The sequence below is a fragment of the Mytilus galloprovincialis genome, chromosome 11, assembly GCF_965363235.1.
Source record: "Mytilus galloprovincialis chromosome 11, xbMytGall1.hap1.1, whole genome shotgun sequence".
Lineage (NCBI taxonomy): Eukaryota > Metazoa > Mollusca > Bivalvia > Mytilida > Mytilidae > Mytilus > Mytilus galloprovincialis.
The window spans coordinates 47,486,137-47,551,439 of record NC_134848.1 but is presented as its reverse complement, the minus strand read 5'-3'; the positions used below and the strand labels follow the sequence as shown (position 1 = coordinate 47,551,439).

Sequence of the window (65,303 nt, the reverse complement as noted above, 5' to 3'; positions counted from 1 at the left end):
TCCATAAATATATGAGTGGGCTGAAAGTTTTATAAATTAATATGAAAGGAGGGGGCATTTTCAAGCCGCACTTATGTACCAATTTTAACCGAAAACCAAAGTAGTCCCCCACCCTTTAGAGTATACTTCCTGTTGAACAAACCATAATACTTGCAGAAAAAGCGGAAGTGATGACGCTTATTTACCGAAATATGTTTCGTAACATTCTCCACTCCGCAAAACAATTGATTGTGCCACCCCCCCTTTCCACCCTCCTTAACTTTTAATCCTGGATCCGCACCTAAATTCTGGTGTTTCTGTGCTCAGAAACACGCCCATATATGAATGGGTTAAAAAAATGTGCATTAATATACGATTGTGTAGGTCACATTTATGAATGGGAATGGGTCACAAGGAAAATATCTTCACGTGTAAAAATCAAGTTGACGAGACCGTCAAGGTAATGTGTATACATCACAAAGTGTTTCAGTATAGGGTCAATATTGATGACGGCAAAAACATTTCAGAACCAAACGTTGCGAAGGACGGTCGATCCGAACTGGTCTTTTTCCCGATTTTTACCACCCCTCCCAATACCCCTACAAGATATTGAAATGAACACACAATAAATTACGCTAGTCATTACCCTTTTGTGGTATAAAACAATATTCGTTGATTTTATGTGAAAGAAGTAAACGCGACACCCAATTTAAACTATATTCTATTGGACATATAGATACAACTCAGTTGATCACAACCAGGAAGTTAATTTTGGTAAGTACAAATTTATTTTTATTTCGGTTTCATGTCATATATCCCGAATGAAAAAAGTATAAGTTTGTTCAACTTATTAGAACAAAAGTATGTACCTGGGTTCATTGCTTTCGGTTGCGTGTTTGAGAATTTTCTATATTGTTACATATATTAGTATAAGGAAAATTTTTGTCGAAAAAAATATAGTTGTCTTCTAGGTGTAGAAAAGAAATATTATATAAACAATACACTTTTGTAAAACATTATTATACTGTACACGATAAACAGCTGCAGAAATAATAATATGTGTTTTGGTCCTTATTCATCAGCTTCATGGTTAATATTTATTTTGATTCTAAAAGTTACTTTCATGTAAATGACAAGTCTGTAAATAAATGCCATCACAATGTATAAGATTAACAATATAATTTAATATTTTGTTCTGGCAACGTATGGTTTGAATTTGATACTGAAGATGTGGTATGATTGAAAACGAGACAACTCTTCATCCAAATTACAATGAATAAAAACAAATATAGTTCAAAGTACGGCCACCAATACGGAGCATTGGCCCACACAACATAACAAGCTATTTTTGTACAGAAATAAGGCCGTTAGTTTTCTCGTTTGAATTGTTTTAAATTGTCATGTCAGGGCCCTTTATAGCTGACTATGCGGTATGGGCTTTGCTCGGTTTGCTTGAAGGCCAAAAAATGACTTAAATTTGTTAATGTGTGTGTCATTTTGGTCTCTTGTGGAGAGTTGTCTCATTAGCAAAAATACCACATCTTCTTGTTTTATATTAACACGGCCCAAAGTTTCTAGTAAAAACGATTGAAACAGCAAAACTAACGGTCTAATCTATATGAAATTAGAAACACTTATGGACTAAACCAACGAGCGACAACAACTCATCAGTAGGTTCCTGACTTAGGACATACATGTTTGCGTGCAAATACGGCGGGTTTAACCTAGTTTGTTGGCGACAATCTCCACTGATCCTGAACAGTAGTGTAATAAGACAATATAAGACCAAATTATGAAAAAGAAGATTGCAAAAGACGGCAAATACACCCGACAACCACTGTGACGAGATTAGTAATTTGTAATGGTCTTTAAGACATGGTAAAACAATTTATTCCCAGCTGTTCATTACAAAGATGTACATGAATAAAAGATACACTTACATACACAACTATTCATATTGCATTACACAACAGATTACATTTTTTTTGTAGTCATAATATGAGTTACAATTACGAAAACATAAAACCAGATTACGCTTTAATTTGTTAATTCCATTTAACTTGTATGATAAAAAAATTAAAACAAAACCGGTATTCTTGTGAAACATCGAAGACCGAAAAGGTTCAAATATCACAAAACTCTCAGGTACATTTTCAGAAGTTTGTATGGCTAATTAACTTCAACTTGAAATGACGAATATGTTATATACGCCTTATACACTTTAAAACTTGTTAATAGTAAATAGATTTTTTTTCTCATATTATTACATAACTGGCTAAATTTTAAGATCGTTATAAAGCTCGCCATTTTATTGTAGACGACTAACTCAGTATTTATTAAAAGAACACATGTATCGATCACGTTCTGTGGGATATACAAGATTTTTGATTTTGCTCTCCATAAGATAATCGGAAATACGCACGATTGTTTCGATCTTGATGTAAACATGTGCATATAAGAACATTTAATCAGAATAGTTATAATGACAACTAGAATGCTGTCTAACAGATTATAAAATTACGATTTGGCAGCACAAAAATATCCCAACCAGGTTTAATATGAGGCTTGTTTTTAGTCAGAAGCAATTTAAGGCTTGTATATTGATAATTATTTTCATAATAATTCTTAATGTTTTGTATTAATATTAAAATATTATGAGAAAAAATGTATATTTTGTACAAGACATTTAAGCAGTCCAAAAATAGCCTTGCGACATATTTCAGATATATGTATATTCTTGAATTCTCTAACTACTTTCACTATATTTTGCAATACGTAAGTCGATGGAAAATATAAATGAAACGAGTTTGTCTAAACAAACATAATATAAGCAAGGCTCAACTAAATATTATCAAATTACGTCCAAAATCTGATTCTGGTGAATCCCCGTTTTCTTTTTTTTAAACAAGGAAGTTTACATTAAGTATTTAGTTAATTTATTAGGTTTTTAACATTTAAGGTCGATGATTCTTTCAATATGTAAGTATATTGTATATTTGACAGTGTTGGATATGTATAAATAATTGTAAAAAAACGTCATCATTGTCTCATTGACACTCATATCACATCTTCTTTTATCTATCATCTTTCATATCAATTTCAGTATATTATTATACGTTTATTATTTTAAACCATTTGATTTGTCATAATTAATTTTTTTGTTTTGTCTTTGGAGTGATATACACTTTCACTATCATAGTATAAAGTGTGATTTTAATTAGAGACAGCAATTAATATAATATTCAAATATTATATTCCTCTCTGTTTACACGTACGTTTTGAACCCTTTTATATCATTTTAACAAATATAAAAAAATATGATCACAAAAACGTGTTTAGAAGTTGATGTTCTTAATTTTTTTCATATTTGTTAAACAAATAGCATATAAATCTGAAATTCAAAATGTGTTATCTTGTAGTCATCTTTTTTGTCAAACGCAAGTATGTATGTAGCTGCTATGTGCGTATCTCTGTGAACTACACATTTTTAACAGATTCTATGAATTAATATTCATTATGAGACCGACATCGTGATCGAAATTAAAAAAATGTCGAAATTATGTTGGTATTTGCTTAACTCTATTTACCGATTCGATACATTTATTTTTCTCTTGAAATTATTTGAAAGCGTCCAAAAATTAGTGTGCCAAAACCAGAACATTTATATTCTAAGTTCCTTTTTAATTATTATTTCAACGTCGTTAAATATGTGTTTTTTTTAAGAACCAGTAACAATAAAAAAAATATTCAAACTGTTTCTGCAACAAAACTTCTATGTAAAGCTTGCTATGTAAAGCTTGATTTGCAATTTCTATGTAAATTGACATGTTTTGTCTCCGGCAATTGTACAATTCAAATGATGTCTTTTTTCTAAAGAAAGCATATTTGAAAGCTTCTTTTTAAATTGTCTCCGAAAGGATAATCCTCAGCGTTACTTTATTTCGGAATTCAAACACTATATAAAGTATTGAACGACATAAATATTCATATATACATGTATATAGAGTTACACATATTTAGTCAGAAAGACTTAAGTTTAATTCAAACTCTTAGCAGAAGGCAGTTCTTTAAACATTTCTTTCGTTTCCACATCAAAATCCAAATGGCAAAAACCATAAGACAAATATTGTAGACATCTTAAATAATCTTATCTATAATACCGGCACGCACTTTGTGTGATTAAAAAGACAGCGCACTATTTTCGTGAACAGATTAACATATACATGATATATCAAGTTGCAATAAATTCTGATAGAAATGTTAACCGAATGAAAATGCAAGAGTAATACATCGTAAGTAAACAGTCAATTCGACAAATACGGTTAGGACATATAAATAACGCCATAGAAAAAATGAAAATGAAAAAAAAAATGAAATTAATATCTTCCTTGATGATGTCTCATTTCATTTCTTTTTAAATATCTTTCAAATGCTTTTGATAATGTATAAACTTACACATATATAAGTATGCCTGTGATGTAAATTTTCAGTATCCTATACGTTGAATCTATATTATTATTATATATGTATTAAATTTCCTTTAATGACCACTCAGGAGGAAAACTTTGTGATATAGATATGCATGTTTACATTCAATGGGACATCTTAAAAGAATGTGCGCATAAATTACATAGTACACAATGTTTTATTCATATACTACTACTATTGTCATATCGTTTTTTAACTTTCAAAATGTGTGGTATAATTGATTATTGTTTGTATTTGCTTTATTCCTTTTATTAAATAAATATGAATAATTCTTATATGACATTCTCCAAACGCTTAGAGTATACACCCGTGGTAAAATTTGAATATATTGTTTGTGCCGTTCCGATCACACTCACACATCTTTTGCATTTTTATAAATGAACTACTGGACGTCATTAAACGATGACGTAAGAGACAGGGATGGGTTTATTGTAATCTGTAATCGTTATCGATTGTGATTGATTAAATTTTATCCAGTTATCCACAGTAATTTGTATTCGAAGGCATTTTTGATTACATGTAATTGTAATTTAATCGATTACAGCAAAGGTTATGATGTAATCAGCGATTACATTTCGAATACTATAGTCAAATAGTTTCATGAAATATAACCTTTTTTTTAATGAAAATATGTATGTATTCATCACTTTGTTGAACAGATAAAATAGAATGTATAAAGTGACTAAAGAGTGTATCAACTGTCTTTAATTTAATTTCTATCTATTGTCTAATGCTGCATTATGATCAACTAGCTCGCCTACCCAATTTTACTTTATCGCTAGCTTTTGAAACAAATGGATTTATGTGCTTTTCGATAATTCATTGTCTTTTATATATAGAATATGAATATAGATTGAAGTAAGAAAATATATCTAAAATAAGACAAAATGCCATAAGTTAAGTTCTGTTCTACATTAAAGTACACAAATATAGTAAGCTTATGTGTATTAAAATTCATTAAAGCATAATGTTTCATACGAGTTCTATACAGCATTTAAGTAGTAAGTTCATTTTTAATAAAATTCCTTAAAACACAATTTTCTTTAAGAGTTTGAATTTAAGCTTAGATTAGACAAACAGTTGATTCCATATAAAGATATGATATATATAAAAATTAAGAAAGTACACAAAATTATTTTGACATTGAACTAATGGCTTTCCATTCAACTTTTTTTCAGATACAGATACATGTATCCCGTTTTGACACTATAAATATATATTGTTTATAATTTGATTAAAGAATACAAAATTATGAGCAAACTTCTTGTCTTCAATAATCATATGATCAAAGTCTTCTAATCAATCAGATACATACTTTGTTTTCATTTCAATTATGTCAAATTGATAAATGAGATTTACATTATGTTGCCCAAGGTTATATATTGTACTACATTGGCAGTTTTATTATCTGTAAATAGGGTGGTTATCCAAACAAAAGGATAAATTCAATATAATTAAAAAAAATATCTTTTGAATTAGCTGAACAATTTTTTTTTCCAAAGACAACATCCAACATTGTGAATGCCTTTGTTAAAATAAACCTTTGTAAATGAACAAAAACAATAAAAGCTAAGATACTTAAGTCAGTACGAAAGCATTTTTTATACAAACAAGTGATTGATGCAATGCAAGTTCATCTCTCATTCATGTTGAAAGTCAAAATGTCAAGATTTCTTGAATATTTCTGATCCCCAGTAAGAGATTCCATCTACAAAACAACTGTCAACTTATATTTTGGAAAAAATGCTTTAAATGCTGTATTTTGTAAAGTTCTAGATTTCCACTATACAAGCGTTGAGCAACATAATAGTGTTTAAACTTACTTTATTAATTCAAAAAAGGAAATTTTAAGCAAGTAATTGACAGTATTCGAAAACAAATGTAATTACATTTGATAAAGTAATCGATTGCAATTAATTGATTACACAAACATCCTTCATGTAATCGATTATTACATTTGTCAGTAATCGTGCCCATCCCTGAAAAGAGTATACGGGTTTTACAGGAAAATACACGATGGTAAAACCGAAAACTATCACAAGGAAATGTAAACAAACAATTTTTAGATATGATATAAGTCATGTTCTTTACATATTAGTAAAATTGTCATTTAAATTAATCCAGACATATATACACTCGTTATTGTAAATAGTTAAAGCATGTCACTCAGTCCGTTTTACGCTGCTGTAAAATAAGGTTTATTTACGGGAACGGCAAATGTTTGCCTTCACATAGAACACATAAATCCAAAGAATTCTCGTATTTATCCTAATAGAAAAGAAATTGTCCATGGAGGTTTTAATTCATAATTTTTCAATGTTGTGTTTTGTGTATTATTTTGTGTGTATTTGTAGTTTTATATTGTAGTCATGTCGTTGTTAGATTTTTTTCTATCTATGAGTTTGTATGTCCCTCGTCGACGACTAAATGGTGTTCATTTATCAGAGAGAGGCGAAAGATATCAACGGGACATACAAATCCATCAGTCGAAAATATTTTGACAACGACATGGGTAAAGAAAAAAAGACAAACAGACAAACAAAAGTATCCTACACTGCATACAAATTTCTAAGCTAAGCCAAACGTCAAATTCTTCTTTCATATCAGTGGTGTTAAACATTTTAATGCTTTTCCAAATCATGTTAAATGTATGCATATGAATTAAAGAAAATAAAAATGTCAGATACAGGGATTATATTTCATTACGTATCATATAAAAAAGAAGATGTGGTATAATTGCCAGTGAGACAACTATCTACAAAAGACCAAAATGAAACAGACATTATCATGTAAGTTAAAATTCATGTGTAAAATTGAACAACACTAATCTATCCCAGCGAATTACAGATAAAGAATACTACAGATACAAAAAAGTCTGCCTCATATATTGACTTACATTAAGAAATTGACAATGAGTGTCCGCTGAAAACAAAACTTTACGGCTTCTCAATTGTGAAATTTCCTTTTCTATGTAGCAACATTCAAACAGCGCCTACATATGGAGTACATATCTCCCAATTGATACGATATTCCCGGGTTTGTATTTCCTATCATGATTTCCTTGAAAGAGGATTGCTACTCACAAGGAAGCTATTAAACTTAGAGTTCCCAATGGTGAAGTTGAAATCATTCCTACTTAAAATTTACGGACGTCATCATGAATTAGTTGATCGTTATAAAATAAACGTTTCACAGATGATATAGTATATGTACCTTATGTTGTTACTACAATAACCTTCCCTTTTTACGAATATGACCTACCGAATTAGACTATTTACCGGATTTGTAAAAACATGAGCAATACGACGGGTGCAATATGTGGAGCAGGATCTGCTTACCCTTCCAGCGCACCTTATATCACCCTTAATTTTTTTTGAGGTCCGTGTTGCCTAGTCTTTGTTTTTCTATGCTTTGTCTTCTGTACCATCATTTGTCTGTTTGTCTTTTTATTTTTAGTCCTTGCGTTGTCATTTTTTGCGTTTATTTTCTGTCTATGAGTGTGACCCTCCCTCTGGTATCTCGTCGCTCTTTTATTTATATTAGTATCAAGAGTATAGGCACCCCTTCAGAAATAAGCTTGTATACTTTCATTGGACATCCGTGGATTAAGGCATTAGATGTATCTCAATTGCATATATAGAATAACTGTGGCTGTCACACAAATGCATCAACGCCACATGTGAATTTCTAAAAGGGATATAGTTCAAGATTAGTATTCTAATTAAGTTATCTGATGATTTTATAACAAATGCAAGAGTATTAGTATATATGTGTTAGTAATTGTGCATTTAACTATGTTGGTCTCTGTTACAATATCAAACTGTGTAAAACAAATGAATAATAAAATATTATCAACACTGTAGACTAGTTACTTGCACTGGAATATTAAAATTGATATGTGGAATTCATTCCTTATCCCCACAACGCTGTTCATATGTACCCGTGTTGCTGATGGACAGGATGATGGTAAGTAGTAATGTTTAAAGTGTATGCTATCTTTATTTTCTTCCAGAATTATAATATATACATAGTAGAATGAGAAAAAAAATGGAATTCATGTAGTTCTATTTAATTCTCTAGTATAGTATAGGTTTACTATGAACTTTCCGATTAGATTTTCCTCTGAGTTCAGTATTTTTGTGATTTTACTTTTTACTAGAACATTACTGTACATATTATAGGCTATTCTAATATGACGTGCTTCTTTCGCTTTGTAAACAACACTGTGATAAAATTCTCGATATATCTATACTTAGCGCAGACTCCGTGGTGTACCTAAAAATGGCTGTTACAATATCTTTACTTTTGTTCAGTAATGTTTAAAATTACCATTTCCGCAAATATTTCGTATGGTTTTATTTGGAACATATAATGACCCATATTTAGTTAATGCTAAACACAAGTGTACAAGTATAAGAGAAGGAGAAATTTCACACGAAAATAATTAATACAGGCATCTAGAGCTGCCCAAGAAATTATTTTGTATAATTAAGTAATTGTGTTATCTTGAACAGATGATTTACGACTGGTTGATGGTTCCCATTCTAGAGAAGGGAGACTTGAAATATTTCATAATGGCATATGGGGCAGTGTCTGTGACGACAGTTTCGATTATCCTGACGCAAGTGTTGCATGTAGACAATTAGGTTTTCGGTATGGAACATATTGATAATCAAAAAAGAGCGTTCTTAACTATATTCAATGAGTTAATGAAATTGATATCCATTCAACAAAATTATATAAAGACAAATGTTTCATACGAACAAACATATAACACTGCAACTCAGTGTTGTCCGACATTTCATGTACATTTGTGTAATATAATTTAGCATTATAAGCGGCTTTCTGAAAAACACAATATTTTGAGATTGATAATTAATACCCCTTTGATATGTTTCTGATTTGAATTAACAAGAAATTTAATCACATCATAAACTTTCTAAATTGAATACATATCTGCAGAAGTATACGTTCAATTAAATCTTTAAGATACATTTTATTTCTAACGCTGTTACATAAATGAAAAAAAAAACACATATTGAAAATAACATGTATACTGTATCTTTTATGTAATATTTGTTCTTCATTTTCGGTTTCTTTTCGACTAAAGCTTGTCATTTTTTAAGTAGGAATAATTTTTACGAGAACGCAACATATAACGTGGCTGGATTGGGAGTAGTTGACCGTTATCGAATAAATAGTCACACAATATAAAACTAAAAACACACAAAACAGGATTTGTGTTAGGACATTTGTGCAGAAGGCATTCATCAGATCAAAGTGAGATATCGTTCAATACACTTGATATACAATTTCCTGTTAACAGGTGTTTATCAGAAGTACAGACTTATACTCAAGGGGGATACACTTCACAAATATGGATGGACGATGTGGGTTGTAATGGTTTAGAAACGTCGTTAAAGAAATGTTCGCATAAAGGATGGGGAAGTCATAACTGTGGTACAGGTGAAAATGTAGGAATTCGATGCTTTGGTGGATGCGAAGGTGATTTAGAATAGTAACTTCTTATAAACTTCGTACTTAAGAATCACTGAAAGTTTTACAGAATTGAAGTGTAACATCTGCTTTTTTGATAACTTTGCAGCACGGTTATTTTTTTCTATACAAAAAACCTTTAGATAATAAAATCAAAACATTTACGGATTAAATAAAAGACCACACTATTATTTATCAAGTTATTTTATAGATTTATTTGGTATTTTAGCTTGTACCTTTTTTCACAAAAGCACATGTATGTGTTACGTTTTACTTTGTGGTTAATGACAGGACAAAACACCACAATAACAATATAACTTAGATATCTATGAGTTTCAATGACTGGGAAGAGTAATAATTCGCATTTAAAAACAATTAAAATTACAAATACGCATATCTTATGAATTTATTTGCATTCACGGCTGTGAGTTCACTTTGCAGAGTGTTAACTATGAATGTATGCCGAGTCATCATTTTAAAGGCCCGGATGTTCTTAATCTTCATGAAATATAAGAAAACTTTTGTTTTTGTTTATATTGCATTAACGTCTCTCAAACAAACATTTTAAGTGTGTAGGTAGCACTTCTGAAAATATTTGCAAAGCACCTTTTTTTGTAGGAACTCTCTTTGCGGCTAAAACTGTGCAACTTTTACTTTTCTTTTAACTTTACTATGAAGTTTTGTACACAATTATATCCTGGAATGGAAAGTTTATATCCACTTCTTTTGTATTCAAACGTCACAACATAGGGATAAGCGGCATATTTTCAACATTTGGGTGCCCGGAACTTTTAAGATTTAAAGTTTAAACCTATATTGAAATTTGGTCTACCTTACTTTCACTCAAAATTTAAAAATCGCCGCTACCTTTTGTTTTTAGACTGGTAATATTCCAAATTATTTCTCTATGAGATAAAAGAAATTACCATAAATTGTATTGGAACCAGTCCTAGCTTGTGAAAGTGCAACCTATATTATCTTTTAGGAGATTTGTGGTTAGTTGGAGGAAGTGATAACGGTCGTCTGAATATTTATCATAGTGGTTCGTGGGGAACTATTTGTGACGACAACTTTGGATCAGTAGACGCAATAGTTGTCTGCAAGCAATTAAAAATGCGGTGAGCATTGTTTTATTAAAGGCTAGATTTTTTTCGTACGTTACAAACGACAGACTTTTTTATTCATATACATGTAGAACAAAAATACCTTGTGAAATAGCATAAACTCGAGTAAGGGTATGCGTATCCTGTGTTATTTGCATCACCAATTTTGACCGTCTAGTGAAAAACATCATGACAGCGAATAATGCAACATTTATTTCCCCGAGGGTATCACAAGCCCAGTAGTCAGCATCTTTGTGCTGACATGAATTGTCATTGATATGGTTATATTTATAAATTTACTGCTTACAAAATATTGATTTTTTTTAAATACTAAGCCTTTTCTACCTTAGGCATAGATTACCTTAGCTGTATTTGGCAAAACTTTTAGGAATTTTGGTCCTCAATGCTCTTCAACTTTATTTGACCTTTTTAACTTTTTTAGATTCGAGCGTCACTGATGTCTTTTGTAGAGGAAACGCGCGTCTGGTGTATATATTAAATTTAGTCCTGGTATCTATGATGAGTTTATATACTGACAGGGACCAACAGAAAAAAATGAATTGTATATAAAAATGGAGAGGTGGTATGATTGTCAAAGAGACAGCTGTCCACAATAGACAAAATAACACAGACATTAACAGCTATAGATTACAGTGCTGCCTCTGACAATGAGTCCATACCGCATAGTCAACTATAAAGGCTCATTTACCAAACTCATCATAAAATTTTTGATTTTTTGTATGTAAACAAAGCAGAACAGTAAGGCCGAGCATAAATGATGATCACGAATAAATTCAATTGTTTTAGAACATGGGCTGTAATAACTCATATTGCATTTCTTGGTGTTACTATGGTATCTTATATCAAATATAATTTTTTTTACCATGCAAAGGACTACAAATGTACAACATTACACTGCTGCAGATGGAAATGGAACTATCTGGCTTGATGATGTTGCTTGCAATGGCCAAGAAAATAGACTTGACTACTGCAATCATAAAGGATGGAGTGTGCATAATTGTGGACATAACGAAGACGTTGGTGTAAGATGTTATGGTGGTTACGTTAGTTTAGAAGGTAAACCGTATTTTAAATATAAAAGTAACGGAATTCAATTCAATTAAGAAACAGGAACGATCATTAAACATTTGTTTTACCGTTACAAGCTACAAATGTATAGACAATATACATCATTGATAATTCAAGTTCAAGTATATGTCAGCTGTTATCAAATTGTTTATTTCTATATATGTTAACATTGTTTTTGTATCAGTTCAGTGTGTCTGGTGTTCCCTTGTTTTTTACTTATAATTGATGTGCTCCCTCGGTTCTGATTTGTCCCCTGAAATTGTATTCGCTTAATCGATTGATGACTATTAAAAAGATTTAATATCATATTGCGTTTATTTAGTATAATAATAGGCTTAAAACACCCATGTAACATACATATTTAGTTGGGATATCGATATGGTAGCTGACCGCACGAGTTCAAATGATGAACATGGTTAGAAATTACGGATCCCATTTATCCATTCATCAATGAGAAAACCCACCATCGCAGCTTAACATGTAAAACGAACCAATCAAGAAAACTGACGGCTTAAGTCATTAAAAAAACAATAAATGAAAATCAAACATGCGTGATTTTTTCAATGTGTTGAAGACACATTGGTGGCATTGTGATGCTTTCTGCTATTTGAACGACTTGTCCTCTTTTTGTTGTCACATTTTCCCTTTCCATTCTCAATTTAATGATATACACCAATTGAATTTACGACAAACCCAATTAGCCTGTTACACAAGCCAAGTCTCGTTTGGGGAGATAAATATTATTGGGAATGTTACCAGTATCAAAACACATAGTATTGGCGAAACGTGACTATTGAGAAAGACTCGTGAATATACCTGTAGGAGTAGCACATAATTTTAACCTAAGTCATGTTAGTGCTAGGCATATAGATGTTAAAAAATATGCTGTACAGTCCTATGTTTTGATATTTGAATAAAACAGTGTGCATTTTAACTTTCTATTCTATATATATTTAACGAAATTTCATAGTAAAAGTGGCACAGCTTTTACCTCAAAGGAATTTTCTTTGGGACATTGCATTTTTTTTTATATTTGAACAAGTGTCAACTTTTACTAAAATTTAAGATTGTCATTAAAACATTACCTTGTGGCATTTTCTATTAATATCTTAATGTAAGCTTAAGTACTCAATTTCACACTAAATACCAATTAATATTAAACTAGAATACAGAAAAAGTTTTTCTTTTGCTTTTGTTGATACAGGTGATCTACGATTACTTGGAGGAAATAATCCAGAAGAAGGACGCCTCGAGATTTACCACAATTATCAATGGGGAACAATATGTGATGACGGTTTCGGAACTACAGATGCTGTTGTAGCTTGTCGACAACTTGGTTACAGGTAAACAAGCAAAATATACCCCGTTCCCATGAAGGCGGTTATATTGTATTCGTCTATCAGTCCATCGTTTTTGTTCCACTGAGTCAGTATGACACATACAATTATTACTGCATCTGTAGCTTAAACTAAAAATTACGATTTCCTGATATTTTGAATCGAGCTTTATGAGACTATATTGTACTTTGTACTTTTCGTATTAACACTAACACAAAGATTTGTAATGGTCATTTCTAACCTTTTCGTCACACAAAGGCTTTCTTAATTTGGAAATCTATGTTGATTTTGATGTTTTGTGATAAGTTTCATTTAAACCGGATATCATGTCATGATACATGTTTGGTACAGGTTATGTTTTTTTATTACTTAAATAGTTAGGAAACAGTTATTATTTTATTTAACAAGAAAAAGCAAACTAACAAATGTTTATTCGTCATGTTCATGGGCTCAGCTATGAAAAATAAATTACAAAATTACTGAACTCCGAGGGAAAAAAAAGAACGTCCCTAATCAAAAGGCAAAATCAAAAGCTCAAGCACATCAAAAGAAGGGATAACAACTGTCATATTCCTGACTTGGTACCGGTATTTTCTGATGTAGTACCTAGTGTTATAGCTAGCTTTTTTCACACAAGTTTTTGAACAAATAATTGAAGTTTTTTATTTCAAATTAGGACATCAACTCCAACAGTGTACACATCTGGTGGTGGAGCAGATCCTGTATGGTTAGATGACATGGCATGCAATGGTACCGAAAGGAGAATTGCTAATTGTATGCATCCAGGTTGGGGAGTCGAAAATTGTGGCCATAGCGAAGATGTTGGTGTAAGATGTACAGGGGAGTATGGTGGTAAATAGAAATATAGTATTATAAAATACTATTATGTGTATCCGTTGTATGACAGTACAATATGACACGACTATCCAAATATAAACCGTGTGACTAGCATATCATGATTATATTGTGATGTTGTACTATCGTTAACTGATTGGATGTGTATTTTGATATATTTCGATTACATGTTGTCTGGCGTATTAAATTATAATCCTGGTACCTTTAATAATTATTTAAACCACTGGGTCGATACGACTGCTGGTATACGTTTCGTCCCCGAGGGTATCACCAGCCAAGCAGTCAGCACTTCGGTGTTGACATGACTATAAATAACATGGTATTTTTTTATAATTTTCCGTTACAAAACTTTGAATATTTCGAAAAACTAAGGATTTTCTTATCCCAGGAATGGATTACCTTAGCCGTATTTGGCACAACCATTTTTGGTAATTTAATTATAATCCTGGTGCACTAATGTATTATGCATTTATGAATGTATCTGTCCTTCTTTGTGATTGTGTTTAATTGTACTTGATTCCAGTCTTGTAATTTTGGCATTTTTAACATTGACATATAAGTTGGATGTTTGGCTAGTCAAAATTTATATGTGTATTGGTGTTGATGTTTAAGCAAATTTTTAATTTCCTATTGTTTTCCTATAATGGTAAATATGTTACTCTGGTTTTTTTTTGTTATACACCTCTGTTGCTTTAATTTAAAATTACTAAATAAGACAGAAATTGTCACGAGAATTATTCTAGAACAATCTCTATAAATACTAAGAGCAGATTATGACAGAAGCTATCCGTAAGGGTTGTTAACCGTTATAGCATAACAAGACTATTTCGGATCTAACATATGATTGATATTATGGCTTTAACTTTAGACATAATGCTAACATGTCCAGATGTCTATCGTTGAATTTATATTATCAGTTCTATATTTAGAAAAGTTTAGAAAATGTGTTAGAACTTTCATATAAGTATTTGAAATTGACAACGGAAATGAGGAATGTGTCAAAGAAACAACAACCCAACAAAAAAAAACTGAACACAGTCGAAGTCCATCAATGGATCTTCAATACAGCAGACAATCCCGCGCCGGAGGCGTGCTTCAGCGAACCCCCAGACAAAAGGTGTACTAGTTCAGTGATAATGAACGAGATACTAAACTTCGAAATATATAAATGCTAAAAATATAAATTATACAAGCATAACAAAGGTCAGAGGCTCCTCATTATGGACTAGGGCAAAATTGTTGCGGAGTTAAGCATGATTTTCCAGATCTCAACCCTCCCCTATATCTCTAGCTAATGTAGAAAAACAAACACATATCAATACGCACAGTTAATATCAGATTAAAAGAAGTCCGAGTCCGATGTCAGAATAGGTAACAAAAGGAACTAAACAAAAGGACACTGATACATACATTAACACAGGACATGAATTAAACAACCATAATTATGTATATATACTTCCTATTGACTTCATAAATGTGCCAAATGTATATTCTGCTATACGGTAAAGTTATATCAAAGCGTCAAAGCGACATGCGTTGAAGATTGACGTTCATATTCTTAATCTTCAAACTTGACAAAGGGGTATTTTCCAACCTCCCATTATGTATACTTATATCGACAATATACTGAACCTCGATAAATATTATTCTTGGTCATCTTGGTTTGTCTCATATTCGAAAATATGTTAACATTTGGCTTATGAAAAAATTTGATAATAATTTGATAACTATACGATGCCTGTTGGCCATTTTGTTTGGTAATACTTATTGAGCAAAACAATTAAAAATGAGTGAAATATTGTGTGTTTTAAGGGAAGGATATTGTTTTTCAGTTAGTCAGATACAAACATTACCTTTGACAACGTCTTCGGTGTATATTTGGGAAATATTAAGAAATTAATATAACCAGATTGAATTGCCATGCGAAATAAAACAAAAAGTTTTAGAATTGAATGTTTATCAAATGTTACAGTAAATGGTAATTGGGGTTATTGGTCCGCGTGGTCATCTTGCAATTCAACTTGTGGTTCTGGTACAAGACATAGAACAAGACGATGCAACACCCCTTTTCCAGCATTTGGTGGATCATCGTGTACTGGGGACTCAGGGCAATCCCAAACGTGTTCTGGAAGTTCTTGTCCAGGTTTGTTTATATTATATTTATATTTTATCAACTTTCCATATTGGAGAATGATGAATATATAGTAAAAACGTATTCAGCGTAAACTGTTTTTTGTGAGAAGCTACATACACATGTGCATGTTCGTTTATTATGAATGTCTAGATGTTAAAAACGATGCAATATATGATGTTGAATACCTAGGTATAAGATGATTACATGCATTTGTCGTTCGGAATATATCTTGATTAACAGATTTACACAAGAGTTCAGTTTAGAAATGCAAGCTTCGACGGTAATAGTTTACAGCAAGAAATACCATCTTGTTTGAATATATTGTTTTAGATTGGGAGTCTCTGTTTTATTTTGTATTCCAGCTATGGAGCAGTAAATAACCACTTCCCTGCCAAAACTCAGCACTACAGATGAACTAACTGAAAGCCAGATTTAGCTTAAAAATGTATTTACACGAATGACATGATAAGCCATAAATACATTGTAATATAAATACATGAAGATATTTATATGCGAATGATAACATGATATCACAACAGTTTTAATGTCGGGTACACTTAAATATCACTTATTTATTGGTCAGATCTTTTTTCTCGAAATACTGTGCTTACTGTATTTTACATTTTTACTTATGTAAGTTAATGGAAATTGGGGATCATGGTCGGACTGGACAATCTGTAGTTCTAGTTGTGATTCTGGCCATCAATCGAGATCCCGTCTCTGTAATGAACCGGCACCATCATCAAATGGGGCATACTGTAATGGAAATTCGTTCGAAGTACTAAACTGCAGCATTGCAAGGTGTACAGGTACGTCAGTCTCTTGTATAAGAATCTTTTGATCTGCAATTAATAAAATATTCTTAACATTTGCTGTCAACATATTTAAGATAAAAAAAAATCAATACATTGATAGCAAAATAGATAGCTTACTTTGCTGGTTCTCGTTTTTGTTGTTGTTGTTGTTGTTTGTTTTTCTTTTTTGTAAACTTATCATGAAAACAGGCAAATAATTTTTCATTATATGAATTCTATACAAAAAAATTTTTAAAAGGGAGATATTTTTTTACTTCCGGTTTGAAATTTTGCCTTTCCGGTATTGTTTGATAGTTTACTTGACACTGATTCTAATAATGTATAGTTCTTTATACTTTTACATTAATTGAGTACAAACAATAGCTACTTCCGGTTTACAAAAGGTCACTTCAGGTGGGCTTTTTAAGGTCAAATGGCGTGCAACGTAGTGTAAAATGTCCGATGCCTTTATCATGTATATATATATGATAAAAAAGTAAAGGTCTACATATAGAATGTCGAACCAATTTTTGACCTTGACCCTAATTTCAAAGTCACGAAACAAGGACCTCAAATCAAAAGACGTAGATCTCAATTATATGATGAATGAGTTATATCGCCATGCGTGTAATTTAAAATACAATAGGGGAGAAAACTCTCATTTAATGTCTCCTTACCCTTTCAACTCAAATTTACGTATTATGACATGTCGCAACTAACAATTCTGTAAAAATATTTTGTTGATATCTTACAAGAATTCTGAAATTAATGATAACTGGCAAAAATCAAAATTTTTAACATGACCTTCACCTTTGACCTTGACCGCATTATTATGGACCAAGAACCTCAAATCAAATGACCCTAGGCCTCTATCACTTGTGGTTTTTCTAGTTACAAATACATTTCACTTATATCAAATGCAAAAGGGGAAATAACTCTCATATGGAGTCTTTGTAAAGCTTCGGTCAAAATAAAAACGTAAAATTCTGAGGATATGTCGAGCAATTTGGAAAAATGTATTCGTCGCTTTCTTTTACGGTTGCGGAGTTCTCATCCAAGAAAAACAGTGTTTGGGGAGATAACTCTTACAAAGAAAAGTATTTTGTTAAACAGGGTCAGTTTCAAAAGCGTATAGACTGTATGATATCATACACCATAAAACTAAGCGACATCTTTTGAAACAAAAATACAGCGCAAGTAAACAAATTAGGCGGAAGAAAAAAAATATCAGAAGAAAATCAATAGATCTTTCCACGGAAAGGTGGAAATACCTAATTACTCTTTTTTTCCCTTAAAGTTAACGGAAACTGGGGATCATGGTCAGACTGGACAGTATGCAGTTCTAGTTGTGATTATGGGCATCAAACGAGATCCCGCATGTGTAATAATCCGGCATCATCATCAAATGGCGTATATTGTAATGGAAAACCGTTCGAAGTACTAAACTGCAACCTTACAAAGTGAACAGGTATGTTTGTCTTTTGTGTGTTTAAAATTTTATTGTGGCGAACACTAATTAATCCTTAACCTTTGCTGTCTATATAATCAAGGTACAAGTAATTTTAGCCTTATTTGGCATAATGTTTTGGAATTTTGGATCCTCATAAACTCGCGTCTAGCGTACTAAATTATAATCCTTGTACCTTTTCTGCGATAAATATACATTTGTAGTTGATTAACATTTCAAACCGAGAGGATTTGTAATTGTTTAGTTTCTAACTTCACAAAATGTATGTCTGCGTTCTCTTCAAAATAAATAGTGATTCGAATAAAAACAAAACAGAGACTATATATGAACATGTGTAATTGTATTGTAGCATAACAAGTGACAGAAAACAATGTTTTAAAGAGAAAAAAAAACGAGATACAGATCATACATAGTTAAACACTCATGGCGGAACCATGTTGTACACTACATCAATTGTATTCGTAATTTTTGTAGCTACTATCTAAAGTTAACAAATGGTAACTTTAAAAATACCTTAGAAATCTGCTACGTTCTAAATTTAACAGGTAATTTAGTGTTATTATTAATGACATCTTGTAATAAAGGTTTAAAAAAAGAAGAAGAACATAAAGTGATTTCAGTATGAACAGTTGCTATTGATATCATATACACATTTTTCTAAGTTTGCTTTTTCAAAGTCTCGAGTCTGTAACTGAACGGTTGTCTTGTATTGCTGTTTTTCATACTTGTTTTTCAATGATTGTTTTGTATTGTGGCGTTGCACCACTGTCGCAAGTTTGGTCGAGGATTTAGCGAAACCAACCTAGTTAAAACCCACTGCATTTTAACGCACCTGTCCTATGTCAGACGCCTTCTACATTAAAACTTATAAATAGCGTAAGCAATATCAATATCGCATATGCTGTTAACAATTACTCCTCTGACACAGATATCTCACTTTTTTATTTCATCTTTAAAGTTGATGGGAGTTGGGGAAGCTGGAGTATGTGGTCAGAATGCAATGCAACTTGTGGTGGTGGCGTACAAAAACGTACGCGTTATTGCAACAATCCATATCCGTCTGCTGGTGGATCTGCATGTTCAGGGATAGACGACCAAATACTGATATGCGCAGAGGTAAATTGTCCAGGTGAGTGATTCTTTTCTAAAACAGTATCAGTATATCCATCACAGAGTCGATTTAGTAACAGTCAGTAATCAATTTATATCAATCAGTTCGGATGAATATGTATAGCAGCAAGGCCTTTTTTTAAAGTTTGTACAGATTTCGCATTTGTTTGTTATTTTGTTTCTATTTTTATTTTTTATCCTATTGTATTACTTTAAATAGTCCAAGGACACAGTAATTGTCCTTTGGTTTTCGTTGTCTACGAATATAGTCCTTAGTGTGAGCAGTGTATAATTTTCAATGTTTTTTATACATTTTCCCAATTAATTTCTTGATACTTAATGCATTAAATGTTAAGTTGGGGGATGAAATTGCATGTTAAAAAAAAATGAGTGTTGAATCTTTATGCTGTGTAGTGATTTGGTCCAGTTGAAAATGGTCACATTTTAGTACGTCTGAAGCTGTCAAACTGAATTTTAGATTCCTTATCACAGAATTGTCAATATTTTGAGTTAGAGCTGGTAGAAGTTTCTATAACTTTGATATTATTTGTTCCATTAGTAGTACACTACACTGTAAAAATCTTTTTTAGAAAGACTAGGTGCTGTTTTTTATTTGAATTTATCGTCTAAAAGAAATGCAATATGAAATAGCTTTGTTCTCGGACCAAATAAACAGATCTTACAGTGTAATTACCATTTGTCGATTTGTCACATGTATAAACAAAACACTAATAAAACTTTCATGAATATTCAAGTCTAATCCAAGGAGTGAACATTCCACACGAGACCAGAAATTGACAAATATAGGTCACCATAGGGCCTTCAATATTGAGTAAAACCCATTACGCGTATACAGCGATTGTATTTCATTTGTTGAAACTGTTATGATAAGTCATGAGCATTAAGAATAGTTTATTGAAATAGTTGAATTTACATTCATCTATCTTTTAGTTATTGGAGCCTGGTCAGAATGGGGAGTTTGGAGCTTATGTTCAGTCTCATGTGGTACAGGAAATAGGACAAGGGGAAGACTGTGCGACAACCCTCCTCCCTCTTATGGTGGAGAGTATTGTAATGGCGATACTTTAGATTCGGATTCTTGTAATACCCATGAATGCCCAAGTATGTATATCGTATATATTATGCTAGGTAATATTTTTCTTTTTTTGTCAGACATTATCTTCCATATATAGAGAACGAATTAAAATAAACATTAATATTTGCAACAACTTTGAAACATATGCTATGATTGATGATCTGGAAATAAATCGAGCGTTAGGTCCGGGATTCTTCAATATACATGTTACTAAAAGGAAGAAAAATATGTGTTTTCAACCTGAAATTTGAAATGTTCTAGTACAAGACAAAGAATTTAAAAGAAATAAATCTTCTGATTCAATTTAAAATAAACATGATTAAGATATGTTTCCAACGTAGATACACATTATGTTTATTTCTTTGAAAAAAAAACTATGTGAAATACCATAACGATCAAAGATAACAGATCTCCGAACCTGCAACCGTTGTTTGCTAATTCAACACTCAATTGTTATTATTGTTACCTTTATTTTTTCCTACTTGATGCGACCTTTTTCCGACTTTTTCTCATCTTATATGTTTATTACTTACTTCTTTTAAAGGCTTTTTAAGATACGTGTTATTTGTTTGAAGTTATCAGTTCTACTTTTAAGCAAAATAATACTGTATAAATAATGGGCGTCCATTTCACTTTTCTGTGATCAACTAATTAGGTATGATAAAAAACATAACTTTATAACTTTGAGAGAAATAACAAAAACAAGGACCAGAACGTTATGTGTCATATACATTTAAGATTAAAATGACAAGTTAGCAACCTCAGTTAACTAATAAATTCGAAACTATCAACTGGAAAACGATAGAAATTTAAGAATGCATTTAAAAAAAACTACGTCAGTTTCAGTTCAATAGTTTTATTGATGTATGATATTAAACTACCGTTTTACGGATTCATTTGTGAAGTAAAATCAGTGATCTCAATAGAAATAGTTAATTAGTTACAACATACCAAATATCAAAACATTAATTTACTCACACTGTTGATTCTATAAGGCATCATGTTTAACTTTTTGCAAAGGGTCTACATTTTATAAGAAACTCTTAAGAAACAACACATTGTGTATAAATTGTTCCTATACAATGCAGACTACATATACGAGAACTGGTTTGTAATATAGTTCAACAAAACTTAAACGACACAATCAGTAATGATGGTTTTTTTTTTTCTTTTACTTTGAATTGTTAGTTTTTCGATCATTGACATATACTTATTTCTTGGTTGAATCCATCTATAATAATAATATTCCTTAACCAATATTTAGCTTTGAAGTACTGAGCGAACACTTGCAATTGGAACTAAACTACGTATAGTACCTTCCATATGCTGTTGATGTTGTTATGTGCAGCTGTTGTGATTCAAAATATTCCAAGAAGGCTGATAAATTGTCAGCCTATACAATATGTGTAACTATTTACACCACTGGGTCGATGCCACTGCTGGTGGACGTGTCGTCCCCGAGGGTATCACAAGCCCAGTAGTCAACACTTCGGTGTTGACATGAATATCAATTATTTTCGAAAAACTAAGAATTTTCTTACCCCTGGCATAGATTACCTTAGCCGTACTTGGCAAAACTTTTTGGAATTATGAATCCTCAATGCTCTTTAACTTCGTACTTGTTTGGCTTTATAAATATTTCGATATGAGCGTCACTGATGAGTCTTATGTAGACGAACCTGGCGTCTGGCGTACTAAATTATAATCCTGGTACCTTTGATAACTATTGCAGTGATGCAATATTTGTACATTCTCTGCATTTATGACTTCGTTCAAAGGAATATGTTTGACATATTGTTGGGCTATCTTTTTTGTTGTTGAAACAAATACAACTTTATCATCTTCCGTAATTTCAGTTGATGGTGAATGGAGTGAATGGTCATCTTGGGATATTTGCAGTATGACCTGTAACGGAGGAGTTCAGGATAGAAATCGGAAATGTGATCATCCACCACCATCTAACGGAGGAATGTATTGCAATGGAACAACGATAGAAAGTCGTTCTTGCAACATCGTTAGCTGTGAAAGTATTTCATGTTTAAAACTATTTTTTATAATCCTAAAAAATGCAATAGATATGCTAAAAACAAAAATATATATTTGTGACAACATCAACTATGTATCTTAAACAACCATTCAATTGTTGATTGCGCATATAAAGAGGAATACTATTATTTTTTAATTACATTCATATATATATAAAATATTTCATTGCTTAAAACATATTAAAAAACTGATTTAATCTGGTAAGATATTACTTGTTTCAATGTGTCGAAAGCGTGCAAAATAAACGCCCCAAATGGTGGATTCAACTTTATAATATTTCCCCTTTTGCATTGTATGTATTTGTATTGTCTCCTTCTAAATTAATGTAAACTGTAATCCGACATATTTCCAATGTCGGACTGATGAATTCATTAACCTTGTATTTTTTTAAACTTACCATATGATATTAAAATAATGATGATTATAATAATATCAAACAACACTTTGTAGTTGACGGACAATGGAGTGCATGGCAAGAATGGCAACCTTGCAATACAACGTGTGGGAGCGGATCCAAACACCGAATCCGGAAATGTGACAATCCTTCGCCGTACTTCGGGGGCTCTGAATGTATGGGACTTGATTTCGACATTCAAACATGCTATCAAGACATATGTCCAGGTAAACTTAGTTATTGGTCTATAACATCATTTTATGTTCATATGCAGATTTCTAGCCACAGGTTATTTTGCTTTTCTTTCTCTGGCAAAAGATTTCTTCGTCTTATGTTTTACCTCACTTTATATATTAACTTTAAATAGTTTAATGTTGTACAGTCACATGTCTGTTGATTGTGCTGGTGTTTTATCATAGCTATAATCATATAGGAGTGAAAGTTGGCGCTATGTAAGTTGCTTCTAAATAAATGATTTGTATGATAAAAAAAGGCAACAGTAGTATACCGCTGTTCAAACTCATAAATCCATGGACAAAAAACAAAATCGGGGTAACAAACTAAAACTGAGGGAAACGCATAAATATAAGAGGAGAACAACGACACAGCACTACAATGTAACTAACACACACAGAAACGGACCAAGCATCAGACAAAATCCCACGAGAATAACAAATATAACATCAAAACCAAATACATGAATTTGGGATAGACAAGTACCGTGACACGTCTTATCGCAATGTCAATTTACACTCAAAAATAAGAGAAAACAAATGTATAATACCTTTCTCTGACTCAGTCTAATCTATCTGTTATTAATTACTGTCCTGTGTATGTTGTTTGGCTTTGTTTTTGCCCTGATTTAAAGCTTTCAAGCAATTATATAATTAATTTATGCTAACTCTCAAATAGTTTTATTCAAGTTTTGAGTGTTTTTTTCAAAATAGTTGCGGCCTCGTTGCTAGTCTTGGCAGTTATCATACTTTAAGTATATGGTTTTCTCTAGGAATTACGTCTTCTGCAATCGATCTTCTTTGATCAATATCAATGAATACTGAAAGTCATGTGAAATTACACCAACATATAAACAACAAATCATTATCTAATTAGTTTGAGAAATATCATCAATGGTTAATTTATAATTAAAATTCATGCAGTATAAAAAGTGCCATTATCTTCTATTTGATGTACACATTTTGTATTATACAGATGCACATCTACAAGTCAAAGTGGAAACATCAAATACGGTCTCATCTGCACTGCTTGGAGGTGTTGCAGTTGTTTGTATTGTCGTTACTGCTGTCATAACATGTATAGCTTTATTTGTATTTCGCAGATTCAGACCTACTAAAGTTGGTAAGTTTATGTTAAATATCACTTGAAAAGGAAATAAACATATACAGATATATGAAAAAACATATATTCAAATATAAAAAAGGAAAATGTTTCAATAAAGTTTGTCAATTAACTTTTGATCAGGAAAAAGCACAGTACAAAAACATTATAATACTGGTCAATAAATGAAACCGTCTTATTGTGTGTCATTAGATGAGTTTCTTTAGTAGGAATTTACGTTCAGATAAAATGCATAGAAAACCAGACATAAGTTAACTTCTTTAAAACGTCAGAACGGGATATGTTCAAAATCATTTCTAACGACGGAGTCATTTTTCTAAATGTTCAAAAAGTTTTTTTTTCAAGTATTCTAAATACTAAATTAAATGTGAATGAAATATATTTTTGGGGAGTTATGGCGAATTTCCCGCTACTTTTGATATATCAGTATTTGATGCGTACCTTATTCCAATTCATTTACAAAATTACAGTTTCTAAAGGTAACTGAGTCAAAAAACGAAATACATTGTATTTCAAATATTTTATAATGAAAGTTACAAAAACAATATTGTGTCAGGATACTGTTATTATTAGCGATGAAACAGTCGAATATATGATCACATGATGGTTTTACCTCTTCGTTTAATGTATGGTGTTTTATTTCTTAGCAAAAAGAAAGAGAAATGGATGGTAAGTTCTTATCGTATTTACTTATAGTATAATTTGTATCTGCAACAATACATATTCGAACTGATTCTTCTGTTTGAATGCATCGTGAATTGTGTTAATGCTTTATGCAATCTAATAAAAGATATCGTTTGCGTTTTACTGATACTTTTAACTTTTCACTATCTTAATTCACGTCAGTTTGTACACTTCACATTCTCAAAATTAGATAAAAAAAATACATACATTGAGGTTATTTTTCATTGTATAAAAGTTCAAATGTTTGAGCCCGAGTCCAGCATTCATAGTTACACGACAACACCATACCGACGTCTTTCATGTCATATCGTTAATCGCCCATACATAATTATCAAAATGTAACATAACCTATCAGTAATTACCATAAATCCTTTTTTTTTTGTGTTTCAGCAACACCGAAAGTCTGGATGAGTTAAGAGTAACTAGCCAACAAAATGATTATGATTGCATCGGAAGGGCTAGTGGTATACAGAGTGGCGTTTATGATACCTGCAGAAATACTAATAGTAATGTCTATGCTAATACACAATTCGCTGCTGACAATATTGAAACAGGTGCTCGTGCTAACCATCCATGCAATGCTGACAATATGGAATCAGGCGCTCATGCTAACAATCCATGCAATGCTGACAATGTGGAGGAACTATACGAGAATCTGAAAATAAGCTGAAGCTGTTAGATACAACTGAATAATTATAAAACTTGTAGTTTTATGCCATTCACACTTATATAGTCATTTTTACACTAATATGGTCATCCATTGGATGTTGGATGTGTATTGATTGATATATTAGTCTCAGATGCATGTTTTTATCAGTTGGTATTGGTATTACAAAACTAGTAGCTGTCTTTAACAGCAACTACTCTCAGATATGTACTTATTGTCTTTTGGTTATGTGTATATTTAAGTACCCTGCTACGTCAATTTTGTGTTGTGTAAGATATATTTCTGCTCTATATTGATCTGATAAGTTAGGCTATTTTCAACTGATTTTATAGTTTGGTCGTATTTTGTACCGTTACACCACTGAACCAGCTTAGGGGTTCGGAGGTGGAGCCCGTCAGATTAATTTAACCCCGCCACATTTTTCTTGTGTCTGTCCAAAGTCAGAAGCCTGTAATTCAGTGTTGTCATTTGTTGCCGTATATCAATTTTTTTTTTCATATCGTTTATCTGTTTGTACAAAAATCAGGCCGTTAGTTGTCTTCTTTGAAATTTACCACTGTTGTTTCGGGGCCTTTTAAATCTGAAAATATATTGAGGGTGTAGTCATTGTTGAAACCCATTCGGTGACCTATATTTGTTAATTAATGTGTATTTGTGTCTCCTGAGGAGAGTTGTCTTGTTTACAACCATACCATATCTATTTATCGTCGCTGGGCTTCTAAAATGTCGTATATGACTTTTTTGGCTAAAAATACTTTTTGACACCAATGGTCTGGGCGGGAGGAAATCTTTGGTATTATAAAATAGCATGCAGTTACACCAATCAAAATGTGTGAAACAAGACATATTACAAAATTACCAATCTCAGTTGTTTGTAAAGTTTGCTTCCAAAATGTTGTATGAAAACTTGAAAATCGTTGTAGAATGGCTTTGGGAAAAAAATAATTGTACATTTCTTTATATCTGTGAAAATAATTTAAGTTCTTGGATAACCCAGAAATGTCAATGATTTTATTTCACTGCTATTTACAAAAATGTTCAAGTTTACATACGACATTTTGGAAGCATGCATTTTGCCAAAATTTTCAAAGCCTGTTTGTGAGATATTTTTTACTTCAAAAATTTGTAATTTACAACATTTTAGAAGCCCAGCGACGTTATGTTTTTCTAGGAGTAACAGTGTTATTATAATCTTGTTATCATCGGCGCCTTGTGTACAACAAGAAGCGCATGATATTTCGGTGTATGATATGCAATATCAAATTACTTCCATTGAGAATTTATTTGCTGGTCCTAATTTCTTGCTCTGATAAATGTATTTTGTATTTCTATTCATGTTTATGTCATTAAACTTCAAACCACACATAAGCATTTAAGGTGTGTTTAACATTAACTTATTAAGTTTGAAAACTAAATAATAGAATAGACAGTATTCATATGTTCATACATAGAAACATGTTGAGCATTTAAAAAGTAAAATAAAAAAAATACTGAACTTAGAGGAAAATCAATTCGGAAAGTCCATAATCACATGGCAAAATCAAATAACAACACGCATCAAAAACGAATGGACAAGAACTGTCATATTCCTGACTTGGTACAGGCATTTTCAAATGTAGAAAATGGTGGATTAAAACTGGTTTTATAGCGCTAACCCTCTCACTTTGATGACAGTCTCATCAAATTCCGTTATATTTACATTGATGCGTTAACTAAACAGAATCAATAAATAAAATAGTCAGAATATGGGTACACCAGTCATCATCGTATAACAATTTTAAAAGGAATAACTTTCTGGACAAAATTAAAGTCATTGCCCGACTGATTTTCTGATCGCTGTGTTGCACATATATTTCTCCACTCGAGATAGTAAGATTTTAATATTTTGCTTGTCGAGCTTTTTGAATAAATTAGAATTTTTATGTGTGGAGTAATATCGTACTAAACGAGTTATAGTGGTGGAATCCGTTTCTTTTATGGTGTGTATCATTCTTTTTCAAAGATTTGCAGGAATATTGGTGCTTTCAATTTTACGTTATCAGGTATGGTCTCCCTTTTCATTAAATCACAATACGAAAATGCATAAGAAACCAAGAAAATTTTACGTGATAAATAAATTTGTACCAATCTTTTGCGGAGAATGAATATTTAACTAGTTAGAAGAAATATTTTCTCACACTGGTCGAGAACTTTGAAACAGCACAAAATCTACAGAAAGACATATTATGCTCTACCATTGACTTTCCTTCCTTTATTTGTAAATAAGGAGATATTGTGGACAAATAGAGTAGTATGTTCTATATTGAAATAATAAATACACGAAATTCTTTGACTTTTTATACGCCGGTCAAAATATTATGTTATACAAATGTCCGGTGTCCTTCCGTCTGTCCGTCTGTCCGGCGTAAACATGTCGCGCCGTGAGAACGACTTATCCAAATTTCATGAAACTTATTATAGTTGTTTCTTATGATGGTCAAATGATCTGTATACTTTTTGGTGAAAATAAGATTAAAACTTTTTGAGTTACGGCACTTTGTAACTAAAACAGGGGGGTGTTTTTTTCACATGTCGCACCGTATATCAAAAACGATTTTTGATTATTGCTTAAGACTTTATTCATTTTTTTGTTTTATTAATCTAAAGATCTGTATACTTTTTGGTTTTGATTCAAAATTTAATTTTAGTGATATTTAGTTATTTTGAAGAAAAAAAAAGAGAGGGGGTTCATATGTCCCTCCGTATCTCAAAAACAATGTATGGTTATTGCTTAAAACTTTCTCAGAAACTATTTATGATTATTGCATAAAACTTTCACACAAGACGACGGGCGTATCATGCGCTCATGGCACAGCTGTTTATTATACATTCATTGTTTCTTCTGGTAGTTTTTTTTTTCTCCATTTGAATAAATGTATTTAAACTATATACAATTTCCTTATATTCAAAAAGCTAACATCGTTGTCAAACACCACGTTTGTTAGATTGTGGTAGAGTACATCCAGTTTTAGTTTGTTTCTTATTTCTGCACTTACGTTTCATGTTTGGGCTGCTATATGTCTGTTTTTGTTTTTTTTTAATTCATTTTCGATAATGGTTATTTTTTGTCTGATGTAACTTACGTTTTTGCATTGCCATGTTTGCATTTCACTCCCCCTTTTTGGGGAATGTGCAAGTCCTTACCAAACAAAAACATGTTACTAATGTAAAAGAAATTCAAAACAAAAACACGGGTAAATTATTTTTTCATTACGGCAGTTGATTTCTTTTGTATGTGTTTTGCAAAACAATATACAGTAAAATATGTATTAAGAGACCACTTAAGGAAGAGCAAAAAATTGGTCTCTAAAGATAGGTGGTCGTTTAATAAAGTTTAAATATGTACGAAATGCACATAGGGATATTCAATTAATAATCTTACTATACAGGTTTTAGCCTGAAACAGGTGGTCTCTTAAGAAGGTTTGACTGTATATAAAGAAAGGATAGACGGAGATCCGTTTCAATAGGGTCATTTTAATTAAAATGTTCATAGAAACACCACAAAAAGAGAATACAAAACAAAACCTAAACATAATTTTTGAATGTTGTATTTGATCTGTAATATGGAATGATATAACTCCGTAGTGCTTCATCTATGACGAACATTAAGCAGGATCTACTTACCCTTCCGAAGCATATATAATACCACCCCGAGATTATGGTGGGGTTGGTGTTGCTTAGTCTTTAGTTTTCTATGTTGTGTCTTGTGTACTATTATTTGTGTCTTTTTATATATTTTTTTTTTAAGGCATGGCGTTGTCAGTACTTTTTTTTCGATCTATGAGTTTGACTGTCCCTCTGGTATCTTTCGACCCTCTCTTATATTTACATTCACTTGTAGGTTAGCTGTTTGGTTGCTGATTAACACAACTAAAAACTGAGGATAACGTTAAAAAAATAATTTTAATATTAAGATATCACCAAGAACAGACGTGGTATTTTCAATAATAATTTTTACCCAGGACAACAATATTGGGATAACGAGGGCAGTTATTCGTTTCATAAAATCTAGTGTCATGACTTCAATTCGACGTTGAAGAATCAAATGCATTGTGTGTAATATTTTCAAAAGCGTATACCAAGGATGGTATTGGTTTGAAACGTACTTAGCAATGAAAATTAACCAATTACGTGAGGTCATTCTAATTTTTGTTTACGAGCAATTAATGATATTATCCATGGTCCTTAATTTAGACAGTCTTGATTACTTAACAACGTTTAGCAAAGTAATGCATCTCTGATTTGGATAGATAGAGTATACATCATTTCACCTCATCATGCTCATACATTGAATTTATTGGCATGCGAATCAGAACAAATGCAATGTATTTGTATGATGAAGTACGACAGATTAAAATATGATATATAAAAAGGTGTCGGCTTTTACATCACACATGTTTGATGCGTATTTATTGAGATCGCTAAACGTTAGATTAATCGTCTTATACATTTGAATACTAAGAATCTTAAAAATGGTTTATTATGTACGACATTAATATCAATTGAGCTATTCGTGTGTGAATATTTTATTTTATTTAACACTACAACGTGTCATTATATACTTGGCTACAACACGTGTCAATATAAACTCGGCTATAACAAATGTATAACACGTTTCAATATAAACTCGGCTATAACACGTGTTAATATTGTTCACAGCAATTGTCAATATTATAGTGTCTACAACAAGTGTCAATACATTAAACTCGGCTACAGCACGTGTCAATATTTCATTGTCCACAACACTTTTCAATATTATACATGTTATAGTGTTAACACTATGCAGGGGCGGATCCAGGAATTTATTAGGGGGTGGTCACCTTTTGAAATCTTAAATTAAAATTCATTTTTTTATGGCCCCTTATAGGAAGATTCTGTTTGCCACAAAGCAAAACACACTTGCATATAGATTTTAAAACAGTTCTGTTTGCTTTTATACGTTCATTTATTGCTTTATCAATAAATGTTTGAATATCAGTAGTCCTTTGCTCAATGTTGTCAAGAAAAAGTTGAGCTTTTGCTTTAGCTTCAGTATGACTTTTTTTTACATGATTTCTCATCACGGCCGAAATGATCGTTAAGTCTTGTACTTGCATGTGCCATAACTGTTAGTGGTTTGCATGATAATGTTCCCAAACTATCAACCCCAAACAGAGCACAGTATATGTAGTAAGTTCCTTCTTGTGAAGGTGAGTACACTAGCCCATCATAGCGATTTAGCCAATTCAGCTGAAACAGTCTGTTCTTTCCTGCATATTTTTTTTTTTTTTATAGGAAAGTTATAGTTTATTCCAGGTTGGAAATGATTTCTTATCAAATTAAATTTCTCTTCGTTTGTTAATTTACGTGTTGATTGTTTTACAAAACCAATGTCGTTTGTACTTATATGTAAGTCGGGGTTGTTTCTTTAATCTGATCACTTTTATTCGTATCAATGCTAGGTCCATTACAAGTCGTTGGTACTTCAGAGGGGGCTGATTTGTGGCGTTTCCTGAAGGAAAGAGGGTATAAGTTACTAAAAAATTGGAGTGAATGAAACTTTTAGACAAACAGATGATGGAACGGGGGTATTCATTCAATATAGAATATTTATGTGACTTTAAAACTTTAAAATTATTTTTGAACTTTGGCATCACATTAAAAAATATTATTGGTCTAGAAAAGTTATTGTACAAACTTTAAAAATTTAGATAAACGTAATGTAAAAAAAGTTTAAATTACCTGCTAAAAACATCTAAGATTGAGGACTGTCTCTTCATTTTTACACCTTAACATCAAAGAAATCGGCCAAGTAATTAGCGATTGTTGATTACATGTTCATTGTATAAACATACCTGTCAAGGTACATGTATTTAGCCTTAAGGTAAGTAATGACAACTTTATGACTGGTGATTACGATAGACAAATTGATTTGATCCACGAATTTATTTTTAAAAATGTTCAAGGTGCACCATTTTTTGGTACATGGTGCACCATTTTTGCAAACCCAGGGGGTGGTCACCGGCACCGGATGACCACCCCCTGGATCCACCTCTGCTATGTGTCAATATTTACTTGGTTTCAACACGTGTCAATATTTACTTTGTTTCAACACATGTCAATATTTGTTTTGTACTTCACTATATTCCGGCGGAGGAGCAGATGGGGGACTACCAACTGCCCAGGCTGTTGCAGGAATATTGGTGTAAGCTAATGGAGGCGGCTGATTTAGTCTTTCTCTATTGTACAAATCTCCAGGATCTAACTGTTGTGGTGTTTCTTTAGCATGGTTGAGCTGCAGTTGAAGCTGTAAATTTAAGTTATTTATCTCCGTTAGTTCTTTTTGAAGTGTTGTAACCTGATCTTTGAGCGAATTGTTTTGATTTTTTGTTTCAGTCAACTGTTTGTTAAGTTTTTCTTTTTCTGCTGTTAAAGTTTGATTTTGCTTTTTTAATTGGTCATTTTCTGGATTTCCTTTGTTCTCTAACTTGATGGCGGCTTTTGGTGCTGCGGTCTTAGGCACCACCTGGTGTGAACGGGAATGTAGTTTCTCGTTTTCTTTTGATCGGTGAGAGCAACTTGCTAAAGTAGTTAACCCGAAAAGCACTAGACCGACAATGAAGCAAATACAAAATGCTTTGTATGTTGAGTCACTACAGTGGTCTTCTAAACTTGTTCTAATTAAAGCCTTTGTTTCATTTCGTTCACATTCCTGCAAAGCCTTTGAATGTTCAGAAAAACCACCAAAGAAAACTGCACCGACGACAAATGCAGCCGTAGCTAAGAGAAGCAATAACCATATGCATCCAATCTGAAATTTAAAAAAAGTAAAAAAAATCATTATATATACCAGTATAATTTGCTTAATCCGAAACTCGGCACCACAAAAAAAATGTCGGACTAAGCAAACTCATCATTTATACCAGTTTGCCTAATCCGACACACTGGGCACCAGAAGAAAAAAATGTCGGATTAAGAAGGGTGTTTTTATGCAAGGACATGCATATTTTGGGACAATTAAAATGTGTCGGTTGAAGCGGAATGATGGAATAATCAGGTGTCGGATTAGCCAGGTAACACTGTACTAGGATTGAAACATACCACACATACTACTGTAATGCTTCGATCCGAATATGTTCTTCTGACATTGTACGAAATATTACAGGAAATGAATAAACGTTTATTTATAGAGAATAAAAAACCCAAAACATAGAGAGGAAGATGAAACTTACTATTAAATGAGTAATGAAGATTCATTTGTTAATTACACAATGATTAAGTTAAAAGTTAATTTAATAAAGACTAGAAGAGTAAAATTAAGTAATAAAACATGAGAAGCCCCCAGCCCTTCTTTTCACTATACAACGGTACTGATTGTGTTCACTCACTCATTGTCTTTGAGAAAATACACTGTATTTGTTGTCTCCCTTTTCTTAGTATTTCTTATAGCTTAAGTTTTATTGTCATGTATTGTAATTTCAAATAGTTCAATGAAAAAAAATCACCACAATTATTTGTACACTTTAATTTAAACTGTTATTGTACTGCTCCTCGGGGCGTCTTGATTGACAAATAAAAAGTTGTTGTTGTTGTTGTTGTTGTTGTTGTTGTTGTTGTTGTATTAAATACTTCAAACTTGGGTTTTAAATCTAAAAACTCGTCGCAGCAACTATCGATATGTTTGTTTTTCATGATACTAGTTAGGGATACAAGTTTATCACATACGATCTAATAGTCTTGAAAAGTTGCGGCATCCGGTTGATTTATATAGAGTTATCTCCCTGTAGTGTAATGTACCGCCTAAAAGTGTTTAGAGGTTTTACATATAAAATCATAAACCTATATTAATTTTCGATAATAAACTATATAATCATCTGTGTACATGTACAAATGTAGCTATGTAAATAAAAATAAATCGTGGGTTTTTTTTCTAAAAGAAATATAGGATCACTCTATTTAATTTGACTACCAAATGTGAGTACAGGTCATATTCCGCTGTAGGTTTGCGTCTCATGGTCCAAAGTCAGTAGCCTGTGGACTTTGTCTTGTATGTTTGCTTTTTGTTTTTTTGTTTTGTTTTTTGTTTTGTTTTTTGTTTTGTTTTGTTTTGTTTTTTTTGTTTGTTTATTTGTGTGTTTCGGAATACGTGTGTATGTTTATAAATAACTAATAGCTTACTGAATCATCAAGTTCTTTCTGTTTGTTCTCTCTCACTTTGGTTACAGCAATGCATGCCCATAAAGCATTTAACAGTGCCTAAAAAAATAAAACATAATCTTCGTAAACTGTTTTCATATCACCGACTTTTGACTCCGGAGTTTATATCTTTTCGACAGATTACCTAATCACTGGTAGGACATGCTGGTACTTGGTCAAGCAAGAGCAACGTAAATACGTAAATTTAAAATTTTAATCTCGAATAAATGTGACATAGGTCTTCTCATACTGAGTTTCAATAGCATACATTTTAAGAATGTACTTTGGTTAGGTTTTGGAATTTCGGACTCATTTTCTATTCATTTAAACTTAAATAGCAGACGAAAGGTCATTCACAAAACTTTAAGAAGATTCTAGATTTTCTTTTCTTTCGATTTGAGATCCAAATTAAATAATACTGAATGCAAATGTAAGGTGAAAGTTCGAGCAAGCTTTGTCCAGCCATTATTAAAACTCAAATATCTCGAAAAGGAGATGCATAACCATGATAACCTATCAATATTTTTTGCTTATTTTGTTTCTTAACAAATGCTCTTTTGACTGAAAGTCTCAATTTTCAATTTAATTTAGATTTTGTTCATTTACATCAATACGTGAACCTGTATTCAACATGATGCATCCGCAGGTACATAAGAATACAAAGATTTTCAATGTAATCATTTCCATTCTCAATTTTAATACATAGGTATGAAATGTATGTCATTGGATAATTGTGGGTGTTGGTCTGGGTTTACAAAATACAGAATGATGGACAAAATACAGGTACATTTATTAGAAACATATACCAAAACAAAGAACAGAATATAATGATATGCTTAAAGATCAAAATGTACAAGGGTGTTTTTTACGTGCTCACACTTAACATGGGTCAGCCATGATTTATCGTCCCCTTCCGACGGACAATCATCGTTTCCTTAAGACCATACTTGCAAATGGTGTCAGGGAAGGACCGAAAATTCAGTCACTAAAATGGGAATCGAACCGGGAATCTTTGTGTTAGTAGTCCGTAAAAGACAGCCTTTTTCGAAAGAAAGATAAAATCTCTTTTGGATTTTGATGGGCATTTTTTTTCCTTCATGCAAAAGGTGTGAAAATTGACTAAGTTGTGGTACAACTATGAGATGCTCCCTCAGGTAAAAAAAAAAACAGTTTGTATTGTTTTCATTGTCCTTAATTGACTTGGTCACCAGGTATCTTCATAACTATAGGTGAGTTAAAGAGTTTATCTGAGTCAGTGAGTGGACAGTATCAAAGTAATTCAGGTGTTTGTTTATTTTTGCACCTTCTGCAGACAGGAAAAAGAATGCCCATCAAAAAGCAAGAAAGATTTTATCTTTCTGAAACACAAAATGCATTTAACTTTTATATATCCAGTGGATGCTAGGCATTAAAACTTTCCAAACAGCACAGGTAAGTCTGCACACAGAGTAGTTTTTGAGGTGAAAATACGGCCATAGTTGTCCATTTGTTATGATGAACCTTAATATAAGTTGCAAGAACGTGTTTCCCAATCCACCACAAAGAAATAAGTTTAAATTAAAGATCAAAAAGATAGAGAATAGGTTATAATCGACAAAAAGTATAAAATAGAGAAATGTGGCTTGGCAAATTTAAGAATTCGGCAATTGAGCAGTTGGCTATCATACTAAATATATTTTAAATTGATGTGCTCCATAGGCTTTTGTTCCCTGGTCTCGATCAAGACTTAACCCGTCGGTTTTCGTGTAATTGCTATTAAGGTTTGAGATCCATCTGCTGATCATGCTCCCTGAGATAGATACAGGATTTACCAATCGGTTTCCATGTAATTGCTCATTTTGGTTTCAGATCCCTCAGCGGATTTCAGATCTAGATACCCAGTGTGTTAACCTAAATAAGTAGAATGCGACGTCACTTACCACTGGAGCTATAACAAAGGCGCCAATGTAGTACTGGTACCATTTACTAGTGTCCCATGTCTCATCATTAGAAAAATATTGAGCTCCAATTCCTCCCAGTACAAAAAACATGCATGCGCATGCAAGAAAAAATGCAAAGCTACAACAAAGGCTATCGACAGATTTTTCTTTATCCGCAACTAAAATTAAATAAAAATTAATGTGTCTGGCGTAAATATAAATTCTTGTATCTATGATATGAGTTTATTTTCAATTTTATGTAAAATGTTCATGTTGTTAATAAAATAAATATTGATAAATTGTTTGTAATTAATAAGCAAATCTTATGAAGAAACATTTTGTATACAAACATATCTTTCAAATACAGTGTTTTTGTTAATCGAGCCCGTAATTAAGATGCATTTCGTGTAAACTTTTCGATATTTTTTATACATACTGTATAAAAGATAAGAATGTTTTCTATGCAATCAAATCTTTGAATATTGTTTTATATGTTGATGTTGTTATATATTTGATATATTAAAACACCCAACTCAAATGTGGAAGTATTGCTAAAACCTAAGAAAGATTGTCCTTTATTTTGTCGATACCGAAAAGTTGACATTGCACAAGGTCTTCATTTCATTTCCGATCTGTATTTTGATAGTTTGTTTATTGTTTTTGTGTTATGTTCTGATTCAATGCATAGGTATCTTGTCTACTGCTTTAATGTTGTTGTTTTTTTTGCAGTTACACAACTGTCCCGGGTGAGCAGAGGAAACTGTGCGCATACAAACATGTTTCCCCCCGCCTAATTCTTTTTGTGCTTGTCCCAAGTCATAACACTGTGATTCGTTGTTTATAATATGTTGAGTGCCAATGAGACAACTCTTCATCCACTTCACAACGAACGTATAAAATGCTACCAATTATCGGTCAAATTACGGCCTTCAACATGGAGCTTGTGCTTAAACCGGAAAATAAGTAATTGAAAGGGGGAAAAATTGCTAGGCTAGTGTAAAACAATTTAAACAGGATAACCAACATTCTAATATATATAAAGAACGAGAAACGATATACACATATTGACGACACCAACAAGAGAAAATCATGTACATTTGCATGCGTACTGAACAACAGCTTACTGAATAGTGTGTTCTTTAGTTCTGACATTGCACCACTGTCCCATGCACCACTGTACCATGTATGGGGAGGGTTAGAAACCCACTCATATGTAATTGCCACCACATCCCGAATGTGCCTGTCCAAACGTCAGTAGTTAACCTTGCCTAATTTACTTTGCAGCTGTTATTGAGTGGTTGTCAGTTGTTGCTGCCTGTCTTTTGTTTATGTTTATTGTTTTGAAATAAATAGTACAATTACATATTTTTGTTTATATCGAAGCGTTTGAATACTAGTACTATGTCATGTTGAGGTTTTCATGGCTGACTATACGGTATTTGTTTTCTTATTATTAAAAGTCGTTCTGTGACCTTCCATTACTTGAACCCTCGTCATTTTAACTATGATGAATACTGATTACCAACAGTACCACGTTTCCTTCTATTCTATAGACCTTAGAATACTTCAGAAAAACAGCTAAAGTGTTTGACCATTGCATTAAATACAGCCGACTATAAAGGTACAAAGGTTTGATCAATCACATCTTATCGACACTGATTGAATTTTATCTACAGTACACCTTGCTTTATTTTAAATCTACCCTTCAACTTCGAATGGTAAAGCAAACAATGCTAGGATACAATATAAATTAGCTATCCACCAGACCTATAGCGAAATATTATGCATGTACCTGATACCATTTCTGTTCTGTGCTATTTTTCTCTCCTCTGTTATTTTCTTCTATCTCTCTACAAATAGTCATAAAAGACATTCATACATCTATATAAAAGTATTTCAATGTTAATTTAATACTAAATACCCAATCAAGTATGGTCTTTTAAAAGATGATATATTTTTAGAAATTCCAACTCGAGCTTCTAGTCCAGTTCTCTACCTTGAAAAAATACGGGTATCAGGGTTTTTCAAAAGGAGGTGAGGACTATACATAACTGCCGACTACACATAACTGCGTACTAAACACGACCGGTTACGTTAAACTTACGTGATTTTTTTGTGAAACTCACGTTAATTTCACATAAACATCCTCCAGGGAGTTTCATGAATAAGTTCTTTGCGTGAATTTTACATGCAATTCACGAGCAAATTGCACATGTGTATAATGAGTGACAATGACATCAGTTCATTGGATAAAGATAAAGAAATTGTGTATGTCTCTCAATCACTTAAAAACGTATAGGAGATCATCGACTTTTTGTATCTATATTTTGGGTGGATAATTCGCCGTTTCAGAATCTAATGCATTCTGGGTAATATTTCCAAAAGTGTACACCAACACGCTGTGATTGGTTTAAAACGTGATTAACAATATAAATTCAACCAATGAGGTAATGTTATTTTCATTTTGGTGTACGAACAATTGGATTACCCATAGTCCCTTAGATTCTGAAGAGGCGAATTCGGAAATGATTTGCATATCATTCGAATGTGTACTGCAGAAAAGAAATTCGCACAAATTGGCAACATAGTGCATCGAAATGTTTGGTTTGTCATTTGAATTTTTTTTTTTAGGGGGGGGGGGGGGGTTACAGCGGGACAAACGCCAACATGAATTACCTTGGACACCTATACATAAGTTGTCATTTGTATTTAGATTTAAACATGTATGCGTACACGACTTTTTATTTTTTTTTCCAGATAGGGTTCAACTTACATTTTAACGGTCCCCTTTTTTGTACCAGTAGCAACAGGATTCTTTTTTCTGAACATTCTGTTTTGGCACTTTTTGTTTTATTTTAACTACTACTGCTGTTCTTATTTTTATTTGTTTACAGAAAAATCATTCATTCCTCGCTGAATTTTATTGGAAAATATACCTCTTTTTCACTTATAGGTTCATACAATCAACCAAGTGTTACTGACTTCCTCGACCTCTTCTACATGTGTACATTGTAGCTAGATGTTTTTAATTCAATAACGAAATAATGATCAATTGATAATAATGATAATAATATATGATGTAAAAATGTCATTAATTGGTCTATATACTTTATTATATGTATATGAAAATTATATAAAATACATCTTACTGTGATAAAATAAGACAGAAACATAGAAAAACGTTAACACATGCGACACTGCGTATACTTGTATATATTCACTGAAACCATGATAACATATTTAACCCCGCCACATTATGTACATTTTTTGTATGTATGTTCCTGTTCCAAGTCAGGAACCTGTATTCAGTAGATGTCGTTTGTTTATGTGTTACATATTTGTTTTTCGTTCATATTTTTTTATTTAAATCTTGAAGGCTGTTAGTTTTCTCGTTTCAATTGTGTTACATTGTCATTTCGGGGTCTTTTATAGCTGACTATGCGGTATGGGCTTTGCTCTTGTTGAAGGCCGTACGGTGACCTATAGTTGTTAATTTCTGTGTCATTTTGGTCTCTTGTGGACAGTTGTCTCATTGATAATCATACCACATCTTTTTTTTATAGCACTGATCGTATATATAAGTATACAAATATCATTGCAGTATCTTCTCTTCATATTATTACAATATTTTATTCTTGAAGTACATAATATACTATAGGTTATATAAACTCACCTAAAACTAGGGTTAAATCCGACATTTAATTGGAAATAAGTCAGTCATAATTCATAATTGTGTACGAATATAAACATTTAAATGGCTCGTTTTTGTTTACTAGTCTCCATGATGGATTATTGTATTGATCAAACGAGTGTCCATATATTGATCTTTAAAGTATATAAACATACATGTATATATATTAAATATGCAAAGGTCAAAATATAAGATTGTTAATTTACAGGGATTGTAGATCCTCGTTTTGGTTTCCATGATTGATAATTGTATTGATCAAACGAGTGTCTTTGTATTGATCTTTAAAGTATATTAACATACATGTATACATGTATATAATTAATATGCAAAGGTCAAAATATAAGGCTGTTAATTTACATGGATTGTAGATCAAAATGACGTCAATTTAAAGTATAGAATTAAAATGTGTATGTCTTTCAATGTCGTATTTAATGAAACATTAGACCTTTATACAAAATGTTTAAAAATTATTTAGTTTCGTTTCGTTTCGCATGATGTGATATTTTACAAAACACTGGTAATTGAAAATCCGCCAAATTAGTTTATCGTAGCTGTGTGTACTAATGTTATGTTAATTGTTAAATACCTAAACACAAATAAGGTATACTATCAATTAAGGTAGATGGGGTGTCTAAATTATAATCCATAGAATCTTTTAATAATTTGCCAAAATGTAGTTCATATCCTGCTTGTTTAAAAACATTAATAAAAAGAATGGGTCACCGGACTTATTTTCACGCTACAGGTTGTTCAAAATTGTCAAGATTTTGTATAAATTATGCATGGAAATTCCATTTTTTCCGCCATAAAACGCAAACCACACCATAGAATTTTGAGATAAAATATGAGAAGATAGCTTCAATATTATGCTTTCAGATAAGAAAAAGAAAAAATGGGGTCACCGGACTCGTAATCTTGCTACATGTAAAAATGGGTAAATTCCTAACACATTCTATTGTAAAAGTAACACTATCTGGATTATCTGCCCTTGCATTTGAGTTGCCTCCCCTTATTTGACAAAGTTGGAAAAAAATGAATCAAACAAAAGAATTCTTATTTTTGTAAAATACAATCATAAATATGATCAAACATGGCATTTTCTATATTATAATGAAAATTCTTACACATGAATTACCTATTACTATAAAAATTTGCACATTTCATCAAAGATCTAGACCTTGTTTTCTAGTATTTCAAAATCCAAGATGGAGGAAGACACCCTATCTACCTTAAGCAGAATAAAACAAGAAAAACATTTAAAAAAAAAAACATCACAAGAGCGAAACGAAAAAGATACGCAGTGAAAGATATAAAATGTATTTAAATGACCAAAAGGGTGAAGAAGAGTTGACGGTATAGTGGCAAACATTTCATATATTTTGTATTTTTATCTTTAATACGTTTGTAATGAATACATATTTTGCAAGACTAAATTGGAATATTCACAAGTTCTATTGTATTCATTTTGAAACACCATCTGGTATATTTAATCATTATCTTTTATGTAATATATTACATCTTAAAAATTATTGTATAACTAATACATAATGTATATATGCATATACTTGGAAACGGGTCCTTCACATGTAATTGGATTTAATAGGAGCAACCATTTAACTTCAAAGAGGGGGGTATTTATCTATGTTTTTGGAACGTTCAATCAGATGTTGTTTCTTCAAAATTAAACACTATTAGGTATGGGTGGAATAAGAATTCAGAATAAATCATTTTTGTCATCCGATTCACCAGAATGTTTTTCTTCTTCGTCAAATTTGGGATCAGAATATTGTTTTAGAAAATAACAATAACCCCCTCACCGGAAAGTTAAATGGTCGTTCTCTTATGGGGGTATGTACATGTAAGAACATTGGACGGGAATTAACCTGAATAGTGATCTTTCTAGTTCAGGTACTTTAATACCGATATTATGAATACTTGTTTTGTAATTAAATTCGTCGCTGTTGACCACATACTTTAGGTTGAACAATTGATTAAATAAGGGAGAGAAAAGAATATAATAACTAATTATAAAAGTTATTGATCATATCTATAAGCATGTTAATATCATGTGTATATTATATAAATTTAAAAGTATTTGTATAACTGAAAAAAACAAATGTTATGGGATACATTGTATCTATCCATGAAACAACATTGATACATGCACAGCAACAATAACAAAAATCGAACACATAAAGATTAAATTATATTTAAGGGACAACGCTTTTGTTTCTGCTCTTCATCTCAAATTCACAGGTGAGGCCTAGACGAGGCTACAAAAACGTTAACCTCACTGTACGTTTAGGACGGCCCTAGCACCGGCATGAGTGGGATACTTAGCAAAAATATTTTGGTTAGGCTTCCTAAGACGTAACACCACCTAATGATAATTTAAAATATAAAATCCCAAGGTTAGGCTTTTTAAAGGTTAAATGGATATGTAGGACTCTAAAGTGCGATGGTACTCTAAAGTGCGATGGTCACGCTAAAGTGCGATGGTCTACGCTAAAGTACGATGGTGTATCACGGCGTGACGCTAAAGTGCGATGGTTGTTTTGTTTATTAACGTACGGTTGTATATCACGCTAAAGTACAATGAACCAATATAGTAAGGTTCGAGGGATTATAGCTAATTTCCTGATACTTGTAGAGTAAGACTTTTTAGTCAGCTTGCTTGCATATATGCAATATTCGCCAAGCTTTCTTCTTCTTCGTAATGAGTACCAATAGATATAGGTAGATGTTGTATGAGTGCCAATGAGACAACTTTTCATCCAACTGCATTACAAATTTATTAAAGTAAACCATTATAAGTCAAGATACAGCCTTCAACACAAAGGCATCACTACATGTTATATTTTCCTACACTATACAAAATAATGTTTTAGCGGACAATTTATGATTTAAGCATGAATTTACTAAAAACGAACGAAAAGTTGAGAATTCAATGAACTTAAATCCATTCTTAAGCGAGCATGAAGAATTTGACCAAAACGATGTCCTATATAATAATACACTGGGACCTTACTATTCTGGGTACTAATTTGTGTTTGCTATAGTGACAAAACTAAGTCGGTGACCCCCATTTTTTTCATCATATTTTGTTCCTCAAATCATGCAACACCTTCACACAAAATTTGAAGGAAAAATCACTGATGAAAATGAATAGGCTGTTTGGTATTTAAAGTTATTAATCACATACATTTTTTTGTATTTTAAACATTTATCTTTCGGCATGTTCAGGTTTCGTTTGTAAACGACTGTTCTCGTCATAATTCATTGTACGTTTATTACGTCTATACTTTCGCGGACAATCGCACTTTAGCGTGTGTAGGCATCGTACTTTAGCGTAGACCATCGCACTTTAGCGTGACCATCGTACTTTAGCGTCCCCATCGCACTTTAGAGTCCTACAGATATAATCCTGTCGTAAGTTGTAGTTATCAGTGCATTTTCCGATATTCGATGTATTATATAGATTATATGGGCCGTATCCATAGATCCAAAACATATATGGAGATCTTTCAATGTCTTCGATTTGGACAACAGTTGTTATATTTCGTTAGACCCTTAAATTCGTGGATAAACTCATTCATGAAAACAATTATACACAATTTCAAGCCCTCTTTGTGCGTTTATAAAATTCAATTGTGGGCCTTTGTGCACAAAGGAGGTCCTTTGCGGTGTTTATACATGTCGATAAATACTTAGTTGCGTCTAGTCGGATTGGAAATTAATACACATGTTTGTGCCTCGTTATACTACGTTACACCTTTTAGTGGCAGTCCAAATTTTTTACCCTGCGTCCCTGTCGAACCCCACTTTGAAAATTATTGTAGCCTAGGGTTGCTGTCGTATTGAACATGATTGAAATATTTGCTGCTGAACGTTAAAAAAATAACACCAAATCAAACAGTAACAAATGTCATTCTATTAAACGAACAGTCTTCTGATTTCCTTTTCCTATGTTGAGAAAAAGGTGAGGTTAAAATTACTATTTATGTAGCAGTTCATGTTCATGTCCCTTCACGGTCAGCCATAGATGTAGGAAGATGTGGTATGGCTGCCACTAGAAAATCTCCTTCCAAATAACAATTTATCAAAGTAAACCATTATAGGTTAAGGTACGGTATTCAGCCATGTAAAATTTAATGTCTGAGACAACTGTTTATTTAAAAAAAAAAAAACTTAAAATAAACATCAAAATGTCAACCTTTAATTTGCAGGAAAGAACAGTTTTGCCCTTTTTCTGTTTCTTAATCTCGCATTAGAAGTATTTGCCTTTAACATGTATCAACTGTCAGATGCTTCAAGCTATTTCTGAGTGAAACAGAGTGATAAATATGTTTTTTTTTTCTATATTACAACACATTATTTGTTTTAAGTTCAACAAGTAATTTGTTAGTCCGAGATTACTCTGACGTCCAACGGCTGTTTTGCCAGACAAACTGGGGCCGTGGGACGTCAGAGCTCGTCCCATATGAAAAAGTGGATATTTGCCCACCCAAAATAGATGCGCTGCTTCGTCGATTCTGGTGCCGACTGACGGCCTTGGAATTATATAAATTGGGCATCAATCTGTTCATTTTTCATTTATCTCTTCATTTATGTCAGTTTTACCTACCTGCCTAGTTAAAATTAACTATTTGAGACCAGCATTAACATTTTCATTATATACTAACAAAGAAAATATATCGATGCAAACGAGAGGCAGAAGACGCCAAAGGTATATTCAGACTCACAAGTCGAAGGTAAACTGACGACACCGTGGCCAAAACATTTAATTCAGACACACATATCATATCATTCATATAAGTTCGATGTCAGAAAATTAGCAAGGTTTTTTTTATAAGGCTAGGACAATTCGAAAGGGCGCGTCGAGGTTGTCCGATCCCCCTGCTGAATACACAAAAGGTTGGGTTTTTTTTTGACAAACTCTGATCTGATCTGTTTCATGATACAGCTACATGCAATATTTCTAGAATAATACACAAATGTTAATAAAAAAAAGAAGAAACAAACTTAGATATGCTCACCGTTTATATATTTAAAAGCATAATGAACTGGTCAATTGAAAGATTTAACGAGAAAAAATAATAGGCAGAAGTCGTAATTAAAAAATCACCATTAAGACAACTTTTTACCTTTAACCACATATCATAGATGCTAAGTAAATCACCGTAGTCCTATAACAAGGAACAAACTTAATCACACTACAATGTATATGATTTAAGGCAAAGTAAAATCAAACAAGAAACAACAGGTTGATTATGTACAAACAAAGAAACGAAAATTAAATATGATACGCAACAACAAACGATACTTCCTGATTTACTGGCTCCTAACTTCGGACAAACACATAGAAATACAAAAATATGAATTTATTCCACGATAAAAATAGTTGATGGTAGATTTAGATGTTCATGTAAAGCACTATTATAGTTGAAAAGTTTAAATTAGGCAGCAAACGTCTGAAAGTGACATTTTTTAATTAAAAAAGTGTCTACACAAAAGACAAAAACCTTTACTCAAGGATTTGTACATAAAGTAGAGATGTACGCTTGACATACAATTGGTTGATTAGGTTGCCATCAAATACCACGTGTCAGTGAAACAAACATGTCAAGGTCAAAGGTATGGATTCGGTTATTCGTAAAGTCAACATTGTGAGTCGACCTGCTGATACATTTGTAAGTAATTAAACCTTCAATACGTCCATTTTTACTGATGGAAGAGTCTAGAAAAGATCGAAGAGTCTAGAAGAGATGATTTCGCATGACAGGGACATGAACTAATAAGTTGAAGGACACAATTTGAAGACGTCAATCACAGGATGTATTCAGGCGCAAAAGGTCAACCATTCGGTTGAACTTATCATTATACGTCTAATAGTATGTCAATATCTCTCACTGCTCAGCAAATATCTAGAATAATTTGTATTTTTAAGGATGAATGATGCATTATACAGAAGAAGAAAAAAAAAACACACAGCCATCCCTGTCTGTTTTTGGACAGATTTAGATTACCATTTAAAATTAATTGATTCTAGATATATGTCAGGATTGAGTTTACAAAATAACTAGTAAAAGCCAAAACAAACAGAATAGTTGGCAAATTGAACAAAACTATAATAGAGAGTGAGAAAAATGGATAAACGGTTTAAAAAAAAACGGGGTGCTAAAAATTATAAAAAAAAAAAAATTCAAAGGAAAAATCCAAAATAAATAAGAGATACATGTAATTAAACCGACATCTGGAAATATGAATGTGCATTGCCTTATCAGTAATATTTTAACATTGAGACGTTTAAAAATTCCTTTTTTTGGTTTTTGTTTGTGTGTTTGTTTGTTAACGCAGTTATAATTTTGTCTTATTCTAAAATGTAATACATGTAGAATAATACACAAGGTAAGCAGAACACATGACCTGATTTGAACATTGCATTTACCAGTATCATTTAAATTTAACATGGATAATCTCTCTTTGATCTAGTTGCATACTTAAGGTTGTCGTATTGTACTTTCTTGTCAATATTACTAGTGCAACTTCCCCCAAATTCAAATAGCAGAGCACATACACGAATTATGTATATAAGCGATGTAATAAGAACATAATGCAATAGAAATGTCGTCCTTTGATTTGCAGTCGTTATTTATATATTTCGAATTGCATACTGTTGTGTTTCTTTTGACATATGATACATATGTACTTTATAATGGTCTTGATTTGGTTCTTTATTTCTGGTTACCTTTTAATTAGGTCATCTCTACATTTGAATACCTCATTATTGTCCATTCTTTATAGTTGTGGTTCAATTTTCTCTATTATTTATAATTTTGGTCCAATTTGTTATATTCTTTATATGTTTTCTCCATGTTTAACCAAACCCAGACCCTCGTTTTAGATCGCTATCTTTTATTGCTTGTCTTTTAAGATTTGCTTTATTGTATATGGTCCTGAGAACGTTTACAGAATAAAGGAAAAAAGGCAAGAACTAAATGAATAGAGAAAAACCAGCAAAAAATACACTATAAACAAAATGGATAAATTAGGTGCAAAAGTATAAAGAATAATCGAGGGAAAAATTAGATAGTAAAATAATAATTACTGAAATAAATGATGTATTGAATACAGATATCAGCTAATAAAGAACATATTGATTATAAATATTTTTACAGACTTAGCATTATTTTCAAAGATACATAAAAATGCCCTAAATTTGCCCTAAAATTGCCACTGCTGGTGGACGTTTCGTACCCGAGGGTATCACCAGCCCAGTAGTCAGCACTTCGGTGTTGACATGGATATCAATTAAATGGTCATTTTTATAAATTTCCTGTTTACAAAACTTTGAATTTTACAAAAAACTTTATCCCAGGAATAGATTACCTTAGCCGTATTTGGCATAACTTTTTTTTTGTATTTTGGGTCCTCAATGCTCTTCAACTTTGTACTTGTTTGGCTTTATAATTATTTTGATCTCAGCGTCACTGATGAGTCTTATGTAGACGAAACGCGCGTCTGGCGTATTGAATTATAATCCTGGTGTCTTTGATAACTATATAATATAAGATAGAAATTAAGAAACTTCAATCCAGATACTCTGTACTGTACGTCTATTGTCGACTTAAGATTTTGGATTCTCATCTTGTTTGGTATTCTTCCTTTATCCAACGAACAAATCGAATGAGTGTTCACGTTAGATGCAAACTGTTCTATCCGTCAAAGACACGCACATCCTCATTTAATTTCATTGTTTTAAATAATTGGTATCAAAAATGTCTATCGCATATTACTTTTTCAAAGATGCTTCTTAAATTATAAAACAGAATTCTGTGAAAAAGAGATTTTTTTAAGTTTAATATTTGAAATTAAAAACAAACCACACACAATTTAACAAAAGCAAAGGAAAAAAAAGTTGATAATTATGTGAAAACTAAAGTCGAGCGTGTCGTGTCTCATGACCGAGTTGTAATTCAATTTGAATTAAGATTTACTATTAGATGCATTTCTTTTAGTTGTTTTTCTTTTATTTTATGTACTTGAGTTAGGCCGTTGGTGTTTTCGTTTGAATAGCTTTATATAATTGTCGGTTAAAATCTTCTTTGACTGACTATGGCGTATAGGCTTTGTCCATTGTTGAGGGCCGTACGGTGACCTATAGTTGTTAATTTCTGTGTCATTTTGGTCTCTTATGGAGAGATGTCTCATTGGCAATCACACCACATCTCTTTTTTTTATAATAACTCAGACTTCTGTGTTTTCATTTTTTTTGTTGAAATCTCAATTGTTTCCACTAAATGTTGAAGTTCTGTAAAATCTCTGAAGTTCTTTCAAGATATTATTCCAAACATGCTAGATTTATATAAATATGTAGCAAAGACAAGAGATTATGAATCAACTACATAATCCTACATGTTAAAATGTATATTTGTGAAGATCTGATGCTGATATGGATAGAAAGTACAAAATGTATTTATTTGGAATTACAACGCCGATAAAAAAATTCCCAATAAACATTTGTTCTTAATTCCGTCTTTCTTGGTATTAAATCGAATACGTCCTTTTTCATAATGCATGTACGTTTAATATGAACATAACATAGTATTTTTCATTTTTATGCGGTCATAGACTTTCTCTGAAATAGAAATCATACCTGTTAAAGTACAAACTGTATGATTAATCTCGTCTGCTTTATTAGTTGTTTTAGCGAATACGAAAAAGAGGTTGACCTATTTTTTTCAAAAACATTTTTTTCTGTAATTGAAAATAATTGCATCACAGTCACACGATATTTTATATTAAATTAGATCCTCGTGTTTCTGTAAATTTATATTAGAACTGTAAATTTTAAAATGACATTGTTGACGGGTCACTTTTTCATTCTCCGGGATAATTACACAAACCCACTTCATTTGATGGGGACATGTCGTTGTAATCTGTTTCATGTCAGATAATGACACAACGTGATTTGTCTGTATGGTTAATCCAAACAAGGTGGAAAATGGTTCTAAGGACAGCTAATGAAGATGAACAGATAGTTAAAAAAATGAAAAAAGATACAGGAAGATGTGGTGTGAGTGCCAATGAATACAAAAACACTATATCGAAAAGAGGAATCGATTTTGGTTACGACAATTGGGACATCTCCGTTCTCATCTGAGAAACAGAAATGAAGAAGTAAAAAAGACAGTAAGACTCCAAGAAACATTCACATTTAACACTTGGTTTGGGTTGGCAATGCTGTCTTTGGTAGCTGCGGAACCGTAACTATTAGGTCGTTATGATATTGTTTTGACAATTTATTGGTGTAACAATGAAAATGCTGTGCATTTGTTGTTGGACTTGCATGATGCGCGTTTACAATGGTTTTGTTACCGATTAAAAATGTGTAGGAAAACAGAAAATAAGTGAGAAATCGACGTTACAACTTTTCAGTGCTAAGCTGTTGAACACGTTTGAAGTAATTTTGTTCAGTACTGCAAATATGTAAAACGTGACGACAAATGTGACGTTTATTCAAATATTAAAAATTTTAAAATCAAATTTTCCGTCAAAGAAGCGAAACTACACAGTAAGCGTTATTGCAAAACAAGAAAAATACCAATAGACAAACAACGGTACACAATACATAATATAGAAAACTAAAGACTAAGCAACACAAATCAAAACAAAAACTGGATGGGATCTCGGTTGCCCCGGAACGGAAAGTTGCTCTGGCTCCACATATATCACCCATTGTGTTGTTCGTGTTATTACCCAGTAGTAAGTTTAATTCGTTTGGTCACGTTCGGGAAATGGAAAAAAATTATCTCTTTAACATTTATATATCTTCCAAAAAAAAAATCAGAATATTGTGGATTGAGAGAAATAGAAGAATGTTATAAATTTGATAGTCTTATACTAAAATGTGTATACATACAAGAGTCATGTTTATGAAACGAATAGCTTGATAAACTGATAATACGACTACGCATATTTATTTCTATCAATATAAAAATGAGACAATTAACCATCACAGACCGAATGAAATAGATTTTAGCTACTATCAGTTGTCTTTGTTTCTCAATTTTAGTATCGTCTAGCAATTTGCATTCAGATAAACATTGTAGAGATACTGTAATTACTTATAGCACCTTGTTATCTTGTCACGTTTTGGAAACAATTTTGTCCCTGAAATTTTATCACGTCTGGCATAAACTACAGTAAACTGGAAGAGTTCCCGACCAAACAATGTATCGGGTCGTTTCTTTATTGACAAATTATGCAACTAGAATTAAATAGAAAATATAAAGTGAGATTAGTAGAATCCATTTACACGTAATGGTAAACACGTCAAGTAAAGATGTCATCAACTTTAAAAAATATTCGGTCTTTATTGTCTGTGCTTGATAGATAAGTCTTCTTTTATTCCCCTTTTATATATTATATGAATTCAATAATCACTTATATAGTTTTCTTTATAAACTTAAAAAAATATTCGGTTTTACTGTGTGCATTGGATATATTAGTCTAGTTTCCGTTTTTATTTTATATATATGAATTCAATAATCACTTTGAAAACAAATTGTGTAACTAGGGTATTTCCCCGTCTGGTCTACTGTCACCTTTTATCAACTGATTGTGTTACTTTGGTTTTACAAAAATGTCAATTTCCTTTAAATGTCTGGTTTGATTTCCGAGAATATGATTTATAAGCACATTAACAAAACATAAAATACATTGTAACGAGACTTACCAATTGGATTCAAGTGTTACTTATTTTTTCAAAACAATTTAAAAATGAGTTTACGAGTACGACGAAAGATTAGAATATGATTAACATTCGGCATTTTTTTTAACTAGAAATACGTTTAGTACCCAAATAAAACTTACTGACTTTTGAAAACAGCAACAAAACGGTTTATCAAAAACATTACCATTACAAAATGTAATAAACAACTGAATTAAAATGGTGTATTACAGAAACAAAGGAGTCTTATGTATAAAAACATGCAACGAGGGTCTGTGGATGAATTTAAACACAGGTCTACGTCTATTTTAGCCATGCATTTTTAGTATTCTTATTGTCTTCTGATAAAGTCTTGCTGATTATAAGGTATATAGTTTTCTCTGTTTTCAAAATCTGCAGATTTGAACCATCCTGGTTCTCTTCTTACAACTGGAAACTACATGTGACAAATAGCATTTGTATCGATATCGACCCGAATCTTGTTAATTATTAGATATATTTTTTTTGTGTGGAAAAAGGACTAGGAATGATGTAAGCTGTAATCAACAACCTATTCTATAATTCTCTGTTTCTACGTCATGACGTCTAACAATTTAGACCTCGCTATGTTGGTAGTATAGAAAGTACAGTGACATAAAACTTTCAATACAGCTATGTACGTTGTTATTTGCGTCTGTCAATAGCAAAATAAGTAGATGTTTTGTTTAGGAATTTTGGATTTCAATGCTCTTCAACTTCGTACTTTATTTGGCTTTTATTTTCAACCTTTTTGGATTCGAGCGTCACTGATGAGTCTTTTGTAGACGAAACGCGCGTCTGGCGTATATATAAAATTTAGTCCTGGTATCTATGATTAGTTTAATTTGAATGATGATGCGTCTACGCTCTACCAGAGACCAAAATGACGTAGCTACTATCAGTCGTTCATGGTTCTAAATAGCTTACAATAATTCTAAATTGTAAACATTTGAATTTCAGTATCGTCTAATAATTTGTATTGAGATTAAAATTTTCCTTTTACTGTAATTAATTACGACACGTTCTAATATTGTGATGTTTTTAAAACACTTCATTTTATTACGTCTACTGACATAAACTACAGCAAACTGAAAGAGTTCCTGAACAAAAAATGTATCGGGTCGTATTGACCAATTATGCAACAAGAATTAAATAGAACATATAAAGTGAGATGATAAGAATCCATTGACACGTAATGGTTCACATGTCACGTAGAAATGTCATCAACTTAAAAGAGTCCGTCTTTATTGTCTGCATTTAAAAGATTAGTCTGTTTTCTGTTTTCCTTTTGTATACAATAAAACCTGTTTAAACCGAACTTCTTCGGGACTTAAGATTTTTATTTTTGGTCGGTGTTCGGTTTTAACAGGTTCAAAACGCAGACAATTTAACATGACGGTGCTTAAGACCATGTTTGGAATATACAGGTTTTCAGTTTATGCAGGAATCGGTTTGGCTAGGTTTCACTGTGAAATTAATAATCTGTTAATAAACAAACTTGGGTGTTTTCCTGTCTGGTCTACTGACACTTTTTATCAGCTGATTGTGTCACTTCGGATTTGCAAACATGTCAATTTTCTTAATATTCTGGTTTGATCCAGAATATGATTTATAAGCACATTAACAAAAAAGATAATGCATTGTAACGAGACTTATCATATGGATCAACGTGTTACTTATGTTTTCAACACTGTTTAAAAATTAGTCTACAAGTACGACGAAAGATAAGACTATAATTAACGTTCGGCTTTTCTTTTTTCGAACTAAAAATATTACACAAATTTATCCTGCAATTGGGTGTCTTACTATACAGATGTTGCCCTACATATATAGCTATACTGTATTTGCATACTATACAGATATGGCTTTAACTGCCGGACTACGTTTGTGTATTGCTGTTGACGATGTTGTGTGAACCTGCTTGACCTCAGAATGTGTATTGCAGTCGCATTTCAATGACGTATGGTTTGACCTTATCCGAACTGAGTTAAAAGATTACTTTTATACGTTCTGTTTGTTTTCAAACCTTTCTTCAGAGCAATAAGAAATAAACAAATTTTCTAAACACAGACAAACATGAACAGCAATATTTTCTTCGACAACACCATCGATTTAAAACTGGAATGTGAACAAGTGTAACAAAATCTATCATGTCAGTTTAAGTGAATGTTAAGTTCAGTTCAAAATTCTGAAGCGTAGGACAACTCGCACACTGCTGTTTCAAATTCGACAATTTTTTGTTATTTGTTTTTACTTTTTAAATTATTTGTTATGTTAAAATAGTTAAGTGTTCACCTTGTGCGATGTATTATTGTTGACCATTCGAGATTTTTTTCTTGCGAACCCGTCTTCACTGCATGCGTGATGTTGATATTAATACGCGAGCCTCGTGGGATTTTAGATAGAAAATAGATGCGAAAAATGTGAGTTTTGTGTCTTTTAAAGCAAAAAACAATATACAAAATTACTTGCAGGATAAAGACACTAAACAGTTAGTGTATAAATAACTTACTAACTAAAACATCAACATAACGATTTACTAAAGAGATAACTACGACTACATGTAGACTACATTTCAAAAAGGAGAATCAAACGTAATATAAACAAAAACAGATCAATTTTAGATTACTCTAATCGGAAAATGCACAGTTTTATTTTCTGTTCTGGCAATTATACGCCAGGTTATGTTTCTTCATGTTTTAAATTTGTGAAGATGTGTATTTATATGACTAAACCAATGAGTTTAAAGGGTTTTGAAACAGATAGTAGAATAGAACATTATCCTTGTTAGGAGAGTTTAGAACTGGGACCTGTATTTTTATCAAATTCATGTCAAATGCAACCAGATAAGTTAAACGTCTTGGGTATATTCTCAATAGGTTCTTTGTATATGAAAGAACCCCGTTACTTGCCAACATGAGACCAAATAACAGCGTTGATTCAAACAAGATATAATTTAGAAAGTAAAGAACTCCTTAATGTCCTTAAATTCAGAATATCAAAATACAAATCAGATAAATAAAAATGTCAACATTGGAAAATTGAAGTTGTTAGAAGTATAACACATTTTTCTCATATAAAACTTTAGTATTCTAAACGACGGACGTCACATATGGATCAAAATAACCTTCCGAAAGAATTAAAATGTTGTATTTTGTGTATTATTTTTGTCTTTTCGTTTTTCTCTCATAATTGTGCGTTTGCCATTGTCAAGATGTTTTATAGGTTGCATTTCTGTAAATATTGACAATGCAATTTCCCAAAAGAACTCCTTTAAGTTTAATTCATTAGGTGACGTTTGGGAAATGGAAAAAGTTATCTCTTTAACATTCATATATCTTCCAAAAAATAATCAGAATATTGTGGATTGAGAAAAATCGAAGAATGTTACAACTTTAACAGTCTTATACTAAAATGTGTATACATACAAGAGTCATGTTAATGAAACGAATACCTTGATAAACTGATAATACGACTACGCATAATTTTTTTCTATAAATATAAAAATGAGACTGTGAATGAGACAATTAACCATCAGAGACCAAATGAAGTAGACTTTAGCTACTATCTGTTGTTTTTAGTTCTCAATAGTAAACATCTGAATTTTGGTATTGTCTAGCAGTTTGCATTCAGATAAACATTGTAGAGATACTGTAATTACTAATAGCACCTTGTTATCTTGTCACGTTTTGGAAACAATTTTGTCCCTGAAATTTTATCACGTCTGGCATAAACTACAGTAAACTGGAAGAGTTCCCGAACAAACACTGTATCGGGTCGTTTCTTTATTGACCACTTATGCAACTAGAATTAAATAGAAAGTATAAAATGAGATTACAAAAATCCATTGACACGTAATGGTAAACACATCAAGTAAAGATGTCATAAACTTTAAAAAAGATTCGGTCTTTATTGTCTGTTGTATATAGAAAAGTCTTCTTTATTTTCCTTTGATATGTTATATGAGTTCAATAATCATTTATATAGTTCTCTTTATAAACTTATAAAGGATTCGGTTTTACTGTGTGCATTTAAATATTTGTCTATTTTCCGTTTTTATTTTATATATATGAATTCAATAATCACTTAGAAAACAAATTGTGTAACTAGGGTGTTTTCCCGTCTGGTCTACTGTCACCTTTTATCAACTGATTGTGTTACTTTGATTTTACAAAAATTTCAATTTCCTTCACATGTCTGGTTTGATTTCCGAGATTATGATTTATAAGCACATTACCAAAACATAATTATAATATATTGTAACGAGACTTATCAATTGGATTCAAGTGTTACTTATTTTTTCAACACTTTTTACAAATGAATTTACGAGTACGACGAAAGATTAGAATATGATTAACATTCGGCATTTTTTTAACTAGAAATACGTCTCGAGTAGACAAATAAAACTTACTGACTGTTAAAAACAGCAACAAAACGGTTTATCAAAAACATTACCGTAACAAAATGTAATAAACAACTGAATTAAAATGGCGTATTACAGAAATAAAGGAGTCTTATGTATAAAAACATGTGATGAGGGTCTGTGGCCGAATTTAAACACAGGTCTACGTATATTTTAGCCATGTATTTTTAGTATTCTTATTGTCTTCTAATACATAAACTCATTATAGATATCAGGACAAAATTTTGTATATACGCCAGACGCGCGTTTCGTCTACAAAAGACTCATCAGTGACGCTCGAATCCAAAAAAGCCCAAAAAGTACGAAGTTGAATAGCATTGAGGAGCAAAATTTCCAAAAGTGTTGCCAAATACAGCTAAGGTAATCTATGTCTGATGTAGAAAAACCTTAGTATTTCAAAAATTCTAAATTTTGTAAACAGTTACTTTATAGCTATAACCATATCAATGATAATTCATGTCAGTACAAAAAGTACTGACTACTAGGCTGGTGATACACTCGGGGGAAAAAATCTCCACCATCAGTGGCATCGACCCAAGTCTTGCTGATTATAAGGTATATAGTTTTTAAAACGTGCACTTTTGAACCATCCTGGTTCTCTTCTTACAACTGGAAACTACATGTGACAAATAATATTTGTATCGATATCGACCCGAATCTTGTTAATTATTAGATATATTTTTTTTGTGGAAAAAGGACTAGGAATGATGTAAGTTGTAATCAACAACCTATTCTATAATTCTCTGTTTCTACGTCATGACGTCTAACAATTTAGACCTCGCTATGTTTGTAGTATAGAAAGTACAGTGACATGAAACTTTTAATACAGCTATATACGTTGTTATTTGCGTCTGTCAATAGCAAAATAAGTAGATGTTTTGTTTAGGAATTTTGGATCTCAATGCTCTTCAACTTCGTACTTTATTTGGCTTTTATTTTCAACCTTTTTGGATTCGAGCGTCACTGATGAGTCTTTTGTAGACGAAACGCGCGTCTGGCGTATATATAAAATTTAGTCCTGGTATCTATGATTAGTTTAATTTGAATGATAATGCGACTACGCTCTACCAGAGACCAAAATGACGTAGCTACTATCAGTCGTTCATGGTTCTAAATAGCTTACAATGATTCTAAATTGTAAACATTTGAATTTCAGTATCGTCTAATAATTTGTATTTAGATTAAAATTTTCCTTTTACGACACGTTCTGATATTGTGATGTTTTTAAAACACTTCATTTTATTACGTCTACTGACATAAACTACAGCAAACTGAAAGAGTTCCTGAACAAAAAATGTATCGGGTCGTATTGACCAATTATGCAACAAGAATTAAATAGAACATATAAAGCGAGATGATAAGAATCCATTGACACGTAATGGTTCACACGTCACGTAGAAATGTCATCAACTTAAAAAAGAGTCGGTCTTTATTGTCTGCATTTAAAAGATTAGTCTGTTTTCTGTTTTCCTTTTGTATACAATGAAACCTGTTTAAACCAAACTTCTTCGGGACTTAAGATTTTTGTTTTTCGGTTTTGGTCGGTGTTCAGTTTTAACAGGTTCAAAACGCAGACAATTTAACATGGCGGTGCTTAAGACCATGTTTGGAATATATACAGGTTTTCAGTTTATGCAGGAATCGGTTTGGCCAGGTTTCACTGTATATGAATTCAATAATCTGTTAGTAAACAAATTGTGTAACTTGGGTGTTTTCCTGTCTGGTCTACTGTCACTTTTTATCAGCTGATTGTGTCACTTTGGATTTGCAAACATGTCAATTTTCTTAATATGTCTGGTTTGATCCGAAACTATGATTTATAAGCACATTAACAAAAAAGATAATACATTGTAACGAGACTTATCATATGGATCAAAGTGTTACTTATGTTTTCAACACTGTTTAAAAATTAGTTTACGAGTACGACGAAAGATAAGCATAAGATTAATGTTCGGCATTTTTTTTTTCGAACTAAAAATATTACACACATTTATCCTGCAATTGGGTATCTTACTATACAGATGCTGCCTTACATATATCGCTATACGGTATTTGTTTACTATACAGATATGGCTTTAAAGCTCCACAAACTGCCGGACTACGTTTGTGTATTGCTGTTGACGATTTTGTATGAATCTGCTTGACCTCAGAATGTGTATTGCAGTCGCATTCCAGTGACGTATGGTTTGTCCTTATGCGAACTAAGTTAAACAATTACTTTTATACGTTCCGTTTGTTTTCAAACCTTTTTTCAGAGCAATAAAAAAATAAACCAATTTTCTAAAATTGAACAGCAATAGTGTCTACGACAACACCATCGATTTCAAAACTGGAATGTGAACATGTGTAACAAAATCCACATGTATCATGTCAGTTTTAGAATGCATGTCAGGTGAATGTCAAGTTCAGTTCAAAATTCGGAAGCGTAGGACAACTCGTACACTGCTGTTTCAAATTCGACAATATTTTGTTATTTGTTTTTACTTATATATTTTCTATAGGTTCTTTGTATATAAACGAACCCCGTTACTTGCCAACATGAGACCAAATAGCAGCGTTGATTCAAACAAGATATAATTTAGAAAATAAAGAATTCCTTAATGTAAGTCCTTAAATTCAGAATATTAATAAAACAAATAAAATAAATAAAAATGTCAACATTGGAAAATTGAAGTTGTTAGAAGTATAACACATTTTTCTCATATAGATATAGAACTTTAGTATTCTAAACGACGGGCGTCACATATTGATCAAAATTACCTTACCCTTCCGAAATAATCAAAATATTGTATTTTGTGTATTATTTTTGTCTTTTCGTTTTTTCTCTCATGTTTGTGTGTTTGCCATTGTCAAGATGTTTTATAGGTTGCATTTCTGTAAATATTTACAATGCAATTTCCAATAGGAACTCCTTTTACGGCTAAAACTGTACCACTTTTACTATGAAGTTTTGAAAAAAAAATCTTATTCTAGAATTGAAAGTTCATATGCACTACAAGGGCTGTGCGGCATATTTTCAACATTTATATGGCCTGAACTTCTCACAGTTTAAACTTACACTAATTTTCTTAAATACCCCTACCTCGGATAAAAGGTTACAACATATTTCAATATAAACAAATTGCAAATGTATATTTACTGGTAACATTCCCAAGTTATGGCTCTATGAGATGGAACTCAGAGATCATAACTGGGAACCAGTATGTAAACAAAATTAATATTCTATGAATATTCTAAATCTCCCCAAAAGAGGCGTGGTGTGAGAAACAGCTGTATTTACAAAGTGCAACCTATATGTCCTTTTCACATATTTCGCATCCCTTCTATCATACAATATTATGAATTTAACAGATTCATAAAAAGACGCGTATTGATTACTTAAAACAGCCTCATTGTATTAAAAAAAATTAGAGAAAAACTTCTGATTCAACAAAGCTTTTTTTATTAGAGTCCGTCAGTCGTCTTTCTTTCTGAATATAACAAACTTTGAAATTTCAGTGTCATTTGACAATTCGATTTTTTTATAACGTTGGATAAGAAATCAAGTGAACTGAAAAAGTTACTTAATACACTTCATGGTTTAAATGTTAAATTAAGCTAATAAAGATTCAGTATATCTTGAGTGTGCCTGTGATGTTAGTTTATATTATCAATTCGCATATTTTACATGTTAAACTATATTTTCGAACGTAGAGAGAAAACAGCGGATAGCAAAAATCATATCCAAAGGTTATTTTTAGAATATCTAAAAACCGATATACTTTGTGACGCCATGTAATGAATTTCATGCTATTGTGGAACGTTTTGAAACAAATGATATTTGTGATCGATTTTTTCACGAAAACAATCCCGAAATACATAAGATGAAAAAAAGGAAGTAAATTAAATAATATCTAATATGTTATTATTGTCTAGGAGACAATATGATATCTATAAAATTCCAAGAAAATCAAATTACGATTTTGATACAAATATGGTCGAAAATTATTAATATAACAAATATAGCCTTAAATGATGTCAATACAGGATATATCGACCCAAAGAATTATATCGACCTCGGACTCAGTCAATACACTTCTTTCAGGTCAATAATTATATCCTTTTATCGACCTCAAAGGCTGTATTTGTATAATATGCATCGTTACCGTAATTTTAATATATGATTTCAATAATCATTGTGTTAAATAAATTGTGTACCCTGCCGCCTTATATCAGCTGATATAAATGTGTTACTATGCTGTTCAGAAATAAAGACCCCTGTAACACGCAAATGAAATACTTCGAAAAAAAAAAAAAGTAAAAACACAAAAATACTGAACTCCGAGGAAAATTCAAAAAGGAAAATCAAAAATCAAAAGGCAAAATCAAAAGTCCAAGCACATCAAACGAATGGATAACAACTGTCATATTCCTGACTTGGTACAGGCATTTTCTAATGTAGAAAATGGTGGATTGAACCTGGTTTTATAGCTAGCTAAACCTCTCACTTGTATGACAGTCGCATCAAATTCCATTACATTGTCAACGATGCATGAACAAAACAAACATACTCAAAGAGTAAAAATGTCAAAAATAACAACAAACAAATTATCCATTTAACCCTTCTAGACCCTCATCCGTGATGTGCAATTCTAATATTCAGCACTTTTTAGAATCATAGTTGACATAATGAAACATTTATCAATATAAATGATACGGATTTGTGTACGACCATATCATAGATTGATGACCAGTTTAATGTACGTATTAATTTGCCATGTTTGTTTTTTAATTGTGTTTTAGTAATATACTATTTGTAAATTGGACAATTGATTATTGTGATCAGTCATCATTTTCAATCAAAGACAAGTTCATGAGCATTGTTCAAGGATAAATATTACTCTTACTCGACCAAAAACGCTATCATTAAATGTTTATTTGATCATCTCAATTTAGTGATGAATAACTAAAACATACGATGATGAATAGCTGTATAATGCCTAGCGGTTGGTTGGATTCATATTTCGAAATCGTGACCTCCCACACTCGAAACGAACATGATGCCATGAGACCAACGAGACGGTACTATCATATCAGCCGTCAACAATAATATTGTTGCAATAAAATTATTTTATCATCAACACAGGATGAACTATTAACAGTTGATAGCATATTCACAAGTAGGGCTGGTGTTCTTTCCGATTTTCAATAGGAATGCTTATATATTCGCATTACCATGGCCAGTTTACACCACTTACACTCAGTGTTCAAAACAGAATAACATATAAACAAAATGATAGTGTATGGCATCCTACAAAGCACGACACAGAAAACTATAAAAAGCCAAGAAACTACAAGGATGTATGACGAAATAGAGTACACTAACTCAAATTATATTATGGTCAACGGCTGTGGAATCCGAATCATCGAAGAACCCATTGTTTTGAAATACTAAGTTTTCCTTGATTTTTTCTAATTTTTGACACGGAGTAGCTTCCTTTCTGTTTCAGAAGTAAAAAAAAATAAATATACGTTACCCCAGGGAATATTCTAAACAGAAAAGACACAAGAGGGACATTGAAGCTCATAAGACTATCATACACTTACAACATCATGGCTGAAACAGAAAACAATGCTTAACAAATAAATAATTGTACACAAAACACATCATAGAAAACTAACGACGGAGAAATACGCACCGCACCAAACACTTCCAGGTGCGTCGGAAGGGTAAGCAGATCCTGCTTCAGATATGGCAACCGTAGCGGTGTTCATGTTAGTAAAACACGGTAATAAACATATAAATCACGTTTGGGAAAAGGTAAAAATTATCTCTTTGATTCCATATGTTATGAAAAGCTTATAAAATGTCATTTACCAAAATATAAAACAGATTCTACATTCTTTTCTTAATATTCGAGACCATCATACTGCCAATGCAAATATAAACTTAAAAAAGATTCGGTTTTACTGTGTGCATTTGATATATTAGTCTATTTTCCGTTTTTATTTTATATATATGAATTCAATAATCACTTAGAAAACAAATTGTGTAACTAGGATGTTTCCCAGTCTGGTCTACTGTCATTTTTTATCAGCTGATTGTGTCACTTTGGTTTAGCAAAATGTCAATTTCCTAAATATGTCTGGTTTGATTTCCGAAAATGTGATTTATAAGCACATTAACAAAACAGATAATACATTGTAAATTGTAACGAGACTTATCAATTGGATTCAAGTGTCACTTACTTTTTCAACACTTTTTTAAAATGAGTTTAATAACGAGAACGACGAAAGATAAGAATATGATTAACGTTCGGCATTTTTTTTTAACTAGAAATACGTCTAGTTCACACAAATAACTGATTAGCTGAAACAGCAGCAAAACGATTGACTAAAAGGATTACTATATCTACATGTAATACATGTACATAACTAAATTTCAAAAGGAGTATCACATGCAATATAAACAAATACAGATCAATTTTCGCTTACACTGCTTTACTTTTTGTTCTTGCAATTATACACAAGGTAATGATTTTTCAGATTTTAAATTTCTAAACTTGTGAAGATGTGTATTTATCCGACAAAAACAAGGATATTGAATGACTTTGAAACAGAACTTAAAATAGAACATTTTCAGATCCTTGTTAGGACAACTCAGGCATGGGACGTGTATTTTAATCGGATTGGTTTCAAATGCGACAAGATCGGTTAACCGTCTTGGGTATATTCTCTTTAACGTTCGGAATCGAAATGGTGAGTGTGTTAAAAAGGCAACAAGCGGAACAAAGGGCAGACAACAGCCAAAGGTCACCTATGGGTCTTCAATGCAGTGAGAAACTCCCACAGCTGGAGGCATGCTTCAGTTTGCCCCTAAACAAAACTGCTTATTAGTTGTAAAGTTTCTTTTTATATAAACAAACCCCGACATTTGACAAAAAAAATATCAAGGTAGCCGCATTGATTCAAACTAAATATAATTTAGAAAGTTAGACATTCCTTAATGGGATAAATTTGTGTTACAGATTCAGTCTTTATTGTGTGTGCCTGAGATATTACTTTATATGTATCGTTACCGCCTTTTTTTATTCATGTTTCAATAATCATTATGTTAACAAATTGTGTAACTACTGTTTATTCCCTGCCGGGTCCACTGTCGCTAAATATCAGCTGATATAAATTTTGTTACTATGCAGTTCAGGAAAAAAGACGACTGAAACCCGCAAATGAAATATGCGTTGTCCTATTCCAAGTTAAATTTAACTTTGTTTCTTTTGTTTTATCGCCCATTATTCTGTAAACCTTTCCAACGCACATCCTTGATGTGCAATTCTATAATATGCAGCACTTTTAAGAATCATAGTTGACAAAACGAAACATCTATCAAAGCAAATGATACTCAATAGGATATTGATTTTTGTACGATCATATCATACTTTGATAACCAGTTTAATAAATGTATTAATTTGCCAGATTTGTTTTTAATTTGCATTTTGTGACACACTTCTGATAAAGTGGTCAGATAATCATTTGAATCATTATATAGCCAACACGCGATAAACTATAAACAGTAGATAGAGCATTTACAAGTAAGACTGGTGTTCTTTCCGATATTTCCTATAGTTGATGCTATTATCTACGCCTGACCATGGCTAGTTTGCACCACTTATTTTGAGAGTAAAAACTAAAATAACATGTAAAATGTATGATGGTTTATGTCATCCTGCAAAACACGACACAGAAAACTATAAAAAGTCCAAAAAATAAAGAGATGTAATACGAATTAGGGTATACACACTCACATTATATTATTGTCAACGGTTGTGGATATTAAACAACTTTTTCCCATGATTTCTGTTTGTGCCAAGGGAGTGGATTCCTGTCTGTATGAATTGTAAAAAAAAAAATTACCTAACTCCATTGAATATTTAACACAGAATGTTCCTTAACATTTGGAAAAAAATCGAAAGCTCAAACACATCAAACGAAATGAAAACAACCGTAATAAGACTAAGCTTTGGGCAGATATTTTTCTTATATGTTAGATTAGTTTTCTTTTACGATCTATACAAATCACGTATTTAAATGAGAGTGGAATCCAATATTGACAACAATTTATGCGCAAAGTTAAGCATAGAAGGTCAAACTGTCCAAATTGGATGTGCAGCAGTTAATATTGAAAAATCGTTATCACTTTAAAAACAAACAACTATATCAATAAAGAAAAACAAAATTGCGTGTGAACACTCTAAAGATAAATCAAAAATGCCAAAAAAGATAAACAAGAATAAAACAAAATGACCACAGCAAAATAACACAATAGCTAAATATATGCTTATGCCTGGAATCAGAAGAAGAAATCAAGACTACACATATCAGTGGCATATATGTATAACGAGACTTAAGATTCTGTGACACAATAATGATTCTATTCACATTACTATGAGACGTGTCACGGTACTTTTCTATCCCAAATTAATGTATTTGGTTTTGATGTTATATTTGTTATTCTCATCGGATTTTGTCTAATGCTTAGTCCGTTTATGTGTGTGTTACATTTTAATGTTGTGTCGTTGTTCTCCTCTTATATTTTATGCGTTTCCCTCAGTTTTGGTTTGTTACCCCGATTTTGTTTTTTGTCCATAGATTTACGTGTTTTGAACAGCGGTATACTACTGTTGCCTTTATCTATATTGTTATTTCTTTCTTGATTGTTTCCTGGGTGCGAGTGAGTGTACAGAAGAAAGACGGACGATTATATCCAATTTTATTGATCAAAGATTTAACTACAAAACCATGACAAAAACCGAAAAGCGTAGAAAGCCTACAACACAACAGACAAACTATGGATCGGGCAACAGCGAATCCCTACAATACCGTACATTATCGCATAGTCTCCATAAAAGTAAACATATATTTGTCCACTATACAACTCTTCTCCTTCAGCTACAGAACTATAACATTTACAAATAGCTTATATTGTATCATGAGTTCGATGGGTTGTTCAATCAACATTCTTGCAAGCCTCGAAAAAATACTGTTGTTTTTAATCAGGTTTTATGATTATACTTCATTTCCCTTAAAGAGTGTGAAATAGTGCTTTTAACACACATATGTGGTTACTTAAGCCTCCTCCACTAGCTTCCGTCAAAATCGAGCACAATTCGAATTAACGGATTACAATTAAGCTTCATTTGACGGTTTATGGTAAAATATATTTGAAGTAATATTGTCGTGGCCTTTGAAACCTTTCTGTATGGTATGTTGTCCTCATATTTGAAACATGTACAGCTACCAATATCTAGTGACTTCTACATCATCTGGTCTCTGGTCGAGCCTCGTCTCATTGACATATCTTGTTTTTTGATATTTTTGTCTATAATCCAAGCGTTAAGTCTATTTTTGTCATGGCAGAAGTTGTTTTAATTATACTATCCACTCTGTAACATTTTATGCACTTGTTTTTGTTACAAGATTTAAAATCTTTGATGCATTACTTATTTATCTTATTGTTTAATTAACTTGTAGACAGCACACGTGTCTGGCGTGCAAAATTTGAAGTTGGTATCTAAATAAGTTTCTCTATTAACTCATAGACCCGATTGGGAAATCATTAAGATACACATTTGATTGTTGTTTATTTTCTGTCTGATTTGAAATAAAGTCCTCTTAAATCTTAGGCACTACAAGAAATGATATTAGTATTTATCCATATATCCTTGTTGTCTACTAGTATTTACGAAAGTCCCCCAATACCATTACTTGTAATAATATTCATGTGTTTTTGTTTTGATTTTGGAAATTTAAAACAGATAAATACCTTTATCATTTGTTTATTGAAATTGTTTCAATTAATTAATTCGTTATTGACTAATCATGACGAACTATTTCTTTTCAATAGTTTTACGTATAGTTTAATGTGTTATGGAAATGGGGCCAGCTGAAGGACGCCTCCAGGTGCTGGAATTTCTCGCTACATTGAAGACCTGTTGGTGACCCTCTGCTGTTGTTTTTTATTTGGACGGGTTGTTGTCTCTTTGACACATTCCCCATTTCCATTCTCAATTTTATACTATAATCAACTTAGAGAACTCGGAATACTGTATCACCAGTTTGTCAACATCTATGTTGTGGGTTCGAATTCAACAACTGCTCTTAAATTGTAAGTTTTCTTTCATTAATAGATGATGCTTCTTTCTCTTCCTGTACTAGTACATATTATTACC

General features: G+C 31.9%; 1 protein-coding gene and 1 long non-coding RNA gene across 4 annotated transcripts; one reads left to right on the top strand and one right to left on the bottom strand.

Annotated features, from left to right (window-relative positions):
* Positions 1-8,336: 8,336 nt before the first annotated feature.
* LOC143052284 (neurotrypsin-like) lies at positions 8,337-28,327 on the top strand. 2 transcript variants are annotated; one of them, XM_076225289.1, is made up of 11 exons: positions 8,337-8,433; positions 8,982-9,120; positions 9,794-9,972; positions 10,949-11,081; positions 11,959-12,143; positions 13,360-13,498; positions 14,169-14,344; positions 16,320-16,490; positions 17,120-17,290; positions 18,573-18,743; positions 19,702-19,833. In XM_076225289.1, the coding sequence occupies exons 1-10, from the start codon at positions 8,364-8,366 to the stop codon at positions 18,737-18,739; spliced, it is 1,530 nt and encodes a 509-aa protein (XP_076081404.1). In that variant the 5' UTR covers positions 8,337-8,363; the 3' UTR covers positions 18,740-18,743; positions 19,702-19,833. The 2 variants fall into 2 exon arrangements, with proteins under 2 accessions (XP_076081404.1, XP_076081405.1); XM_076225290.1 differs by lacking the exons at positions 8,337-8,433; positions 8,982-9,120; positions 9,794-9,972; ... (4 more) ...; positions 16,320-16,490; positions 17,120-17,290 and adding exons at positions 20,805-20,975; positions 22,806-22,976; positions 23,446-23,616; ... (1 more) ...; positions 25,393-25,414; positions 25,820-28,327 and having other exon boundaries at positions 18,611-18,743; positions 19,702-19,872.
* Positions 28,328-30,510: 2,183 nt separating this feature from the next.
* LOC143052282 (uncharacterized) lies at positions 30,511-40,067 on the bottom strand. 2 transcript variants are annotated; one of them, XR_012971063.1, is made up of 7 exons: positions 39,905-40,067; positions 39,168-39,246; positions 38,024-38,081; positions 36,232-36,410; positions 34,295-34,372; positions 31,859-32,927; positions 30,511-31,628 (listed from the first exon to the last, which is right to left on the bottom strand). It is a non-coding gene; the product is annotated as an uncharacterized LOC143052282 (long non-coding RNA). The 2 variants fall into 2 exon arrangements; XR_012971062.1 differs by lacking the exon at positions 39,168-39,246 and having other exon boundaries at positions 39,905-40,066.
* Positions 40,068-65,303: the final 25,236 nt, after the last annotated feature.

What these genes read in the sequence shown, in the direction of transcription:
- LOC143052284 (XM_076225289.1), top strand. Translation starts at nt 8,364, where the DNA reads ATGTGGAATTCATTCCTTATCCCCACAACGCTGTTCATATGTACCCGT. An exon ending in TGGTTACGTTAGTTTAGAAG is followed by an intron (nt 12,144 to 13,359) that starts GTAAACCGTATT and finishes TTGTTGATACAG; the next exon opens with GTGATCTACGATTACTTGGA. An exon ending in TGTCGACAACTTGGTTACAG is followed by an intron (nt 13,499 to 14,168) that starts GTAAACAAGCAA and finishes ATTTCAAATTAG; the next exon opens with GACATCAACTCCAACAGTGT.